Source organism: Ranitomeya variabilis, chromosome 2 (assembly GCF_051348905.1).
Source record: "Ranitomeya variabilis isolate aRanVar5 chromosome 2, aRanVar5.hap1, whole genome shotgun sequence".
NCBI classification, from domain to species: domain Eukaryota; kingdom Metazoa; phylum Chordata; class Amphibia; order Anura; family Dendrobatidae; genus Ranitomeya; species Ranitomeya variabilis.
Window position 1 is genome coordinate 1,103,373,308 of NC_135233.1, and position 72,089 is coordinate 1,103,445,396.

The 72,089-nt window shown below is 45.2% G+C and overlaps 1 long non-coding RNA gene across 1 annotated transcript; it reads left to right on the plus strand.

The window, feature by feature from the left end:
* Positions 1-11,194: 11,194 nt before the first annotated feature.
* Positions 11,195-13,354, plus strand: LOC143808810 (uncharacterized). Its single transcript, XR_013222007.1, has 4 exons — positions 11,195-11,455; positions 11,548-11,665; positions 11,829-11,900; positions 12,169-13,354. It is a non-coding gene; the product is annotated as an uncharacterized LOC143808810 (long non-coding RNA).
* Positions 13,355-72,089: the final 58,735 nt, after the last annotated feature.

Sequence of the window (72,089 nt, forward strand, 5' to 3'; positions counted from 1 at the left end):
TGGCAGGGTAACAATGATGCTTGTTTCCTCTGTCTCCTCCCACCAACCACAAACATCAGAGATGTGAGGATTATCATATATCATTCATTCATCTGGCAGTTGCTCGCCCATCACCTCTTCCTCCTCCATTTGTTCCTCAGATCTTGCACCTTTGATAACAATTTGTCTGTTTTCACCAGCCCCACTCGATGGCAGTAATCCACCCTCCCTTGGCATCCGCCAGTGTGATGACAGTCTGGAACTTAGAGACAATGTTATCCCTTCCACATCCTTCTCTGCTTCCTACTTTTCTTCTGGGCCCACCATCTCCTTTCGCAGACTATTCAAAGTCTGCTCCAGCATATAGATGACCTGAATAGTGATGCTGATGATGGTGGCATCAGCACTAACCATTTTAGTAGCCATTTTGAAACTGTGCAGAAGTGTGCAGAGGTCCTTTATCTTTGCCCACTCTGTAAAAGTGATATGTGCCACGTCGGTACTGAGCTGTCCCAGGCTATACAACTTGACATACTGTGTCAGGGCTTGTTGCTGCTGCTACAGTCACTGCAACATGGGCAGAGTGGAATTCCACCATGTCAGCACATCGCATATCAACCTGTAAACTGGCATGGGCAAAGACCTCTGTATTGATGCAAGTCAATGACCTGAGGGGTGCAAACAGCGGAAATGAGCACACAACTTCCATGCTTTCTGGAGCAGCTCACCCAGGCCATGATAGTAGCAGAGAGCATGCTGTACCACCAGGTTGAGGACGTGAGCCATGCAAGGCACATGTGTGAGCTAGCCTCGTCATAGGGCCGCCACTAGGTGTGCATCATTATCGGACATGGCCTTCCCTGGATGAACGTTCAGCAGAGACAACTCTGATCAAACTCAGCCTGGAGAGCTGTTCACAACTCTTCAGCTGTATGACTGCGATCTCCAAGGCATCTCAATTTCAACTCTGCCTGATTGCAGTGAGCCCTGGCTATGCAGGCAATAGGGATGCGCTCTGCACTCAGGAGCACGTGTCTCCTTAAGGCAGAGGTTGAGGGACCAGGTGGAGGCCCTAGAGGAGATTGAGGAAGAGGCAGAAGCAGTGTTGGTAGTGTGAAATGTAGAGGTTTGTCCTGCAAGCCATGGGGATTCCAAGACTTGTGGAACAGCGCTTGCCCCCACAGCCACCAGAGTCACCAAGTGCCCAGTTAGCAAGATGTAGCGCCTTTGGCCATGATTACTCATCCAAGTTTCCATGGTGAAATGCACCCTGGCAGACAGAGAATTAGTCAAGGAATGGGTGATGTTGTCTGCGACATGCTGAGGTAATGCAGGCACAGGTTTCTTAGAAAAGTAATGGCGACTGGGCAGTTGGTACTGGGGGACTGCTATGGCCATCAGCTTTCGGAAGCCGTCTGTATCTACCAGGCGGAAAGGCAGCATTAAGTGGCCAACAGATTGGAGATGGTGGAGTTCAGCCTCTTAGCTTTATCATGCATTGGAGGAAACAATCTTTTATGTGACCAGAGCTGCGGTACCGGGAGCTGACTGCAGTGCTGAGAGAGGGTGGAGTACAGTGAAACGAACAAACTGCTGGACAGTGAGAGAGGTGCAGGCGGAGATGTTACGGTGGATTGCGAAAGTTGTGGTTTGCTTGTTCTCTGAGATGGATCTAAAACAGCAGGCATGTTTGCATCTATTACAGCTGACGGCGGGCTCTCAGTCAGCGTGACTGGAGAGGGTAAAGAAGCCGACGTTCCGCGGTCGAAGACCTGCATCTCAAGAGTTGGTACGGTAACAGAGGAGGAGGAAGAAGCAGCAGATGTGATTGATGAGGCAGCTGAAGGTTATTGAGGTCTGCTGGTCTGCATTTTTGTGCAGTGGGATTCCCAGAATAACGCATGTTTGCTGCGCATGTGAAAGTTCATACATGTAGCAGTCAAATTATTGCACTTTTTACCTCTACTCAGATTTTTTTTGCAAAGTTGACAGATTACATGAGTTAAGTCATTTTTGCAGTTTTAAAAAAAGGCCGAGGCTAGGCATCCTTTGCCACCACTATGAGCTCCAGACCCTTCAGATGCTGCTGGTCACAGCCACAGTTGTGGCTGAGGGTGCATTGCCTATTGTGGCTGCATCACTACATCTCTGCGATGGACGGTGCAACGTAACCACCTCGTCTTCAGCTGTGTGCCTCTATGTTCACGCCAACTGGGATACAACAACTCATCATCATCATCCTCTGTGTTATCACATTTCTCACCCTTGGAGTCGCCCTCCTCCTCTTCATGTTCTGAGAGCACAGTACAGTCTGCATGAGCCTCAGATATCTGAGTCTCATCAGCATCACCTCCCCCCAGGGGTTAGCGTCTAATGATAAGGGTCAGGATGCTGCTCGGACCCTACTTCGTCCTGTTCCAGATCCAAAAAATGTTGTGCATCTGTGCAGATTTCCTCCCCTTGACTCTGTGAAGCTTTTCAGTACACTTCTGATGACCATGGCATAGAATGTGTGAACAGCTCTTCAGACTCATCTATCTGTGGCTCCATAGTCAGTTGTACAGTTGGAGAGTTGGGACGCAGGGGGAAGCAAGAGGAATTTGGGTGTCACCTCTGTGGACTATACTGAGTGTGATGTTGAGGTGGAGGAAGAGGAGGAGAGGCCACTTGAAGCTGTGGCTGCCATCCACTCGAGCACATACTCTAAATCTAATGGTCACTACTCCACGCTAATTCTCTTGGATCTCTCTGCAACAGTCGGCACTGTGAATCATCAGCTCCTCTTCACTATGCTCCGCTCCATCGGCCTCAGGAACACTTCTCTCCTGGTTTTCCTCCCATCTCTCTGACCGCTCCTTCACTATATCTTTTGCTGGCTCCGTCTCCTCTCATCTTCCCTTTACTGTTGGGGTTCCTCAAGGATCGGTTCTACTGCCCCTAATGGTCAAACAATCAGTAGATTTGGTTTCCAGAACCATCTCTATGCAGATGACACCCAATTATACAACTCTTCAACTGATATCACGTCTGCCGTTTTAGAAAACACCAGTAATTGTCTTAATGCTGTCTCTAATATCATGTCCTCCCTCTATCTGAAACTGAACCTGTCAAAAACCGATCTCCTTGTGTTTCCTCCTTCTAATAATGTACCTATGCCCGACATTGCCATTTCCGTGTGTGGTTCCACCATTACTCCCCAGCAACATGCCCATTGTCTTGGGGTCATACTTGATTCTGAGCTTTCATTCTCTCCCCACATCTGATCACTGGCTCGGTCTTGTTATCTGCACCTCAAAAACATTTCTAGAATTCGACCCTTTCTTACTTTCGACTCTGCAAAAACTGTTTCTCTTATTCATTTTCATCTGGACTATTGTAATTCTCTACTCTTTAGTTAATTCTCTATTGTAACTCTCTCATCTCCATTCTGTCTTGAATGCTGCAGCCAGGATCATATTGCTCACCAACCGTTACACCAATGCCTCTACCTTGTGCCAGCCATTACAATGGTTACCCATCCACTCCAGAATCACTCAAAGCACTCCATGGCTCAGCACCACCCTACATCTCCTCCCTCGTCTCAGTCTACCACCCTACCCGTGCCCTCCGTTCTGCTAATGACCTGAGGTTAACATCTTCAATAGTCAGAACCTCCCACTCCCGTCTCCAAGACTTTTCACATGCTTCGCCAATTCTTTGGAATGCACTACCTAGGTTAATATGATTAATCCCCAATCCCCACAGTTTTAAACATGCCCTAAAAATGTATTTGTCCAGACTGGACTACCATCTCCACGCATTAACCTAACTATCCAAGTATTGCTCATTCAAACTTTTTTACCATTTCCATGGTTCCTCTCATCATGTTCTCACATGCTTCATGCATTTAATAGCCCCCTTTGTCTGTATTGTTACATACTTAGGCTGATAACCGGTTCATACAGCATTACATGAACACCCGATTCTTACACTTTGGCTGTTCTGAACAACGAAAACAATTGTTACTATCCACCTTTCCTGTCTAATCTTTTTCCTTATAGATAGTAAGCTTGCAAGCAGGGCCCTCATTCCTCTTGGTATCTGTTTTCATCTTTGTGTTTATTGTTATGCTGTAATGTCTATCGTCTGTGTAAGTCCCCCCTAAAATGTAAAGTGCTGCGGAATCTGTCGGCGCTATAAAAATAAAATGATTATTATTATACTCTTTCTAGGCTTCATCAACAATGCGTACCGCTGTGCATCTACCAAAGAAATGTAGTGGAGTAGTTCATCCAGTAACAGAAGTTGTCAGATGTCTTTGCATAGGATGTCTTTGCTTTGATGACTGCTTTGCACACTCTTGGCATTCTCTTGATGAGCTTCAAGAGTCAACGGAAATGGTCTTCCAACAATCTTGAAGGAGTTCCCAGAGATGCTTAGCACTTGTTGGCCCTTTTGCCTTCACTCTGTGGTCCAGCCCACCCCAAACCATCTCGATTGGGTTCAGGTCTGGCGACTGTGCAGGCCAGGTCATCTCTCCTTCTTGGTCAAATAGCCCTTACACAGCCTGGAGGTGTGTTTGGGGTCATTGTCCTGTTGAAAATAAATGATGGTCCAACTAAATGCAAACCGGATGGAATAGCATGCCGCTGCAAGATGCTGTGGTAGCCATGCTGGTTCAGTATGCCTTCAATTTTGAATAAATCCCCAACAGTGTCACCAGAAAAGCACCCCCACACCATCACACCTCCTCCTCCATGCTTCACGGTGGGAACCAGGCATGTAGAGTCGATCCGTTCACCTTTTCTGCATCGCACAAAGACACGGTGGTTGGAACCAAAGATCTCAAATTTGGACTCATCAAACCAAAGCACAGATTTCCACTAATGTACATTCCTTGTGTTCTTTAGTCAAAACAAGTCTCCTCTGCTTGTTGCCTATCCTTAGCAGTGGTTTCCTAGCAGCTATTTTACCATGAATTCCAGCTGCACAAAGTCTCCTCTTAACAGTTGTTGTAGAGATGAGTCTGCTGCTAGAACTCAGTGCGGCATTGACCTGGTCTGTAATCTGAGCTGCTGCTAGCCTACGATTTCTGAGGCTGGTGACTCAGATAAACTTATCCTCAGAAGCAAAGGTGACTCTTGGTCTTCCTTTTCTGGGGCGGCCCTCATGTGAACCAGTTTCTTTGTAGCGCTTGATGGTTTTTGCAACTGCACTTGGGGACACTTTCAAAGTTTTCCCAATTTTTCGGACTGACTGACCTTTATTTCTTAAAGGGAACCTTTCACCCCCAAAATCGAAGGTGAGCTAAGCCCACAGGCTTCAGGGGCTTATCTACAACATTCTGTAATGCTGTAGATAAGCCCTCGATGTATCCTGAAAGGTGAGAGAAAGATGTTAGCTTTTACTCACCCAGGGGCGGTCCCAGTTCTGTTCTGGTCCGAGGGGCGTCGAGGTCCGGTCCGGGGCCTCCCATCTTCTTACAATGACGTCCTTTTCTTGTCTTCATGCTGCGGCTCTGGCGCAGGTGTACTTTGTCTGCTCTGTTGAGGGCAGAGCAAAGTACTGCAGTGCGTAGGTGCCAGGAAAGGTCAAAGAGGCCCAATCAAAGAAGGTAGGAGTCCAAACATAGTAGTGAATATTTCTGACTACTCTCTTTCTCCCACTGAACTAAAAATTCTAAATATGGGCTTGCCTTTCTGCCCCACACCCAGATGGGATTCTTTCCAGCTAGAAAAAGACCTCCATTGCTTCTACTGGAGTCTTAAACTCAAGGTACACTTCAATGACACACCTCAGCCCAACATTAGCACATTAGGTACAGTACCTAATCGGGATGTGGGCCCCAAAATCACGATCGACACTCTAGGTTTACGTAATCCCAGCAATTTCATGCTGTCCAAAACCCACCATGCAGCCAAGACATTCATTGATCTGTTGGACAGGGACATTAAAAGAATAATCCATGACCACCACCTTGGCTTCCTCCCTGTCTGCCATCATTTAAATCCCTCAGAGAAACAGACCCTTGAATCTCTCATGGACAATAGAAACATTGCCTTAAAACCAGCAGACAAGGGGGGAGCCATTGTGATCATGAATAGAAGTTACTATGTGGCCGAATTCAAGAGACAACTCTCTGTCTCTGATGACACCACATATAGAAAGGTCCATTGTGACCCCACCACCTCGATACATAACAAAATCAACTCAGTTCTGGACAAACACCTTGAACTCAAGATCATTGACAGTAAAACAAAGACATATCTACTTAACCACCACCCTGTAACGCCTGTGTTATATATTCTCCTCAAAGATACATAAAAATCTCCATAACCCACCAGGCCATCCAATAGTAGCATCAACCGATTCCATCCTCAACCCCCATTCAGTTTTTCTTAAAAAACTCCTGACACCATATACCAATGCAACAAAATCATTTAACCTTGATACAGGTGATTTTTTTTTAACAAATTACGTGACATTAACCAAGTTCCACCCGAGAGCATCCTTGGACCTTTGACGTCAATAGCCTATACACCTCTATCGTCCGTTACAAAGGAATAGAAGCAGTATGTCTCACTTTACAGGAAGCTAACATTGACAGGGGATCTCAAGAATTATGCTTAGACTTATTTAATCTTGTCCTGAGAGAAAACTGCTTTCTTTTTTAAGACAATTTTTACATACAGACATGTGGGACCGCAATGGGGTCCAACGTAGCCCAGCATACGCAAATCTATACATGGATCATTTTGAACAACAATACATATATCCCAATCCCATCTTTCAACACCAGGCCCTGACGTGGTATAGATATATTGATGACATTTTTTGCATTTGGCAGGGTGATCAAACTAGTCTCCTGGAGTCCGACCACTATATCAATACCATCAGACCTGAATTAACATTCACATCATCATACCAGACTGATGTAGTCACTTTCCTTAACACAAAAATCCTCAAGGAGACTAGGGGATCACTAAGCATTGATATCTATGCCAAACCCACAGATTGCAATAGCCTTCTCCTATACAACAGCTGCCACCCCCTAGCAACAAAAAATAGCCTCCCGAGAACTCAGTTCAAAAGGGTGACTAGGATCGCATCCAACCCCATAATTAAAGAAACCAGATTACATGAAATGGCTGAAAAATTTAGGATCCGGAATTACCCACCACAACTCCTTGAAGCAGAATCCATCAGGGCATCCAACGAAACCACTACCAGTACAATCACAACCTATAAGACCCCGAGATTGCCTTTTGTCCACAACCATCACCCATCCATGCTTAGGGTCCATAACCTAATCTGGAGACACTGGCCCCTCTTAAACAAAGCTTATCCTAATATCCAGCTATTCAAAAACCCTCCACTTATGTGCATAAGACGCACAAAGAACATAAGAGATAGGGTGGTTAGGGCCGACCTGGTATCTTGTAAGTCTACATCCAGTAGGACTCTTAGCGGACACAGAAGGACGGGCACATTTCCTTGTTTACACTGTATGAGTTGTTCTAATATAATCAAAGGGAACGAGGTGGTCCATCCACGACCGGGTAAATCCTATCCCATCAAGGACTACTACACTTGTGAGTCCAATTTTGTCATCTACATCATTAAATGTCCCTGTGGCTTGCTATATGTGGGCGAAACAACCCAAGCCATCAGGGACCGTATTTCTAGTCATAAATCGACAATCAGATGTGAGAAAACATGGTTACCCCTACCGGCACATTTCAGAGAGGCCAAACATAATGTGGCCCAACTCAGGTTTCAGGTACTTGAAAAGGTCCCAAGACCATGGAGGGGAGGTAGTCATATCCAGTTACTAAGACAGCAGGAAACATACTGGATTTACACCCTCGACACACTTCACCTCAAGGGTCTGAATCGTGAAATTGACTGATTAATATAATAAACCTCTGGTCTTTTTCTCCTAGATCAATTGACTTTATACACATGTAGTCTCGACTCATGTCGTACTGAGATAGTAAGATTGAGCATCCTCCCCCTCCCCCCTCATAAGCCTCTGCATAAGTTTTTCTTTTACTTTTTTTCCCCTTTTTTTCCTTTTTTCTTTTTTTCTTTTCCTTTTTTTTTTCTCTACAGTTTGGACTCCTACAATTTTTAGTTGATTTGATTTATTTTAGTATTCATCTATTCATTTATTTGCATCCATTGTATATGATTTATTTTTTATTTACTCATCTTTACATCGATTGATTCATTTATAATTATTCATTGAACTTATTTATTCTATATGCATTGCCTATTAGTGTTGAGCATTCCGATACCGCAAGTATCGGGTATCGGCCGATACTTGCGGGTATCGGAATTCCGATACCGAGATCCGATACTTTTGTGGTATCGGGTATCGGTATCGAAACAACATTAATGTGTAAAATAAAGAATTAAAATAAAAAATATTGCTATACTCACCTCTCCGACGCAGCCTGGACCTCACCGAGGGAACCGGCAGCGTTGTTTGCTTAAAATGCGCGCTTTTACTTCCTTCCGTGACGTCACGGCTTGTGATTGGTGCCGCCCATGTGGCCGTGACGCGACCAATCACAGCAAGCCGTGACGTAATTTTCAGGTCCTCAATGCCTAATTCTAGGCATTCATGATTTTAAAATTACGTTCCGGCTTGTGATTGGTCGCGTCGCGGTCACATGGGCTACGCGACTAATCACAAGCCGTGACGTCACGGGAGGCAGGAGACACGCGCATTTTTAAAATTACGTCACAGCTTGTGATTGGTTGCGTGCCGCCCATGTGACCGCAACGCGACCAATCACAGCAAGCCGTGACGTAATTTCAGGTCCTGATGCCTATTTCTGCATTCAGGACCTGAAATTATGTCACGGCTTGCTGTGATGGTCGCGTCGCCGCCACATGGGCGGCACGCAACCAATCACAAGCCGTGACGTCACGGAAGGAAGTAAAAGCGCGCATTTTAAGCAAACAACGCTGCCGGTTCCCTCGGTGAGGTCCAGGCTGCGTCGGAGAGGTGAGTATAGCAATACTTTTTATTTTAATTCTTTATTTTACACATTAATATGGATCCCAGGGCCTGAAGGAGAGTTTCCTCTCCTTCAGACCCTGGGAACCATCAGGAATACCGTCCGATACTTGAGTCCCATTGACTTGTATTGGTATCGGGTATCGGTATCGGATTAGATCTGATACTTTGCCGGTATCGGCCGATACTTTCCGATACCGATACTTTCAAGTATCGGACGGTATCGCTCAACACTATTGCCTATACAACTTTCATATTGTCTACTCATGTACCAATTGTTGGATTTATTTCTATCATACATCCAGGTTACAATGTACAAACAGTCATTTTACATCCATGCCTTTTTACCTATGTATACAACGACATACACCTAAATAAATCCCCTAAGGGGCCATGAAGCAATATGCATAAAAAACCGAAAAGAACAACTTCACACAAGGCAACATAGAAACAATATATATATCTTTATTATACACTAAAAGTAGCAAAGCAAATCCCACAATACAGGAAAAAAGGTGGAGTACCTCTGAGCGTCAACCCCAAGCTCCTACTTCTTATAACACTCATAAGTATGCACAATATACATAAGGAATTGATGCATGAAATTCAATAAACTCATAAAGAAGCTCCAAAATTGTGTCACACAGGATAAAGTAGTGCAAATTAAGCACAACACTAAATAAATAACATATATGTAGAACTAAGTACGGGATATCTATACATCAAAGTAGCAAAACAATCCTGTATGTGCACAATGTGGGCAGGCATGTAACACCGCAATCAAAGAATATCATATAAAATGTGTAAGGACCAAGGTATAGTTACCAATTGGGGGAGCGCACCGAGGACCCACCACACGCGACGCGCGTTTTGCAAGAAATGCTTCGTCCAGGGGTGGTTAGGTACTGGGCAGTTGTAGTATATATACACAGAAGAACCAATGATAGAGACCGCAAATAATGAAAAATCGCCTGTCACCTATGGATGAAAGCGCGGCACCCACAACACACTAAAGGAGGCGCGGCAACTCGCATGATGTTAGAATGACATGTGTGGCGCTGCCCATAGGAAAAGCCGCCCCGGTATAGATGCGCAGCTAAACAATATATACAGGACTGCCGTAACACAAAGTAGTTATGCAAAACCGTTTTAAAGAACGGAAAAAGACCAAATGGAAACTAAAACACGGACTGAAAAAGAAAGTAAAAACCGGCCTACAAATAGAAATGCAGGTTAAACAGTAATTAGGCATATAAGAAAATGTGAACCAAATAATGTGCACGCCAAGAACGCATATAAATGTCCATATGGACATTTGGGTGCGCGTGCGCTAGATAGTCACCCAGCAATGATTCCTTTACTTCCGGGGTCATCAACGCTGGTGTGCCGCGGTTGATTTTGTTTTCTCCTTCATAAGTCTGCTGTCCAATCGTTGGTTATCTCTACAGGTGACAGGCGATTTTTCATTATTTGCGGTCTCTATCATTGGTTCTTCTGTGTATATATACTACAACAGGCCAGTACCCAACCACCTCTGGGCGAAGCATTTCTTGCAAAACGCGCATCGGGTGTGGTGGGTCCTCCGTGCGCTCCCCTAATTGGTAACTATACCTTGGTCCTGATTGCGGTGTTACATGCCTGCTCACATTGTGCACATACAGGATTGTTTTGCTACTTTGATGTATAGATATCCCGTACTTGGGTCTACATATATGTTATTTATTATTATTAATGTTGTGCTTAATTTGCACTACTTTATCCTGTTTGACACAATTTTGGAGCTTCTTTATGAGTTTATTGAATTTCATGTATCAATTCCTTATGTATATTGTGCATACTTATGAGTGTTATAAGAAGTAGGAGCTTGGGGTTGACGCTCAGAGGTACTCCACCTTTTTTCCTGTATTGTGGGATTTGCTGTGCTACTTTTAGTGTATAATAAAGATATATATATTGTTTCTATGGTGCCTTGTGTGAAGTTGTTGTTTTCGTTTTTTTATGTATACAACAATTCAATGATACACTTGCTGAACATGCGGGACATTTCCCTCCTTTACATCTCCCATACCACTATTCTGTTCATTCGCACATCATACCACAGGAACGCACCCATGGCAACATGTAAACAGCATGAGGACACGCAGCATTGGGGAGCACTTTGCCTCCTACTGCGCATGAGCCGGCGGTGTCCGTCACTTCCGGTCACCTGACCGGCCGGCGCTTTATACAGCACGGTGTCATGGCCATACCAGCTTCTCCCCGCTGGGGCACAGTTTTGCCAGCTCTCCCACTTAACCACCAACGTCGGCTTGTACTGCCACCTACCTCTGGATACCGCCGGATGTAAGCTCACCGCCCAGATAAGTACCGCCATATATACTGCAGTCGTACTTATCAGTACGAACTTCTACCCTACAGCAATGACATATCATTGAGTGCATTGCGGCCTCAGCACTACTCCCACGTAATGTGGTAAATATGTATTTCCTTATTGATCTACAATATAGATATCTATACAGATTTCATCCACATCATCATATAGGCAATTTGTTTCCTTCTTGCAGCCATACAACCACTGATCAATCCTGCAAGTCCAGTACATGGTTGGTCCAGTGTGGTAAACTCCATTCCATTCTTCGTGATCTCCCTTCCCTCCGCTCCACTCTCCCTCCATACTTCACGGTGACTATCCCACTTTTATGTTGCCCTATTTTATAGTGCATCACTAGTAATCTCTCACACCTTTTCTCCTTTGCATAGTTCGCCTAGCCCACCATATCACTCTATTTATTATTAATGATAACATCTACCAAGTGGGTTCACGATACTTTATTATCCCTAACAGGACATACCTATCAAACATATCTTTTACCAAAGGGGAAGTACAAGTACGACTTGCTGACGTACCAATATAACGGTATGTCTATTTATTCATTTCTATGCTATACAACTACATCATGGATGAATTTTGTCAACCCTTTTTGCCTAGCCTCCTACTGATGCTCCTCACACCAACGATATGTGTTTCTTCATTCACCTGTAATCCATTACCAAACACACTCATTCATTATTTCATTCTTCCTGACATGTTTTCACCCTCTTTGTAAATATGTGATATATGCCTTGTATTTAACTGTTTCACTGTATATATTGTACGTTATATATATTTTTTTCATTTTTTTCAGCGACATTGTGATCAAGGCCACAGTGTGGCCGAAACGTCAAATTGCCTGTCGCTTATCACCTATAAATAAAAATATTCACTTGAAGCAAATCTCCTGTTATGAGTGCAGTGATTATAGACTTTACAGACAAGAAGAGGACGTCATCGTAAGAAGATGGGAGGCCCCGGACCGGACCGCGACGCCCATCGGACCAGAAGAGAACCGGGACCGCCCCTGGTTGAGTATAATCTAACATCTATTTCTCATCTGTCAGGATACATCGGGAACTTATCTACAACATTACAGAATGCATTACAGAATGCTGGAGATAAGCCCCTGATGCCGGTAGGCTTAGCTCACCTTCGATTTTGGGGGTGACAGGTTCCCTTTAAAGTAATGATGGCCACTCGTTTTTCTTTACTTAGCTGCTTTTTTCTTGCCATAATACAAATTCTAACAGTCTATTCAGTAGGACTATCAGCTGTGTATCCACCAGACTTCTGCACAACACAACTGATGGTCCCAACCCCATTTATAAGGCAAGAAATCCCACTTATTATACCTGACAGGGCACACCTGTGACGTGAAAACCATTCCCGGTGACTACTTCTTGAAGCTCATCAAGAGAATGCCAAGAGTGTGCAAAGCAGGCATCAAAGCAAAAGGTGGCTACTTTGAAGAACCTAGAATATAAGACATAATTTCAGTTGTTTCACACTTTTTTGTTAAGTATATAATTCCACATGTGATAATTCATAGTTTTGATGCCTTCAGTGTGAATGTACAATTTTCATAGTCATGAAAATACAGAAAAATCCTTAAATGAGAAGGTGTGTCCAAACTTTTGGTCAGTACTGTATCTCTCTGATTTATGGGCATAAAAATTAAATTTTGAAAATTGTGAAATTTTAAAACCTTACGTCATATTTCCATTTTTTTCATAAATAAGCACAAGTCATCAAGCAATCAAAGAAATTTAACCACTAACATAAAGTACAATATGTCATGGAAAAACAGTCTAAGAATCAGCAGGATTTGTTAAAGCGTTCCAGAGTTATAACCGCATAAATTGACAGTGATCAGAACTGTAAAAATTGGCCTGGTCATTAAGCTGCAAATTGACTCTGTCACTAAGGAATTAATTAAATAGTTCTGCTTTACCACTGGTCTCTGGGTGGTAAGCCAAAGAAAATGACCAATTTTGTTACATAACAGCCTCAAAAACGTTTAAACTTATGATTATTACAGTATGAGAAAGGCAGAGTGGCACACACAGATGATTTTGCTTTCAATTAAGAGATTATCTAACTTAGAAGCTGCATTCACAGCTACACTGCTCAACACCGCTGTGCAATGCCATCCACTCTGATGCTCTCTCTCTAATACTGTATTCACAGATACACAGCTCAGTAATTTTGTATCATGTTATCTATGCATCTGCTGCTTTTGGACATGTGGTATATACAGACAGAAGAGTAGAAATCCTTCATGTCTGTGTGCATTGAGTATGGGAGAGATCGTAACATCTAGTCATCATCCACTAGTTCAGAGGCAAGTTAAAAAAACATATAGAGACTGCAAAGGGGAAAAAAGCTGCATTCATGTCATTAAATGTCTTGAAATAGTGTCATTCCTCATATACACAGACATGATACTCTGACAAGACACCTAACATTACAGGTACACTTTAGGCAATAATTTCCTGTAGGCTTCTTTCACTTCATTATTCCTCAAGCTGTAGATCAAAGGATTTAGGACGGGTGAGAAAACGTCATAATTCAGAGCAGCATATTTAACAGTGGGTGAATTTCTCGTTTGTCCAATGTATATGACCGTGCTTGTCCCTATATACATAATTACCACAATGAGGTGGGAAGCGCAGGTGGAGAAAGCCCTCAGTCTCACATTGGCTGAACGGATTTTTAATATTGAAACAATGATGCAAATATAAGAGAACACAATGAAGAAAAATGTAATAAACAGTCCGAATAAGCTGGATATAAATGTAGCTATATTGTAAAAAAATGCGTTGCAGAAAAGATCTTGAAGGACCAGAATCTCACAAGCGAAATGGTTGAGAATTTTTTCTTTGCAGAATTTGACAGGCTTAAAAATAGTGTAAATGGAGCATACACTGAAACATACTACCAACATAATGGCGGTGAGACATTTACATAAAGTCCAGTTCATAATGGTGGTGTAACGTAGAGGGAAGCATATAGCGATGTACCGGTCATAGGCCATCACCGCCAGTAACAAGGCCTCCATCCAACCAAGGAAAATGGCGGTGTTCATTTGTATCAAGCAGCCGAGGACTGAAATTCTCCTCTCCTCTGACAATAAATCAAACAGCACCTTTGGAAGAATGCATGATGAGAAGCACAAATCTAAAATAGACAAGTTACAGAGGAAATAATACATAGGAGTGTGTAACTGAGGACTGACGATGATAATAAAGATTGTGATACTGTTCCCCAACATGGTCAATATATAGATAAGAGAGAACACAACAAAGAGGAAAACGCAGATCTGGAAATTCCTAGAAAATCCAATCAGGATAAAATCTTTTGTAACAGTTTGATTTGTAAGCTCCATAGTACACAAATTGTTTTCTTGATTATAGACCTAAAACATAAAATAAAGGTGAAGATTCATTGCGTATTAATATGGAACTGATTTTCTTTTAAAGAAAATTGTGCAACAAATATTCTGTTTCTAACTGTGACCTTACCGAAGAAGATGAACATCAGGGCAGCACTGTAGTCTAAGATCTCCCCAGCAAACCACAGGACTTATGAAGCGCTGAACGAGATGAATCCTGATTGTCCTAACTAGGGATCAGCGCAAAATTACCAAAAATCTATCCAGTTTTGATTATTCAAATTGGTTAAAAAAAATTTACCAAAACAATTTGGCACCAATTGAAAATTATCCAAAGCCTCCAGTTACACTGAAATTTTTTTTATATAATTCTGTGAGATTTCATATAACTTTATCCAACCAATTTCATGATCTTTAACCCAAACACAATTGTAGTGTTAGGGCTGGCGGAACGCACCAAGTAATTATAAAGATGGAATAAGGTGCGTTTGCAGCCCGAGGTCCACCGTGCAGAGATGATACCTGCTGCTCGGTAATGGCGGACAGTAAATGGCGGTATAATGAGAACAGACACGGGTTAGCTTCACCCGCTATAAAGGAAGTGAACCCTGTTGTGTCACAGGACCGCAATACCGCAGAGAGAACGCAAGTATAGAGTCACAGGACTCTGCCCCAAGACACGGGGTTAGAGTCCCTCTAGACCACTTGCGCTCAGCACCGCAACTGCGGTGCCAGGGAAACTCAGAATAATAATTTACCGCACTGAGTGCGTACAGTGCCGCCCTGGCGGATGCCACTAACCACCCAGACTAGGACCTGGAAAGCGCATTAATTGCGCACGGCGCCGCACTGGCTAATTTGATGCAGTAAGATCGTGTTTTTGTGCAGGATAGCACTATCTGGCGCTAGTCAGCTCCAAACACCCAAACCACATACAGCAACGCTAGGGAGGGGATTGATTAGGAGCTTTCACCAGAACATACACGCATCCACATGTACACAATATAAAGTTTATACTAGCGCATGGCCGAGCGGCCATGCAAACCTCTTATACTTGCAGCTCTCCGAGATCTTCCTAGTGCTCCAATCGGAGCTGCAACAGGACCTGAGCATGTGACCCCCGATATCCAATAAGAGGTCGTCCCGTGGGCATGCTCAGTAGAAGAAAAGCAGGACTTAGTCCCTGGAATATCTGCTCACCGCTTAATAGTGCTGGTCACAAAGGCTGAGCCTGGAAAGGCAGCAGTAACCAAGCCCACATTATCAGCGTGAGCTGGGATCGACATCTCTGCTGAGCAGGTTCCACTGTGGCTGGAGGAGAATGGGAGACCACAGCGGACATGGTTCGAGATTCCCCCTATGCAGTGGCGGGATCTCGACACCTAACATTACCCCCCTTCCTTGGGCTTCGCTACATTCAAAAGCTGCAAATAGCTGAGGAGCCCGAATGTGCTCAACAGGTTCGCAGGTCCTTTCCTCTGGGCCATGACCCTTCCAGTCCACCAGATAGAACTTTTTGCCACGATCCACCTTGCACCCAACGATACCTTTCACCTCATAATCGTCCGTAGACGAGCCCAATTTCCCGGCTGATGACTCAGAAAACCGGGACATATGAACGGATTTTAGGAGGGACACATGAAAGGTGTCGGTGATTCCTAGGCGTTGGAGGAAGTTCCAGACGGTAGACGACAGGGTTAACCTGTTCCAGGACCTTGAAGGGACCTATGTAGTGAGGCGCAAACTTAGTGGACTCAACTCGCAGCCTGATATTATGGGTGGAGAGCCACACCAAGTCACCAGGAGCAAAGGTCGGAGCGGGGCACCGATGTGCATAGGCGGATACCCTCATTCTCTCCTTGGAGGCCCGAATGGCATCCTGTGTGCCTCCACTGCCAAGTCTGCCACCCTAGAGTTGGTGGAAGACACGGGCATGAGCACAGGAACCCTCGAATGCTGGCTGTAGTTAAGGAGGAATGGGGACTGCCCAGTGGAGTCAGCTACGACATTGTTCAGCGCAAACTCCGCCCACGGTAGCAAGGATGCCCAGTCATCCTGCCTGGCTGAAACAAAATGTTGCAGGTATGTGACCGGGGTCTGATTGGCCCTCTCTACCAACCCATTCATCTCGGGATGGTATGCTGAAGAGAGATTCAGCTTGATGCTGAGTAGATGACAAAGCTCTCTCCAGAACCAAGACGCAACTGGGGACCCCGGTCACTGACAATTTTGTCTGGCATACCATGTAGGAGGAAAACGTGCCTAATAAACAATGCCACCAAGGCCTGTGCAGAAGGTAGCCGTGGAAGAGGCACCAAGTGCACCATTTTGTAAAAATGGTTCGTGAGTACCCAAATAACGGTGCAGCTACGGGACTTGGGTAAACCCACCACAACGTCCATCCCAACCATTTCCCATGGCCTGTCCACCACTGGCAAGGGGTAACGTAGCCGAGCAGGCCGTTGTTGGCGCAGGAGACACACGCCCAAATATAGTCACCGACGTCACGGGCCACCAGTACGTCTTCGCCAGAAGCTCAGATGTCCTCTTGGTCCCGAAATGTCCACCCACCCTGGACAAATGAGCCCAAGAATGAACCTCCGGTTGCAAAGTAGATGGCACAAAAGTCTTGCTGGGGGCACAGATTCTAGCAAAACCAGGGCCACTGTCCTCAGGCTCTCCGAAGGGACAATTAGCTGAGGCTCCTCTTCCTCCTCTACTGATGACACTATGGAGCGGGAGAGAGCGTCGGCATGGATGTTCTTCTCCCCGGAAAGAAAATGGAGGAGAAGAACCGCGAGAATGGAACCAGGGGAATAACAGGGACCATCTAGTCTGGCAAGAATTTAGCAGCTGGGCAGTTTGCAAATGCACCAAATTCTTGTGGTCAGGGTAAACGAGCCCAATCCAGGAGGTGTCTCCACTCTGAGAAGGCCAACTTTATTGCTAGCATCTCCCTTCCTCTCCGCCGGTGTGAAGGTCTTAGAGAAAAAGAAGCAAGGATGCTTCCAACCTTGAGCATCCTTTTGAAAGAGGACTGCTCCAGCACTGACGGATGAGGCATCCACCTCGATTATAAATGGTTTATCTACATTGGGGCGATGTAGGATAGGAGCGCTAGCAAAATGGGACTTAATAGAGAGGAAGGCCTTGGAGATCTCCTCAGTCCACAATTTGGGATTTGCTCCCTTCTTGGTGAGGGCTACCAAGGGAGCTACCAAAGTTGAGAAGTGTGGGATGAACTGGCGATAATAGTTAATGAACCCCATAAAGTGCTGCACTGCTTTAAGGGAATGGGGTTCCTGCCAGTCCATCACAGCCTGTAGCTTGGCAGGATCCATAGCCAATCCCAGGGCGGAGATGATATAGCCCAGGAAAGGCAAGGACTCCTGCTCAAACACACACTTCTAAAACTTGGCATAGAGGGAGTTTGCCAGTAGGAGGTTGAAGACTTTGCAAACATATCTCCGGTGGGAGTCAATATCTGGAGAGTAGATGAGAATAACATCCAGATAGACTACGACCGAGCTGGAGAGCATGTTCCGGAAGATGTCATTTACAAAGTCCTGGAAAACGGCAGGAGCATTACAGAGCCCAAAGGGCATCACCAGGTACTCATAATGGCCATCCCTGGTGTTAAATGATGTCTTCTATTTGTCCCCCTCACAGATGCGAATCAGGTTGTAAGCACCCCGCAGATCAAGTTTACTAAATACCCTTGCTCCCCGCAGCCTATCAAGCAACTCAGATATCAGGGGCAGAGGGTGCTTGTTCTTAACGGTGATGGCGTTAAGACCCCTGTAATCTATGCATGGATGTAGTTCTCCGTTCTTCTTCTGCACGAAGAAGAATTCCATCCCTGCAGGTGACACTGACTCCTAATGAATCCTCTTGCCAGATTCTCCTAGATGTACTGAGTCATTGCCTCCATCTCTGGGAGAGATAGTGGATAGACCCAACCCCGGGGAGGCTCACCACCAGGCAAGAGGTCAATAGGACAGTCATAGAGGCGGTGAGGCGGAACGGTCTCTGCAGCCTTCTTGGAGAACATGTCCACATAGGGCCAATAGTGTTTGGGGAGAGAGGAAAGATCTGCGGGTAACTCTGTAGTAGCAACCTGAATACACTTCTTCAGACATCTGCCCTCACAGGATTCACTCCATCCCAAAATTTTCCCTGTGGACCACTCTATATGAGGGGAGTGGTAACACAACCAGGGTGTCCCTAACAGGACCTCATCAATTACCTGGGGAATGACAAGCAGGGACATTATTTCCTGATGGGATGGTGACATAGAAAGGGTAAATGGGATGGTTTGATGTGTTATCTGTGAGGGCAGTGTCGACCAGTTTACCACTCATACGGTCACAGGTTTAGTGAGGATTACCAGGGGAATTGCGTGCTGTTGGGCGAAGGAAGAAGACATGAAGTTCCCCTCCGCCCCGGAATCAACACAAACCTCTACCATGTGAGCGGATGGGCCTATGGTTATTGTTCCCTTGAAGGACAGTTTGGAGGAAAACGCCGCTGTGTCTAGTGAACCATCTACAACGGTCATTAAACAGGGACGTTTTCCTGACCGCTGAGAACATCTAGAGGCAAGATGTCCTGACTGCTGGCAGACATGACAGACCTTGGGTGCACGAGCAGTCCAGGACTTAGATCCCGCTCGTGACACCTCAATGGCCTCATGTGGCTCAGACACCTGGACCGGACATTCCAGAGGTTTGGCGAAGGTGTGAGCCAGCCGAAACCTCTGCCTACACTGGGCTCGCTCCAATCTTCGCTCGTTAAAATGAAGGTCAATGCGAGTTGATACCGCTATTAGCTCCTCCAGTGTGGCAGGAATCTCCCTAGTGGCCAAAGTGTCCTTCACATGGTCAGCCAGCCCCCTCCAAAAAACTGGGATAAGGACTTTATCCGGCCACTCCAGCTCAGATACTAAAGTCTGGAAGTGGACGGCGAAATGGCTGACCATGGACGAGCCCTGTGTCAATGCCAGGAGTTGGAGCGCCATATCATGTGTGATTCGAGGTCCCAAAAAGACCTGTTTCAGAGTGCTCAGGAACCGCGGAGCACTCTGCACCACATGATCGTCACACTCCCACAGCGGCATAGCCCACTCCAGCGCCCTGTCGGACAGGAGGGATATGATAAATCCCACCTTTGCCCACTCTGTGGGAAAATGTGCTGCCAGGAGTTCAAGGTGTATTGCACACTGGCTCATGAATCCCCTACACAGCTTACTGTCTCAGAAAACTTATCTGGCAGTGGAAAGCGTGATAAGGCCGGAACAGGTGTGGCAGTGGACAAACTGGCTGCAGCCACGCTAGCAGCCTGAATAGCTACAGTCGAGGTTTTGCGCTCGAGAGCCGCCAACCTGCCCTCCAGCTGCTGGATGTACTGCTGCAGATGCTGTTCGTCCGCCATTACTAGCCCGACCTTGGCGCTAGTATAATGTTAGGGCTGGCGGAACGCACCAAATAATTATAAAGATGGAATAAGGTGTGTTCGCAGCCCGAGGTCCACTGTGCAGAGATGATACCTGCTGCTCTGTAATGGCGGACAGTAAATGGCAGTATAATGAGAACACACACAGGTTACCTTCACCCGGTATGAAGGAAGTGAACCCTGTTGCATCACAGGGCCGCAATACCTCAGAGAGAACGCAAGTATAGAGTCACAGGACTCTGCCCCAAGACACGGGGTTAGAGTGCCTCTAGACCACTTGTGCTTGGCACCGCAACTGCGGTGCTAGGGAAACTCTGAATAATAATTTACCGCACTTAGTGCGTACAGCGCTGCTCTGGCGGACGCCACTAACCACCCTGACTAGGGCCTGGAAAGCGCACTAATTACGCATGGCGCCACACTGGTGGACGCTGCTAATTTGACACAGTAAGATCGTGTTCTTGTGCAGGATAGCACTATCTGGTGCTAGTCAGCTCCAAACACCCAAACCAGATACAACAATGCTAGGGAGGGGATTGATTAGGAGCTTTCACCAGAACATACACGCATCCACACACACGATATAAAGTTTATACGGCCATGCGAACCTTTTATAGTTGTAGCTCTCCTGGATCTTCCTAGTAGTCCAATCGGAGCTGCTACAGGACCTGAGCATGTGACCTCCGACCTCCAATTAGTGGTCGTTTCGTGGGCATGCTCAGTAGAAGAAAAGCAGAACTTAGTCCCTGGAACGTCTTCTCACCGCTGAATAGTGCTGGTCACAAAGGCTGAGCCTGGAAAGGCAGCAGTAACCAGTCACACAGTATCAGCTTGAGCCAGACGCTGGGATCGACGTCTCCGCTGAGCAGGTTCCACTGTGGCTGGAGGACATGAGAGACCACAGCAGACATGGTTCGAGATTCCCCCTGTGCAGCGGCAGGAACCCGACACCTAAAATGTAATCATGTTAAATTGACGTTGACAATGGCTATGGGTAATTGGTGGTAGCAAACAGTCTTATTGTAGTATTTAGCTGATAATTTGGCATAGAATATAAAAAAAGCAATATTATGTTCACAGACATTACAAAGGAGCAAAACGCCAGTTACACTAATCTGACATAGAACAAACTGATCTAAAACTGAACTGTAATTCACAATGGTGTTCACATTTACCAATTTGAAGCAGAAAGAAAATGCCAATATTGGGTGCGGTAGTTGCAGATCTGTACGGGTCAAAAAAGCATGGAACTAATTTTCTGATTTGCTCAAGTATGCTCAAACCTCAGTTTCTTTCTTGTGATTTATATGCTAAAGCCTCAGTTTCTCGGTTGTGATGCATATGCTCAAGCCTCAGAGTCTCCCATTTGATTTATATGCTCAAGAACCTCAGTGTCTCCCATGTGATTTATATGCTCAAGCCTCAGTGTCTCACATGTGATGTATATGCTGAAGCCTCAGTGTCTCACATGTGATGTATATGCTGAAGCCTCTGTGTCTCCCATGTGATGTATATGCTCAAGAGCCTCTGTGTCTCCCATGTGATGTATATGCTCAAGCCTCAGTTTCTCCCATGTGATGTTTATGCTCAAGCGACAGTTTCTCCCATGTGATGTATATGCTCAAGCCTCAGTATCTTCCATGTGATTTATATGCTCAAGCCTCAGTGTCTCCCATGTGATTTATATGTTCAAGCCTCAATGTCTCACATAAGATGTATGCTCCATTCCCAGTGTTTCCTATGTAATGTATGTGAGCAGTGATGAATTTGCCACTTTTATGAGCCCTGCATTGTAATATGCATCTGTTGAAAAACAACTTACTGGTGCGAATAGTTATTACAAAAGTTATCGCAAAGAGTCGCCTGTGCTCCGGAATATCACAATCCTGCAAAATCAGTTGCAAGCAGCATCAGCATCATCATTACCACCTAACATCACGCACCATAGAGAAGCAACTCCAATCAGCATATTAGTGAGTTGCATTTTTGCATAATACACATTCAAATGTAGCAACATTTTTGCAAAACTTACAAGTTGTGTAACAATTTAGATACCTTTGTAATTTTTTCACCAGTCCGGGGCAGCTTTGTAAACTGGGTGGTACAAGGTGAGGCTAAACCCACCCATTTAATTCATTAAAAGTTACACCACTTTGGTGAACATAGAGAGAAAGAAAATACCAGCGGGTACCTACCTTATAACGCTGGATGTAGAATCCTTATATACTAGCATTGAACATGATTTGGGCATTAAAACAATTGAATACTTTTTGGACAAAAACTCCAGTAGTGATAGGAACCATGATTCCTTCTTGTTGAGTCTCCTCAAGATAGTCTTAGAAAAAAACTATTTCGTCTTTGACCGCGCCTATTATAGGCAAGCCTCTGGCACCGCGATGGGCGCGAGGTGTGCGCCTTCGTACGCTAATTTGTTTATAGGGTGGTGGGAGGAGGTCCATGTTTATAACTCCCACTCATTCCAGAGGCATGTACTGAAGTAGTACAGATTTATAGATGATATTGTGTTTTTTTGGACGGGAACCTTGGCAGAGTGTGATGACTTCATTAACAGTCTCAATGATAATTCGTGGAATATCAGAATGATGTCTAAAATATCCTCCACCTCTGTGGATTTCTTGGACTTAAAAATATCTATCGTGGAGGGCTCTGTAATTACTAATCTACACTGAAAGGAAACAGCAACTAATAGTCTACTGCACTATACTAGTGCTCATCCACCTCATTTAAGGAATAGCATACCAAAGGGACAGTTTTTGAGAGTAAGGAGAAATTGCTCCATATTTAAGGATTTTCAAGAAGAATCTCGAAAATTGACTAATAGGTTTCGGGCAAGGGGTTACCCACGAAAGGTTGTAGCACGGGCATTCCAGCATTCCCAACAGGCTACACGGGAGGAAATTTTGAAACCAAGATGTAAAAAAGACTCTAGAACCATCAACCTTATTACCACTTATCACAATCAGTGGAGTGACATATATACCATCCTACACAAGAACTGGGACATTTTACTAACAGAACCCAAACTTCGACCTTGGATCTCGACCACCCCAAGGATGGTGGCACGTAGATCTCGGAATTTAAAGGATGAACTGGTGTCCAGCCACTTTAAACATACAACATATGTAGCTGTCCCAAACTCTACATAGGATACACCACGCAGGAATTGAGACGTCGAGTGCAGCAACACCTTTCCAATATCAACAAGGCCCAAAAAGATTCATAAAAAGGTATGCAACTCACGTCAGTAGCTGCACATTTTTTACAAAATCATGGTGGCTCCTCATGTGGGCTTAGAGTGATGGGATTCGAGGGGGTTAGATCAGACATAAGGGGCGGCAATGTCATATTAGATCCATTGAGAAGAGAGAGTCTAAATGGATTTATAACCTTCAAAGCTTAGCTCCTGTTGGCATTAATGAGGAACTCTTATTTACGGGCTTTTATAAACAAATCTAAGGGGAGCTATGTGTTTGATTGATTACATTGTGTTGTAACGCATGTTCTTTATGTTTGCAGATAATATGGATAGATTTTTGTCCTTATTATATCCCCCAAAAATACAGAATGAGATGTCTACAAAGCCCCCGCCCGGATGCTACAAGCAACTGTTGATGATATACTTTCTTTCTTTCACATGCCACAGCATATGTATATGTACATGTCTTGTTTGCTACCAACTGTACCTACCTCTTGTGGTTGTATAGGTTTTCTTTGTATGTGCTAAGATTTATACATGTTGAAATGTGGGTTTATTAGTGCTCAACGGGATTTAGGGTGCCGTATTACATTTGTTAAGGGTATATATTTATTTTTTTTTTTTATTTATTATTTTTTTAATTAATTTATTTTTATTGATTAATACACCAAAACTTTGTATGTGCCGTCTATTTTGCACAGGCTATTATCGATTGGGCATATTGCATTATCTTGCCTGCGAGATTATGCGTTTTGATATTTTTACTCTCATTTGTGACTAGTGACTATTTAGGAATTTCTTTACTCTTTTGCGCTGCCATAATGGGTTAATTTTGTTGGCTCTGTTCATGAATGAGGGCTCTGTGCAGACAGCATATGTCTAAACTAATCCGCTCTGTAACCGAATGCACAGGCACACTGAATAGTGGTGGGCGTCCTCTATCACCATGGTGATTCTTTGTGCTGTCGGGGCTCTTGGACGCTGCAGTCAAACTCACAGGTGATTATTCTTAATGATACTTAGTCCTACACAAATAGGGAGGGTCGGGCTACTCATTACACTCTCCCCCTGATGCAGACGCTTGAGTAGCATCGATACGCGTGGGGTTCAGGGCTCTTGTTTTTCCCGAGGGACAGGACTGGGTAACTTACCTCTGTAACTGCTGTAGAATTACACCGATTTATTTCTTGCATAGACTGATGCCTTAGGACATTGGATCTTGATTTCTTGTATTTCCATATGGCGTGTGTATGCATATGTTTATTTAAGTCACTAGGACATTGTAGTATTGCAGTATATTTATTTCCCTGATTATTTTTCTACAGGGGTCTGCTCTTACTTGTTTACCATCTGTTTGCACACATGCCCTTTTGGACAAGATAGGATCCATGATATATCTTCTCCTGATATTAGGCTGGAGTACATGTTATCTGTCACAGTGATCAGGGGGTCAGTTGGCAGCAAACAATAGGATTTGTATTTGACTTAAGGTACCTTCACATTAAGCGACGCTGCAGCAATAGCGACAACGATGCCGATCGCTGCAGCGTCGCTGTTTGATCGCTGGAGAGCTGTCACACAGACCGCTCTCCAGCGACCAACGATGCCGAGGTCCCCGGGTAACCAGGGTAAACATCGGGTTGCTAAGCGCAGGGCCGCGCTTAGTAACCCGATGTTTACCCTGGTTACCAGCGTAAAACGTAAAAAAACAAACAGTACATACTCACATTCACGTCCCTCGCCGTCCGCTTCCTGCAATGACTGAGCGCCGGTCCTAACAGCACAGCGGTGACGTCAACCGCTGTGCTGTACTTTCACTTTCACTTTACGGCGCTCAGTCAGTGTGGGAAGCAGACGCCGGGGGATGCGAAGGTGAGTATGTAGTGTTTGTTTTTTTTACATTTTACACTGGTAACCAGGGTAAACATCGGGTTACTAAGCGCGGCCCTGCGCTTAGTAACGCGATGTTTACCCTGGTTACCAGTGTAAAACATCGCTGGTATCGTTGCTTTTGGTGTCAAACCTGACGATAAACGCCGGTCTGACGACCAAATAAAGTTCTGAACTTTCTTCAACGACCAGCGATATCACAGCAGGATCCTGATCGCTGCTGCGTGTCAAACTAAACGATATCGCTAGCGAGGACGCTGCAACGTCACGGATCGCTAGCGATATCGTTTAGTGTGAAGGTACCTTAAGATTGGTGTTTTCACATACTTAGCACTTTTTGGTAATCTTTCCTGTTCTACATATGTTGTGAAGTATTAGCTTCTTTTTTCCCCTCGGGTTAAATTCTTTATGGTCTATTTTGCCATACCATTGTTTTAAATGTTTTTAAATGTATGTCTTGCCTGGATCTATTTATGGATTATGACTTTGGAACAATAAAATTGATTATTTAAGGTTGATCCCATTGGTTTGCATATCTTCTCTCTCTGTTCACCACTTTGGTGATCAAGCCAAATCAAACCCATTTTACTCCAGTGATCCGGGTCATTAACACTTGTGTGGTGTGTATGATGCAGTCTATTTTTGTGGATATTTCTATGCAGCGATCTGCGGCCTCATTCATTTGCACCAAACTTTGTTCCTGTAGCTCGTGTTTCTCTTGTCTTTTGTCTTTGTGTTTATTATTGTTTTTAAGTCATTTTTGTACCAATAAAATCACATATTTTGTTTCATTTTAGTATTGTTTCCCTTTATGGAAGATGCACAGAAATAAATCTTAGTTTCTATGTAGTATTTGATTTGTAACCTCAGCATTATGATCTTGACAAATGAGACAAAGATATGGTTAGCGAGCGGTAGACTCTGCTGGAGGTTGGTTCAGATAAAGGAGTTTATACTCTGTGCTGGAACTAATGATGTACTTAGCCAGAAGGAAATGAAATATGTCATTTTTTTTAACTGGATTATTATTTAATCTATTTTTCTTATTTTAAATTTCATTTCATTACCTTTGTCTTTATCTGTAGAGTTACTGAAGATGAAATATTGCTAAATCTGCATGTTGCAAATTTGAAAAAAAAAATTTTAATTTCAGTTTTTAACGTTTTGCCATGATGACTATATATACCACGTAAAAATAATAGAAAAAATAATGAAACAATAAAATGAAAAACAGCTATCCAAATACGATAATTAATGATAATGATAATAACAATTAGACAATTTCATCATATAATTTACTTACAGTTGTTTATATAACGTCGTGCGAGACCTTGTCTGGGGAAAGATTAATTGAATTTACATTTAGCAGTGATGTTCATTTAGAATAATTACTTTGACTTTTAACCTGCAGATCCTCCAGGAAAGAAATCATCTCATGAGCCGAAAAAAAACCCCAAATACATGTCAATTCTAATTAGAGTTTTGTTTTGCTTGACAGCAGAGAATGTAATAAAAATGTAAAGAAAATACAAATAAAGATAAGAGTTAATTATAATTTCCAAATAAATGTAATGAAATGTGTTTTGAGCCTTGTGCCCGGCGTCTGATTCTCTAATTCTATGCAGCATTTATAATCTTTTACCTTGAGTTATAGAGAATAGATAAACCCTCCGGAGATCAACGTAACACTTCTGTTCATTATCAAGATTTCTTATTTGCTCCAATTATATGAATGATTTCCCTGGAGTCATCTCAAGGTGATTTTGTTTCATCCACCAGAATCGCTGTATCGTCTTTGCGGCTGCTTTGAAAGTTAGAAGGTGACATTTAAGGAGATTTCTAGCTTCATTTAACCAAGATATTTTTTTGCGTTATTAACTAAATTACATCTGGACAGTAAATCTGAATAGTCACATGATAATAAATTTCATTGTCACGCTGGTGGGTTTGGACCCACTGCGCCACGGGCCGGACGTGCCCTGGAGAGGCGTGACTAGATGTCTACCAGGAGAACTTACTGCACCGATCGCAGAGACGATTCAGTTTAGCTGAAGGAAAGCACTTTGATTGACTGTTCAGCGAACAGGGTCCCTACATACACAATATGTATCTCTCCAGATCATATTTTGGCTCTATCTTTTATCAGCCCCAAGGGACAAGGTTAAGGCACTGGTCACTCCTTGACCAGGGGATGAGGTTCAGTCACTGGCCTCCCTGGGACAAGGGGTTGACAGACACAGGACTGGCCAAATTGGGACCAGGGGAAGACGGATACAGGACTGGCCACACATGGAACAGGGGACTACCGATACAAGACTGGCTACACTTGGACCAGGGATACAGGTTCAGGACCCTGATTCTACTGGGACTAGGGGACCTCACAACTCACAACTCACTAGTAGTATACGTTACTCGCAGTCCATGGGTTCAGCAGTCAGGGGGCAGTTGTCAACCAACTGTCCTGACTAGAGTTGAGCGACTTTCATTTTTTTAAGATCGAGTCGGGTTTTGTGAAACCCGATTTTGTCCAGAGTCGAGTCGAGTGCAGTCGGCCGATTATCGCTAAAAGTCGGGGATCGACCGAAACACGAAACCCAATGCAAGTCAATGGGGAAGCATAGTCGGCAGTGAGTGGAGGCCAGGAAAACACCTACAGTGCCCATTTTAATGCCAAAAACATCCATTCTTGTTTCTGAAGCTTGTCAATCTTAATTAACTTTATAATAATAGTTGGGCATAGGGAATTGGGGGTCATTTGGCAAAAGTTGTGGGGGGAGTAGGGCTGGCTCAAGTTTTTCGTGGGCCCAGGAAATGCGGACTACGTCACGGCGGTGTTGAAGGGAAAGGTAAGTATTTCAACGTTGCAAGTGCTGTGATCCTGAGCAAGCAGGGGGGGCCCACTTGTTCGCATTGGCACTGGCACAGGGCCCCTCAAAGTACGGCGGTGTGTTTGCATGGCGGGGGCGCCTCCCACCAGCAGCGACACTTTTGCGTACTCTGAGGGGCCCTGTGCCAGTGACGTCGCCAACGAGTATGCCCCCCCACCTGATGAAGGAACCTGCACTTTCATCTGCACCTTCCTCTCTGTCCCTGTGTAAGGTGGTATAACATGCGGGAAGGGGAACCTTACTTTCAGCAGGGTCAGATTCTGGCTGTGTAGAGTATAAGGGGAATGTAGTGGTCTAGGTCAATGTACCAGCAGACTCATCTAGCAGTGGCTGGGCAATGGGCAGGATGAGGAGGAAACAGATATAGGGCCAAAGAATAAAGTAGGCTAAATGCAGTTCAAAATTGGTAACAGGACTAAACAGGCGGCATTGCTTTGTTCAGTGGAGTAGCAAACCCAAGAGCAGCAGACACTGTTTCAAGGGCCTAACCACACTAGTAGGCCAAATGCAGTTTAATATCTGATAGTATAGGGCGAAAGCCAGAATGTGGAAGCTCAGCTTTGTTCAGTTGAGGACAACACCAGGCAGGGGCAGACAGACACCTTTAGTAGGCCGGAACAGCCAATTTTTTTAAAAAACAGCAGTTAATAAGAGGCAGAAGGTAGAAGCTCAGCTTTATTCAGTTGAGGACAACACCAGGCAGGGGCAGACACCTTTAGTAGGCCGGAACAGCCAATTGCATTTTTAAAAATGGTAATTTGGAACTGAAGGTTGAAGCTCAGCTTTATTCAGTTGAGGACAACACCAGGCAGGGGCAGACCCCTTTAGTAGGCCGGAACAGCCAATTGCATTTTTAAAAATGGTAATTTGGAACTGAAGGTTGAAGCTCAGCTTTATTCAGTTGAGGACAACACCAGGCAGGGGCAGACAGACACCTTTAGTAGGCCGGAACAGCCAATTGCATTTTTAAAAATGGTAATTTGGAACAGAAGGTTGAAGCTCAGCTTTATTCAGTTGAGGACAACACCAGGCAGGGGCAGACAGACCCCTTTAGTAGGCCGGAACAGCCAATTGCATTTTTAAAAATGGTAATTTGGAACAGAAGGTTGAAGCTCAGCTTTATTCAGTTGAGGACAACACCAGGCAGGGGCAGACAGACCCCTTTAGTAGGCCGGAACAGCCAATTGCATTTTTAAAAATGGTAATTTGGAACAGAAGGTTGAAGCTCAGCTTTATTCAGTTGAGGACAACACCAGGCAGGGGCAGACAGACACCTTTAGTAGGCCGGAACAGCCAATTGCATTTTTAAAAATGGTAATTTGGAACTGAAGGTTGAAGCTCAGCTTTATTCAGTTGAGGACAACACCAGGCAGGGGCAGACAGACACCTTTAGTGGGCCGGAACAGCCAATTGCATTTTTAAAAATGGTAATTTGGAACTGAAGGTTGAATCTCAGCTTTATTCAGTTGAGGACAACACCAGGCAGGGGCAGACAGACACCTTTAGTAGGCCGGAACAGCCAATTGCATTTTTAAAAATGGTAATTTGGACCAGAAGGTTGAAGCACAGCTTTATTCAGTTGAGGACAACACCAGGCAGGGGCAGACAGACCCCTTTAGTAGGCCGGAACAGCCATTGCATTTTTAAAAATGGTAATTTGGAACAGAAGGTTGAAGCTCAGCTTTATTCAGTTGAGGACAACACCAGGCAGGGGCAGACAGACACCTTTAGTAGGCCGGAACAGCCAATTGCATTTTTAAAAATGGTAATTTGGAACTGAAGGTTGAAGCTCAGCTTTATTCAGTTGAGGACAACACCAGGCAGGGGCAGACAGACACCTTTAGTAGGCCGGAACAGCCAATTGCATTTTTAAAAATGGTAATTTGGAACTGAAGGTTGAATCTCAGCTTTATTCAGTTGAGGACAACACCAGGCAGGGGCAGACAGACACCTTTAGTAGGCCGGAACAGCCAATGGCATTTTTAAAAATGGTAATTTGGAACAGAAGGTTGAAGCACAGCTTTATTCAGTTGAGGACAACACCAGGCAGGGGCAGACAGACACCTTTAGTAGGCCGGAACAGCCAATTGCATTTTTAAAAATGGTAATTTGGACCAGAAGGTTGAAGCACAGCTTTATTCAGTTGCAGCTTCTTGGCAATAATATAAAGAAGACGAGACAGGACAACACTCGTTGGATGCCATATCTGTGTTTTCACTGGAAAAAAAACTGTCATTTAACTACTTGTAGGAGAAAGTTTTTGTAGCTGGAGGCCACTTTTTGTATTGTACCAGTTTTTTGTTGTATGTTTGGAACTGAAGGTTGAAGCTCAGCTTTATTCAGTTGAGCGTTGTGGATTCTGTTTGTGGGCTCCCTCTGGTGGTTACTGCTGGTACTGGGTGACTTTGGTGGGTTGCGGCCTTTGGTTTCCATCTGTCCATCAGAGGCTGGGTGTTTCCTATTTTACCTGGCCTTTCTGTCATTTCCCTTGCCGGCTATCAATGTATTCAGATGTGCTCTGTTTGGTTCCTGCCTACCTGCTCCCAGATCTTTCAGAATAAGCTAAGTGCTGATTTTCAGTTGTTTGGTTTTTTGTCCAGCTTGCTTAGAATGTCTCTTTGTTTGCTGGTTGCTCTAGTGGACTGAGGTTCTCCCCATGTGCCATGAGTTGGCACATGGGTTCTTGTAATCTCAGGATGGTTTTTTTGATTAGGGTTTTTTGCTGACCGCTCAGTCCCCTTTTGTGTCATTCTGCTTTCTAGTTTTCAGCGGGCCTCTATTTGCTAAAGCTATATACATCATCTCTATGTATGTGCCTTCCTCTCATTTCACCGTCAATACATGTGGGGGGCAACTATATCTTTGGGGTTAATTCCTCTGGAGGCAAGTGAGGTCTTTGTTTTCTCTGCAGTACTAGTTAGCTCTTAGGCTGGTGCGTGGCGTCTAGAACCAACGTAGGCACGCTCCCTGGCTATCTCTAGTTGCGTTTGTCAGGCGTAGGGCAGCGGTCAGCCCAGGTTCCATCACCCTAGAGCTCGTCCGATATTTATTATACTTTGCTTATCCTGTGCTATCCCTAGCCATTGGGGATTCATGACAGTATAGCCGGCCCACAAAGTGTTAATTGTTTGGGCTGAAGCAGGAGGAAAAGAAGTGTTCAAGGAAAATTTTTTTTTTTTTTTTTCCTTCAGAGTTTTGCTGCCTAGCCCTTAATTGCTGTCTAGCTGCTTCTTACCTCCTCTTAACCCTTGAATGGCTCTGATCTTAGCTGTTTATCATGGATGTCCAGAGTTTGGCTTCCAGCCTGAGTAATCTCGCGGCAAAGGTTCAAAACATACAGGATTTCGTTGTTCACACTCCCATGTCTGAACCTAGAATTCCTATTCCAGAGTTTTTTTCTGGAGATAGATCTACCTTCCTGAATTTCAGGAACAATTGTAAATTGTTTCTCTCTTTGAAATCTCGCTCCTCTGGAGACCCTGCTCAACAGGTCAAGATTGTTATATCGTTCCTACGGGGCGACCCTCAGAATTGGGCATTTGCATTGGCACCAGGGGATCCTGCATTGCTCAGTGTGGATGCATTTTTTCTGGCATTGGGATTGCTCTATGAGGAACCTAACCTAGAGATTCAGGCTGAAAAGGCTTTATTGGCCCTCTCTCAGGGGCATGATGAAGCGGAAATATATTGTCAGAAATTTCGGAAATGGTCGGTGCTTACTCAGTGGAATGAGTGCGCCCTGGCTGCAAACTTCAGAAATGGTCTTTCTGAGGCCATTAAGGATATTATGGTGGGGTTCCCTGCGCCTACAGGTCTGAATGAGTCTATGGCTATGGCCATTCAGATTGATCGGCGTTTACGGGAGCGCAAACCCGTGCACCAGTTGGCGGTGTCTTCTGAACAGGCACCTGAGACTATGCAATGTGATAGAATTCAGTCCAGAAGTGAACGGCAAAATTATAGGCGGAAAAATGGTTTGTGTTTTTATTGTGGTGATTCAGCTCATGTTATATCAGCATGCTCTAAACGCACAAAAAGGGTTGATAAATCTTTTGCCATTGATACTCTGCAGTCTAAGTTCATTTTGTCTGTGACTCTGATTTTTTCACTGTCTTCCATTTCCGTCGATGCCTATGTGGATTCAGGCGCTGCCCTGAGTCTTATGGATTGGTCATTTGCTAAACGCTGCGGTTTTAGTCTAGAGCCTCTGGAAGTTCCTATTCCTCTGAAAGGAATTGATTCTACACCATTGGCTATGAATAAACCGCAGTATTGGACACAAGTGACCATGCGCATGACTCCCGTTCATCAGGAGGTGATTCGCTTCCTTGTACTGTATAATTTACATGATGTACTAGTGCTTGGTCTGCCATGGTTACAAACTCATAATCCTGTCCTGGACTGGAAAACAATGTCTGTGCTAAGCTGGGGATGTCACGGGGTTCATGATGATGCACCTCCGATTTCTATAGCTTCATCTACTCCTTCGGAGATCCCTGCGTTTTTGTCAGATTATAGGGATGTTTTTGAGGAGCCTAAGCTCAATTCGCTCCCTCCCCATAGAGAGTGTGACTGTGCTATAGAATTGATTCCTGGCAGTAAGTTCCCTAAGGGTCGTTTATTTAATCTGTCACTGCCAGAGCATACTGCTATGCGGAATTATATTAAGGAGTCCTTGGAAAAGGGACATATTCGTCCATCTTCGTCCCCTCTGGGAGCAGGTTTTTTTTTCGTGGCAAAAAAAGATGGTTCCCTGAGGCCTTGTATAGATTATCGCCTTCTGAATAAGATTACAGTCAAATACCAGTATCCATTGCCATTATTTACTGATTTGTTTGCTCGCATGAAGGGGGCTAGGTGGTTCACTAAAATAGATCTTCGTGGTGCGTATAATCTGGTGCGGATAAAACAGGGTGATGAGTGGAAAACCGCATTTAATACGCCTGAGGGCCATTTTGAGTATTTGGTAATGCCTTTTGGACTCTCCAATGCTCCGTCAGTCTTTCAGTCCTTTATGCACAATATTTTCCGTGAATATCTGGATAAGTTTATGATTGTGTATTTGGATGATATTTTGGTGTTTTCTGATGACTGGGAGTCTCATGTTCTACAGGTCAGGAAGGTGTTTCAGGTTTTGCGGGCCAATTCTCTGTTTGTGAAGGGCTCAAAGTGTCTCTTCGGAGTCCAGAAGATTTCTTTTTTGGGGTACATTTTTTCTCCTTCTACTATTGAGATGGATCCCGTTAAGGTTCAGGCTATTTGTGACTGGACACAACCTACATCTGTTAAGAGCCTTCAGAAGTTCTTGGGGTTTGCTAATTTTTATCGTCGGTTCATTGCTAATTTTTCCAGTATTGTTAAACCTTTGACTGATTTGACTAAAAAGGGTGCTGATGTTGCTGATTGGTCTCCTGCGGCCGTGGAGGCCTTTCGGGAACTTAAGCGCCAGTTTTCTTCTGCTCCTGTGTTGTGTCAACCAGATGTTTCACTTCCTTTCCAGGTGGAGGTTGATGCTTCCGAGATTGGAGCGGGGGCGGTTTTGTCACAGAGAAGTTCTAATGGCTCGGTGATGAAGCCATGTGCTTTCTTCTCTAGAAAATTCTCGCCCGCCGAGCGCAATTATGATGTGGGTAATCGGGAGCTTTTGGCCATGAAGTGGGCATTTGAGGAGTGGCGTCATTGGCTTGAGGGTGCTAAACATCGCGTGGTGGTCTTGACTGATCACAAGAATCTCATTTACCTTGAGTCTGCCAGGCGTTTGAATCCTAGACAGGCTCGTTGGTCGTTATTTTTTTCTCGTTTCGATTTCGTGGTTTCATACCTGCCAGGTTCAAAGAATGTGAAGGCAGATGCTCTTTCCAGGAGTTTTGTGCCTGACTCTCCTGGAGACACTGGGCCTGCTGGTATCCTTAGGGATGGAGTAATATTGTCCGCCGTATCCCCAGACTTGCGACGCGCATTGCAGGAGTTTCAGGTGGATAAACCGGATCGATGTCCACCAGAAAGACTGTTTGTTCCGGATGATTGGACCAGTAGAGTCATCTCCGAGGTCCATTCTTCTGTGTTGGCTGGTCATCCTGGAATATTTGGTACAAGAGACTTGGTGGCCAGGTCTTTTTGGTGGCCTTCCTTGTCTAGGGATGTGCGTACCTTTGTGCAGTCTTGTGAAGTGTGTGCTCGAGCTAAGCCTTGTTGTTCACGGGCTAGTGGGTTGTTGTTATCCTTGCCCATCCCGAAGAGGCCTTGGACGCACATTTCCATGGATTTTATTTCTGATCTCCCGGTTTCACAGAAAATGTCCATTATCTGGGTTGTGTGTGACCGCTTTTCTAAGATGGTTCATTTGGTGCCCTTGCCTAAATTGCCTTCCTCCTCTGAGTTGGTCCCTTTGTTTTTTCAGAACGTGGTTCGTTTGCATGGGATTCCGGAGAATATCGTTTCTGACAGGGGATCCCAGTTTGTGTCTAGATTTTGGCGGACGTTTTGTGCCAAGATGGGCATTGATTTGTCTTTCTCGTCTGCATTCCATCCTCAGACGAATGGCCAGACGGAGCGAACTAATCAGACCTTGGAAACTTATTTGAGGTGTTTTGTTTCTGCTGATCAGGATGACTGGGTTGCTTTTTTGCCACTGGCCGAATTTGCTCTTAATAATCGGGCTAGTTCGACCACGTTGGTCTCTCCTTTTTTTTGTAATTCGGGGTTTCATCCTCGTTTTTCCTCTGGTCAGATGGAGTCTTCGGATTGTCCTGGAGTGGACGTGGTGGTGGACAGGCTACATCACATTTGGAATCAGGTGGTGGACAATTTGAAGTTATCTCAGGAGAAGACTCAGCAGTTTGCTAATCGCCGTCGCCGCGTGGGTCCCCGACTTCTTGTTGGGGACTTGGTGTGGTTGTCTTCTCGTTTTGTCCCTATGAAGGTCTCTTCTCCTAAGTTCAAGCCTCGGTTCATCGGTCCTTATAGGATCTCGGAGATTCTTAACCCTGTATCTTTCCGTTTGGATCTCCCAGCATCGTTCGCTATTCATAATGTGTTCCATCGGTCGTTGTTGCGGAGGTATGAGGTGCCTGTTGTTCCTTCGGTCGAGCCTCCTGTTCCGGTGCTGGTGGAGGGAGAATTGGAGTATGTTGTTGAAAAGATCTTGGATTCTCGTGTTTCCAGACGCAAACTCCAGTATTTGGTTAAGTGGAAGGGTTATGGTGAGGAGGACAATTCCTGGGTGGTCGCCTCCGATGTTCATGCGACTGATTTGGTCCGCGCCTTCCATAGAGCTCACCCTGATCGCCCTGGGGGTTCTCGTGAGGGTTCGGTGACCCCTCCTCAAGGGGGGGGTACTGTTGTGGATTCTGTTTGCGGGCTCCCTCTGGTGGTTACTGCTGGTACTGGGTGACTTTGGTGGGTTGCGGCCTTTGGTTTCCATCTGTCCATCAGAGGCTGGGTGTTTCCTATTTTACCTGGCCTCTCTGTCATTTCCCTTGCCGGCTATCAATGTGTTCAGATGTGCTCTGTTTGGTTCCTGCCTACCTGCTCCCAGATCTTTCAGAATAAGCTAAGTGCTGATTTTCAGTTGTTTGGTTTTTTGTCCAGCTTGCTTAGAATGTCTCTTTGTTTGCTGGTTGCTCTAGTGGACTGAGGTTCTCCCCATGTGCCATGAGTTGGCACATGGGTTCTTGTAATCTCAGGATGGTTTTTTTGATTAGGGTTTTTTGCTGATCGCTCAGTCCCCTTTTGTGTCATTCTGCTTTCTAGTTTTCAGCGGGCCTCTATTTGCTAAAGCTATATACATCATCTCTATGTATGTGCCTTCCTCTCATTTCACCGTCAATACATGTGGGGGGCAACTATATCTTTGGGGTTAATTCCTCTGGAGGCAAGTGAGGTCTTTGTTTTCTCTGCAGTACTAGTTAGCTCTTAGGCTGGTGCGTGGCGTCTAGAACCAACGTAGGCACGCTCCCTGGCTATCTCTAGTTGCGTTTGTCAGGCGTAGGGCAGCGGTCAGCCCAGGTTCCATCACCCTAGAGCTCGTCCGATATTTATTATACTTTGCTTATCCTGTGCTATCCCTAGCCATTGGGGATTCATGACAGTTGAGGACAACACCAGGCAGGGGCAGACCCCTTTAGTAGGCCGGAACAGCCAATTGCATTTTTAAAAATGGTAATTTGGAACAGAAGGTTGAAGCTCAGCTTTATTCAGTTGAGGACAACACCAGGCAGGGGCAGACAGACACCTTTAGTAGGCCAGAACAGCCAATTGCATTTTTAAAAATGGTAATTTGGAACTGAAGGTTGAAGCTCAGCTTTATTCAGTTGAGGACAACACCAGACAGGGGCAGACAGACACCTTTAGTAGGCCGGAACAGCCAATTGCATTTTTAAAAATGGTAATTTGGAACTGAAGGTTGAAGCTCAGCTTTATTCAGTTGAGGACAACACCAGGCAGTGGCAGACAGACACCTTTAGTAGGCCGGAACAGCCAATTGCATTTTTAAAAATGGTAATTTGGAACAGAAGGTTGAAGCTCAGCTTTATTCAGTTGAGGACAACACCAGGCAGGGGCAGACAGACACCTTTAGTAGGCCGGAACTGCCAATTGCATTTTTAAAAATGGTAATTTGGAACTGAAGGTTGAAGCTCAGCTTTATTCAGTTGAGGACAACACCAGGCAGGGGCAGACAGACACCTTTAGTAGGCCGGAACAGCCAATTGCATTTTTAAAAATGGTAATTTGGAACAGAAGGTTGAAGCACAGCTTTATTCAGTTGCAGCTTCTTGGCAATAATATAAAGAAGACGAGACAGGACAACACTCGTTGGATGCCATATCTGTGTTTTCACTGGAAAAAAAACTGTCATTTAACTACTTGTAGGAGAAAGTTTTTGTAGCTGGAGGCCACTTTTTGTATTGTACCAGTTTTTTGTTGTATGTTTGGAACTGAAGGTTGAAGCTCAGCTTTATTCAGTTGAGGACAACACCAGGCAGGGGCAGACCCCTTTAGTAGGCCGGAACAGCCAATTGCATTTTTAAAAATGGTAATTTGGAACAGAAGGTTGAAGCTCAGCTTTATTCAGTTGAGGACAACACCAGGCAGGGGCAGACAGACACCTTTAGTAGGCCGGAACAGCCAATTGCATTTTTAAAAATGGTAATTTGGAACTGAAGGTTGAAGCTCAGCTTTATTCAGTTGAGGACAACACCAGGCAGGGGCAGACAGACACCTTTAGTAGGCCGGAACAGCCAATTGCATTTTTAAAAATGGTAATTTGGAACAGAAGGTTGAAGCACAGCTTTATTCAGTTGCAGCTTCTTGGCAATAATATAAAGAAGACGAGACAGGACAACACTCGTTGGAGCGGCACACACCGTTAGTAGGCCCCAACCACCCTTTTTTAAAAAAAACAGCTAGTTAATGAGAGCCTGAAAATTGAAGCTCAACTTTATACAGTGGAGGACAACACCAAGGAGCGGCACACACCGTTAGTAGGCCCCAACCACCCTTTTTAAAAAAACAGCTAGTTAACGAGAGCCTGAAAATTGAAGCTCAACTTTATACAGTGGAGGACAACACCACGGAGCGGCACACACCGTTAGTAGGCCCCAACCACCCTTTTTTAAAAAAACAGCTACTTAACGAGAGCCTGAAAATTGAAGCTCAACTTTATACAGTGGAGGACAACACCAGGGAGCGGCATACACCGTTAGTAGGCTCCAACCACCCTTTTTTAAAAAAACAGCTAGTTAACGAGAGCCTGAAAATTGATGCTCAACTTTATACAGTGGAGGACAACACCAGGGAGCGGCACACACCGTTAGTAGGCCCCAACCACCCTTTTTTTAAAAACAGCTAGTTAACGAGAGCCTGAAAATTGAAGCTCAACTTTATACAGTGGAGGACAACACCAGGGAGCGGCACACACCGTTAGTAGGCCCCAACCACCCTTTTAAAAAAAAACAGCTAGTTAACGAGAGCCTGAAAATTGAAGCTCAACTTTACACAGTGGAGGACAACACCAGGGAGCGGCACACACCGTTAGTAGGCCCAAACCACCCTTTTTAAAAAAAACAGCTAGTTAACGAGAGCCTGAAAATTGAAGCTCAACTTTATACAGTGGAGGACAACACCAGGGAGCGGCACACACCGTTAGTAGGCCCCAACCACCCTTTTAAAAAAACAACTAGTTAACGAGAGCCTGAAAATTGAAGCTCAACTCTATACTGTGGAGGACAACACCAGGGAGCGGCACACACCGTTAGTAGGCCCCAACCACCCTTTTTAAAAAAAACAGCTACTTAACGAGAGCCTGAAAATTGAAGCTCAACTTTATACAGTGGAGGACAACACCAGGGAGCGGCACACACCGTTAGTAGGCCCCAACCACCCTTTTTAAAAAAGACAGCTACTTAACGAGAGCCTGAAAATTGAAGCTCAACTTTATACAGTGGAGGACAACACCAGGGAGCGGCACACACCGTTAGTAGGCCCCAACCACCCTTTTTAAAAAAGACAGCTACTTAACGAGAGCCTGAAAATTGAAGCTCAACTTTATACAGTGGAGGACAACACCAGGGAGCGGCACACACCGTTAGTAGGCCCCAACCACCCTTTTTAGAAAAAACAGCTAGTTATCGAGAGCCTGAAAATTGAAGCTCAACTTTATACAGTGGAGGACAACATCAGGGAGCGGCACAGACCGTTAGTAGGCCCCAACCACCCTTTTTAAAAAAAACAGCTACTTAACGAGAGCCTGAAAATTGAAGCTCAACTTTATACAGTGGAGGACAACACCAGGGAGCGGCACACACCGTTAGTAGGCCCCAACCACCCTTTTTAGAAAAAACAGCTAGTTAACGAGAGCCTGAAGATTGAAGCTCAGACAAGGAAACCTGGACAACACCAAGGAGGAGGAGGAGAACACCAAGGAGGAGGAGAACACCAAGGAGCATCAGACACCGTAAATAGGCCCCAAACAAAGTAGTAGGGCAACTGCAGTGTTACATTTAAAAATACTTAATGAGAGCCTGAATGTTGAAGCTCAGCTTTTCCAGTGTAGAACAGCGTGATAGAGTGGTGATGCAGACAGACCAAGGTAGTATGTGGTAACTAAAAAAGTTCGCTCTATGCATGTTTACATTTGGCAACAGGGGTACACAGGCAGCATTGTTGTGGTCAGCGGAGGACAATCGTAAGGAGGGACCGCAGATAGACTTCCTAGGCCTAAAATAATAACATAGGCTCCATGCAGCTTCAATTTGGCAACAGGGGTACACAGGCAGCATTGGTGTGGTCAGCGGAGGACAATTGGAAGGACGGACCGCAGACAGACTTCCTAGGCCTAAAATAATAAAGTAGGCTCTATGCAGCTTCCATTAGGTGGCAGGGGTACACAGGCAGCGTTGGTGTGGTGAGCGGAGGACAATCTGAAGGAGGGACGTAGTAGTCCGAAAATTAAAAACATTTGGCTCAATGCAGGTTGATTTATCTTGCAGGGGTATACAGGCAGCATTGGTGTGGTCTGCGGAGGATGATTGGAAGAAGTGTCTGACACAGTTAGTACTCCCAAAAAATAAATAAATGTTAATGTCTCGCAAAACTACAACACAAAAAAACCAAAGGGTGGCATACTTAGGTACAGTGGTGGTCTCCTCTGCTGAGTTTCAGACATAGTTATTTGGTGCTAAGTATTTACTGTTGTCAATGTAGGACACTGACCCAGACTCTTTTAACTAGCATCATACATGTCAACAAATTGGTATTGTCAGTGCCAGGCATTGAAGGATGTCAGCGCATAGAATAAACATTGGTGGAGCTGTGAGAGATAATTTTGCATGTGGTAGAGCACGGTTTGAGCTGGGGGGGGGGAAAACTCTCTTGTGGCCAGCGGTACAGGCCCAGGGCCCCTCATGTTACAACAGTGTGTCTGACGTTGGGTGCACGCCACCACCACCAGAGACACTTTATTGTACTATGAGTGACCCAGTGGCAGTGCCGTCGACCAAAAGCGGGCACACCCACCTCTACAGACAAACGGCACTCTAACGGGTGGTTGCGCCAAGTGGCGAGACCACGGCCCCGTGGGGGTAGTTTTCCCATTTAGGCAGGTGTAAACATGTCGTATGCAGGACAAACAGCTGCTGCAAACTAAGAGATTGGAACACTCAGTAAGACCAGTCCACAAGCAAGACCTTTTTATAGGAAAGCTAGGTGTCAGCCGTGAAAGTTGGGGCAAAATAATTTGAAATCCAGGAATGGTTCATTTTAATGAAGGTTAGATCATCAACATTTTGGGTAGACATACGAGTCCTTTTTTCGGTTAATATTGAACCAGCAGCACTGAATACTCTTTCAGATAGCACACTAGCTGCTGGGCAAGCAAGCTCCTGCAATGCATATTCTGCCAATTCAGGCCAGGTGTCTAATTTGGATGCCCAGTAATCAAATGGGAATGACGGTTGAGGGAGAACATCGATACGGGATGAAAAATAGTTAGTAACCATACTGGACAAATGTTGTCTCCTGTCACTTTGAATAGATGCTGCAGTACCTGTCCTGTCTGCGGTCATTGCGAAATCACTCCACAACCTGGTCAGAAAATCCCTGTGTCCAACGCCACTTCTGATTTGTACATCTCTAACACCTCTGCCCTGTAGCCCCCTGCATCTCGTGTGAGAACCATCACCGGCGCTGTGTGCTGGGAATGCCTGAATCAAACGTTCTACAATAGTTGCTTGTTTGTTTGCTAATATTTGTTCGAGGTTCTCCTGGGGCATAATATTTTGCAATTTTCCTTTATAGCGAGGATCAAGGAGGCAGGCCAACCAGTAATCGTCATCGGTCATCATTTTAGAAATGCGTGGGTCCTTTTGGAGGATACGTAAGGCATAATCCGCCATGTGGGCCAAAGTTCCAGTTGTCAAATCTGCGGTTGTGCTGGGTTGAGGAGCAGTAACAGGCAAATCTACGTCACTTGTCTCCCTCAAAAAAACAGAACCCGGCCTTGCAACGCCACCAATTTCTATTGGCCCAGGAGAAGCATCCTCATTAAAAAAATACTCATCCCCATCATCCTCCTCATCCTCCTCCTCCTCTTCGCTCGCTAATGCGTCCTCTACACTGCCCTGACCAGACAATGGCTGACTGTCATCAAGGCTTTCCTCTTCCTCGGCTGCAGACGCCTGCTCCTTTATGTGCGTCAAACTTTGCATCAGCAGACGCATTAGGGGGATGCTCATGCTTATTATGGCGTTGTCTGCACTAACTAGCCGTGTGCATTCCTCAAAACACTGAAGGACTTGACACAGGTCTTGTAGCTTCGACCACTGCACAGATGACAACTCCATGTCAGCCATCCAACTGCCTGCCCATGTATGTGTATCCTCCCACAAATACATAACAGCACGCCTCTGTTCGCACAGTCTTTGAAGCATGTGCAGTGTGGAGTTCCACCTTGTTGCAACGTCGATGATTAGGCGATGTCGTGGAAGGTTCAAAGCCTGCTGATGGTTCTGCATACGGCTGGAGTGTACGGGCGAACGGCGGATGTGAGAGCAAAGTCTGCGCACTTTGAGGAGCAGGTCGGGTAACCCCGGATAACTTTTCAGGAAGCACTGCACCACCAGGTTTAAGGTGTGAGCCAGGCAAGGAATGTGTTTCAGTTGGGAAAGGGCTATGGCAGCCATGAAATTCCTTCCGTTATCACTCACTACCTTGCCTGCCTCAAGATGTACAGTGCCCAGCCATGACCTCTCTCTTCTGCAGGAGGACGAGGAGGAGGGGGGGCCAACACCAACAGCCAACTGTTTCCGAGACCGTGGGCTAGGCAGAACTGTCCCAATATTGCTGTCCCCTGTGGACCCTGCATCCACCACATTAACCCAGTGTGCCGTGATGGACACGTAACGTCCCTGCCCATGCCTACTGGTCCATGCATCTGTTGTCAGGTGCACCTTTGTACTCACAGATTGGCTGAGTGCATGGACGATGCGGTCTTTAACATGCTGTTGGAGAGCTGGGATGGCTTTTCTCGAAAAGAAGTGTCGACTGGGTAGCTCGTAGCGTGGTACAGCGTAGTCCATCAGCGCTTTGAAAGCTTCGCTTTCAACTAACCGGTAGGGCATCATCTCTAATGAGATTAATCTAGCAATGTGGGCATTCAAATCCTGTGTACGCGGATGCGAGGATGAGTACTTCCTTTTCCTAACGAGAGTCTCATGAAGGGTGAGCTGGACTGGAGAGCTGCATACGGTGGAACTAGCTGTGGTGCCGGTGGACATGGGTGACTGAGAGAGGGTTGAAGATGGTATTCTTGCTGGTGCCCTACATGCAGTGTTTCCTACTACGAACCTGGTGATTCCCTGACTGCTTTGGCCTGGAGACGAAAGCTGCACAGATACTGCAGGTGGTGCGGGAAATGGTGGGCTTACAGTGAGGGAAGGGATGTAGCGTTGCTGACTAGCTTCATTGGCCGAGGTTGATGCAACCTTTAGGGACGTTTGGTAGTTAGTCCAGGCTTGCAAATGCATGGTGGTTAAATGCCTATGCATGCAACTTGTATTTAGACTTTTAAGATTCTGACCTCTGCTTAAGGTAGTTGAACATTTTGACAGATGACTTTGCGCTGATCATTTGGATGTTGTTTAAAAAAATGCCAGACTGCACTCTTTCTACTATTGAATACCTTTTCAGGCATTGCAGACTGAGCTTCTTTAACCGGATGGCCACGCTGTCCTCCAACTGGCTTTGGTTTTGACAAGCGTTTTTGGCCAGATACGGGCCCGGACGATGGAACCTGTTGTGATGTTGATGCCTGCTGTGGCTCCTCCTCCGCTTCAGAACTACTGCCACCTGCACCCTGTTCCCCCAATGGCTGCCAATCGGGGTCAACAACTGGGTCATCTATGACCTCCTCTTCTATGTCGTGTGCAACTTCGTCTGTGTCACCGTGTTAGCCGGTGGTATAGCGTTCGTGACGGGGCACCATAGTCTCCGCTGGGTTTGATTCTGGATCAGTACACTGCAAGGGCAATGTTCTGGTCTGAGTCAAAGGAACAGCATAGTAATCTGGCTGTGGCTGTGCATCTGTGCAATCCATGTCCGATTCAACTTCTAATGGGCATGGCCTGTTAACTGTTTCACTGTCTAACCCAGGAACGGTATGTGTAAAGAGCTCCATGGAGTAACCCGTTGGGTCACCTGACGCATCCTTCTCTCTTGTTCTGGGTGAAGAAGACAAGGAAGCGACTTGTCCCTCACCATGAACATCCACTAACAACGCGCTGCTTTTACATTTAGCACTTTTAGAAGAGGAGGCAAAAGAGCTAGAGGCTGAGTCAGCAAGGAAAGCCAAAACTTGTTCTTGCTGCTCCGGCTTTAAAAGCGGTTTTCCTACTCCCAGAAAAGGGAGCGTTCGAGGCCTTGTGTGGCCAGACGACGAACCTGGCTCAACAACTCGAGACTTAGGTGCTGTACTGCTTTTACCACGACCACCTGATGCTCCACCACCACTGCCATTATTACCAGCTGACAATGACTGCCCACGGCCACGACCTCTTCCACCAGACTTCCTCATTGTTTGCAAAACGTAACCAAAGTAACGGTATTTGTTACTGTAAAACAACTTATAAGGTGAACTCAAACTTATGTAGGATTTATATATACCTTTATAGGTGCCTGACACTGAAAGGAAAATCAGGCCCAATGTTACACACTAGGTTTTCTGTGCCCCAATATTTTGAGACAGATGGCACACACAGGACCGGCACTCAAGCAGAAATGCCAATCTTAATCTCCCACAATTTTTTTTGTTTTCAGGGAGAATTAAAAAAAAATAAAAAAAATTCACAGTATGACACACTAGGTTTTCTGTGCCCCAATAATTTGAGACAGATGGCACACACAGGACCGGCACTCAAGCAGAAATGCCAATCTTAATCTCCCACAATTTTTTTTGTTTTCAGGGAGAATTTAAAAAAAATAAAAAAAATTCACAGTATGACACACTAGGTTTTCTGTGCCCCAATAATTTGAGACAGATGGCACACACAGGACCGGCACTCAAGCAGAAATGCCAATCTTAATCTCCCACTATTTTTTTTTTTCAGGGAGAATTAAAAAAAAAAATAAATGGGACTGTCCTACAATTACTATCTCCCTGCAGTAATCTCAGCAAGGTATGGCAGGCAGCAATAACAAGGAGTGGACAGCTGCACAAAAAAAAACAAAAGTGTGGACAAACAAACAAGATAGCTGTGCAGAAAGGAAGGAACAACAGGATTTGTGCTTTGAAAAAAGCAGTTGGTTTGCACAGTGGCGTACACACAGCAACGCAGCTATCAGGGAGCCTTCTAGGGCAGCCCAAAGAGCTACAGCGCTGAGGAAAAAAAATGTAGCTTCTACTGTCCCTGCAAACAAAAGGTGGTGTTGGACAGTGGAAATCGCTACAGCACAAGCGGTTTGGGGGTGAATGTACCCTGCCTAACACTATCCCTGCTTCTGACGAAGCGGCACCTCTCCCTACGCTCAGATCAGCAGCAGTAAGATGGCGGTCGGCGGGAACGCCCCTTTATAGCCCCTGTGACGCCGCAGAAAGCAAGCCAATCACTGCAATGCCCTTCTCTAAGATGGTGGGGACTGAGATCTATGTCATCACGCTGCCCACACTCTGCGTCCACCTTCAGTGGCTGAGAAATGGCGCTTTTAGCGTCATTGAAACGCGACTTTAGCGCGAAAGTCGCGTACCGCGTGGCCGACCCCACACAGGGATCGGGTTGGGTTTCATGAAACCCGACTTTGCCAAAAGTCGGCAACTTATGAAAATGAACGATCCGTTTCGCTCAACCCTACTGGAGAGACATCTGTCTGAGATGGTTTAGTGAATCCTGCATTGAGCAGGGGGTTGGACACGAGGACCCTGAAGGTCCCTTCTAACTCTAACATTGTATGATTCTATGAACAGATATAAAATCTGTAATGAGGTCAGTAACCATAGCTTATCGAGACGTAATGGAACATCAAAAGGATCAAAGAAGTTTTAAAGTAACAATAAATTATCAGATACCAGAAGAAATCTCCAATCATTATCAGAGACTTATTAATAGGGAATCCCATTGGATATTTAAATGATTACATTTAACACCTGATAGCTTGAATGAATGTATTGAAATCACAAACTAATAGGCTTACCAACAGGACTTCTCCCAGTGGCCAGCTCTAGCTAACCCTCCTGATGAATATTAAATACGTCTGATTTCTCATTCTCTAATAATACGCAATAAGTCATTTCAGTACATGTTATTTTGATCCATTCAAAGGTTTTTATATGATGTTGTAATTTTTATTATGCTTATATATGTATTTTTATACTTTGCATAATCAATAATTATAATTTGTGACTCTTATAAAGGTTGTGAGTAATATCCTGTAATCCGTACATTTGACGAAAGAGCCTGAACGTCTCTGAAACGCATAGTGCATTGAAGTTTGCTTTTACCTTGGACCTTCCTCATCGTCTCTTTGGCAGCGCTCACCCAGTCTGCATTTTTTTGCCTTATACTATGTGTGATAAATAGCGATGTCAGTATTAAGTAACGTTTATACTGCTGGTTGAAGGGAGGAAAGTTTCCATCTGACATAAAACTCACTGATTCAATGTGTTCAGTTTTTGTGAAAATTTGCAAGAAAAAAAAAGGTAATTGATTCTCCTCTTGTAATCAATGGACAAGTGACGACAAAACAACCAAATGTATGAGTCCACCAATCCTTCAGATCTAATCACAACAAGGCTTCATTCCCCATTCTGATGCTGTATAGAACCATCCTCCTTTTACAATTACTAAATCCCAACCTCACCGATTTTGAGTCTGCCGTGGAATAGTGGAGATAAAACCTGCATCCTACGATACTGGGAAAACTCCTTATTTCAGGGACGCAGGTTTTACATTAGATGGCATGGATTTCAGGAAAGTCTTCGAATTTCATTTGCTTTTTATTGGAACTGATATGTCCTCTTTACATGATATCTACATACTATTGAGGGTCATTGGAGTCACCCACAAACTGCAGAACATCAGCGAGCTAAACAAAGTGCTTTTATTAAATGTTCAGGAAAACGTAGAGCTTTTTTGGAAGCGCGATGCTGACTATGCAGTGGACTTGTGACTTCTATAAAGTAAAGATGCTTAATAAGTCTAATTAGTAGCCAGATTTTAAGGGGTTCTCCAATAATGTAATAAAATGTCACCTGTCATGTAATTCAACTCAGCCCATCCAAATCACGAGTCAGTAGGGGCTGTATTCTGAAGAATCAGAGCCCTGCGTCTCAACGGACAGGAGATATGTCATAAGCATAAGTTCCTTCGAGAGCTGTGACATCAGAAGAAACACAACTGTACTGTCGCTCCAACCTTTATGAAACACACAGATCCCTATGTGCCAGTATATCTCTGTATTCCTACAATTTGTTATGGAGCTTTTCTTTGCATTATGCCTTATTCCATCATACACTGAATCGTATAGCATTGAAGTGACTTTGGAGGTCCTATAAACACATAGTCAAAATTGTTGGTGTAATGTATAAGAATTAGATCTGTCTCTTTAAGAAAGTGAAGGCGGGAGTTGAGTTTAGTTTCAGTTTCAATTCTAGCCTGAGGAGAAAATGTTATGCTGCTGTTATGTTGTGTGCTGGAGGAAATGAAGAGAAGAATAAAATACAGTTAAAGCTTACTCTCTCTTAAATTCCTTACACCGTGTGGATGCTACAACTGGCGACAAGGATGGGATGCAATCACCTGCTACTGTGAGTACTGACCCCTGCTTTACTGCTTCACACGCCAGCACCACTGAGAGACTCCATCATGGCTGAATACTTGCACACGTTCCCACAGTTTGATATGACTGATGTTACTAATCTCTCTTATAACTGGAGAAAATGGTTAAATCGATTTGAGAATTTCCTGGAAGCAATAGATATAAAGGATGATAAAAGAAAGCGAGCCGTGTTCCTGTATTGTGCGGGCACAGGAGTCTATGACATATACAGCACATTACCGGCAGCAGAGACAGACACGTACAGCAACTGCTCCAAAGCTCTCACTAACTACTTCAACCCTAAACAAAACATCAGATATGAAAGATACAAGTTCAGGATTGCTAAGCAGCTTCCAGAAGAATCCATAGACACCTATGTCACCCGGCTAAAAGAACTAGCACATGGGTGTGCATTTACTGACGTAGATGATGAAATCCTAACTCAAGTAATTGTCACCTGCTCGTCTAATAACATAAGGCGTAAAGCTCTGCAGCAGGATCTCTCTCTGCATGATTTACTCAAGATGGCCCGTGCTATAGAGATAGCAGATCATCAGGCAACTGCAATGGAGAATGGGGATAATTTACAGGTGCATAATCTCAAACATAACAGTGCACAAGGCAAGCAAGCCCCGCAACAGAAGAAATGTTATAGATGTGGACAAGATTTCCCACACCACATGAACAAATGTCCAGCTATAGGACAAACTTGCAGTAAATGTGGAAAAGGGAACCATTTTGCAGTTGTCTGCAAATCAGCACCCAAAAAGTCACCTCTGCCAATGACAAAGCCTGCAAATATAAAAATGGTACATCAGGATGTGGAAGAAATGTCTGTGGCTAAGAACTATGTGTTCACGACTTCTGTCACTAGCTCAGTGCAGTCTCCATGTATTACACTCACCATCTGCAACACGGATGTCACCTTTACAATAGATACAGGAGCTTCGGTGGATATCATAGACAGCAATGCTTATGAACAGTTGAAAACAAAGCCAGTCTTACAGCAAGTGCAGACGAAAATCTTTCCATATGGATCTAAAACACCTCTAGTTACAATGGGACAATTTGATGCTGAACTTAGCTATAAAGAGAATAGGCAGAAAACCACTTTTCACACATTACAAGGATCGGGAGGCTGTCTTCTCAGCTATCACACTGCCTTGAAGCTAGGACTCATCCAGATTGTTCATACCATAACCGACCCTGCGGACATGGATGTACAAGCCATGGTGAACAGTTTTCCCTCCCTATTTAGTGGATTAGGAAAATTAAAGGACTCTCAAGTGCATCTTCATGTGGATGACACTGTTCGTCCAGTAGCCCAGGCTCACAGGCGTATTCCATTTCACCTGAGAAAGAAGGTAGAAAAGGAACTCCAATTACTCATGGATGATGATGTCATAGAAACTGTTTCTGGTCCCACTCTGTGGGTCTCTCCACTTGTGGTAGTTCCAAAACCAAAGACTCCAGAGCAGGTGAGACTGTGTGTTGACATGCGCCTGCCCAACACTGCTATTCAAAGGGAAAGACACATCTCACCCACAATTGATGACATTATTCATTTATTAAATGGAGCAACCGTTTTTTCAAAGCTCGACCTCAATAAAGGCTATCATCAACTAGAATTGAGTCCAGAATCCAGATACTTAACAACATTTTCCACCCATGTGGGTCTCAGAAGATACAAAAGATTGACGTTTGGGGTCTGCTCAGTAGCGGGAATTTTTCAAGATATGATAAGGAGCGTCATTCAACATATTCCCAATGCCTTTAATTACAGTGATGACATACTGGTTTTTTGGGAAAACTCAAGCTGAGCATAATCGTGCTCTATATGCTATCTTTGAATGTCTGCTCTTTGTTGGACTCACATTAAACAAAGAAAAATGCGACTTTGATAAAAATTCATTGGAGTTCTATGGTCACTAGGGTTGAGAAACTTTCATTTTTTTAAGATCGAGTCGGGTTTTGGGAAACCCGATTTTGTCCAGAGTCGAGTCGAGTGAAGTCGGCCGATTATCGCTAAAAGTCGGGGATCGACCGAAACACGAAACCCAATGCAAGTCAATGGGGAAGTATAGCCGGCAGTGAGTGGAGGCCAGGAAAACACCTACAGTGCCCATTTTAATGCCAAAAACATCCATTCTTCTTTTCTGAAGCTTGTCAATCTAAATTAACTTTATAATAATAGTTGGGCACTGGAAATTGGGGGTGATTTGGCAAAAGTTGTGGGGGGTAGGGCTGGTTCAAGGTTTTAGTGGGCACAGGAAACATGGACTACGTCACGGCGGTGGAGCAGTGAGAGGTAAGTATGTCAAGTTTGCAAGTGCTGTGATCCTAAGCAAGCAGGGGGGCCCACTCGTTGGCATTGGCACTGGCACAGGGCCCCTCAAAGTACAGCGGTGTGTTTGCACGGCGGGGGCGCCTCCCACCAGCAGCGACACTTTTGCGTACTCTGAGGGGCCCTGTGCCAGTGACATCGCCAACGAGTATGCCCCCCCCACCTGATGAAGGAACCTGTACTTTCATCTGCACCTTCCTCTTTGTCCCTGTGTAAGGTGGTATAACATGCGGGAAGGGGAACCTGACTTTCAGCAGGGTCAGATTATGGCTGTGTAGAGTATAAGGGGAATGTAGTGGTCTAGGTCAATGTACCAGCAGACTCATGTAGCAGTGGCTGGGCAGTGGGCAGGATGAGGAGGAAACAGATATAGGGCCAAAGAATAAAGTAGGCTAAATGCAGTTCAAAATTGGTAACAGGACTAAACAGGCGGCATTGCTTTGTTGAGTGGAGTAGCAAACCCAGGAGCAGCAGACACTGTTTTAAGGGCCCAAACACACTAATAGGCCAAATGCAGTTTAATATCTGATACTATAGGCCGAAAGCCATAAGGTTGAAGCTCAGCTTTATTAAGTTGAGGGCAACACCAGGGAGGGGCAGACACCGTTAGTAGGCCGTAACCAAAGTTGAAGGCCAAATGCAGTTTAATATCTGATACTATAGGCCGAAAGCCAGAAGGTTGAAGCACAGCTTTATTCAGTTGAGGGCAACACCAGGGAGGGGCAGACACCGTTAGTAGGCCCTAACCACCATTTTGTTTTTTAAAAAACACTTAATGAGAGCCAGAAGGTTGAAGCACAGCTTTATTCAGTTGAGGGCAACACCAGGGAGGGGCAGACACTGTTAGTAGGCCCTAACCACCATTTTGTTTTTTAAAAAACACTTAATGAGAGCCAGAAGGTTGAAGCACAGCTTTATTCAGTTGAGGGCAACACCAGGGAGGGGCAGACACCGTTAGTAGGCCCTAACCACCATTTTGTTTTTTAAAAAACACTTAATGAGAGCCAGAAGGTTGAAGCACAGCTTTATTCAGTTGAGGGCAACACCAGGGAGGAGCAGACACCGTTAGTAGGCCCTAACCACCATTTTGTTTTTTAAAAAACACTTAATGAGAGCCAGAAGGTTGAAGCACAGCTTTATTCAGTTGAGGGCAACACCAGGGAGGGGCAGACACCGTTAGTAGGCCCTAACCACCATTTTGTTTTTTAAAAAACACTTAATGAGAGCCAGAAGGTTGAAGCACAGCTTTATTCAGTTGAGGGCAACACCAGGGAGGGCCAGACATCGTTAGTAGGCCGTACCCAAAGTTGAAGGCCAAATGCAGTTTAAAATCTGATACTATAGGCCGAAAGCCACAAGGTTGAAGCACAGCTTTATTCAGTTGAGGGCAACACCAGGGAGGGGCAGACACCGTTAGTAGGCCGTAACCAAAGTTGAAGGCCAAATGCAGTTTAATATCTGATACTATAGGCCGAAAGCCACAAGGTTGAAGCACAGCTTTATTCAGTTGAGGGCAACACCAGGGAGGAGCAGACACCGTTAGTAGGCCGTAACCAAAGTTGAAGGCCAAATGCAGTTTAATATCTGATACTATAGGCCGAAAGCCACAAGGTTGAAGCACAGCTTTATTCAGTTGAGGGCAACACCAGGGAGGGGCAGACACCGTTAGTAGGCCCTAACCACCATTTTGTTTTTTAAAAAACACTTAATGAGAGCCAGAAGGTTGAAGCACAGCTTTATTCAGTTGAGGGCAACACCAGGGAGGGGCAGACACCGTTAGTAGGCCCTAACCACCATTTTGTTTTTTAAAAAACACTTAATGAGAGCCAGAAGGTTGAAGCACAGCTTTATTCAGTTGAGGGCAACACCAGGGAGGGGCAGACACCGTTAGTAGGCCCTAACCACCATTTTGTTTTTTAAAAAACACTTAATGAGAGCCAGAAGGTTGAAGCACAGCTTTATTCAGTTGAGGGCAACACCAGGGAGGGGCAGACACCGTTAGTAGGCCCTAACCACCATTTTGTTTTTTAAAAAACACTTAATGAGAGCCAGAAGGTTGAAGCACAGCTTTATTCAGTTGAGGGCAACACCAGGGAGGGGCAGACACCGTTAGTAGGCCCTAACCACCATTTTGTTTTTTAAAAAACACTTAATGAGAGCCAGAAGGTTGAAGCACAGCTTTATTCAGTTGAGGGCAACACCAGGGAGGGGCAGACACCGTTAGTAGGCCCTAACCACCATTTTGTTTTTTAAAAAACACTTAATGAGAGCCAGAAGGTTGAAGCACAGCTTTATTCAGTTGAGGGCAACACCAGGGAGGGGCAGACACCGTTAGTAGGCCCTAACCACCATTTTGTTTTTTAAAAAACACTTAATGAGAGCCAGAAGGTTGAAGCACAGCTTTATTCAGTTGAGGGCAACACCAGGGAGGGCCAGACACCGTTAGTAGGCCGTAACCAAAGTTGAAGGCCAAATGCAGTTTAAAATCTGATACTATAGGCCAAAAGCCAGAAGGTTGAAGCACAGCTTTATTCAGTTGAGGGCAACACCAGGGAGGGGCAGACACCGTTAGTAGGCCCTAACCACCATTTTGTTTTTTAAAAAACACTTAATGAGAGCCAGAAGGTTGAAGCACAGCTTTATTCAGTTGAGGGCAACACCAGGGAGGGCCAGACACCGTTAGTAGGCCGTAACCAAAGTTGAAGGCCAAATGCAGTTTAAAATCTGATACTATAGGCCGAAAGCCAGAAGGTTGAAGCACAGCTTTATTCAGTTGAGGGCAACACCAGGGAGGGGCAAACACCGTTAGTAGGCCCTAACCACCATTTTGTTTTTTAAAAAACACTTAATGAGAGCCAGAAGGTTGAAGCACAGCTTTATTCAGTTGAGGGCAACACCAGGGAGGGCCAGACACCGTTAGTAGGCCGTAACCAAAGTTGAAGGCCAAATGCAGTTTAAAATCTGATACTATAGGCCGAAAGCCAGAAGGTTGAAGCACAGCTTTATTCAGTTGAGGGCAACACCAGGGAGGGGCAGACACCGTTAGTAGGCCCTAACCACCATTTTGTTTTTTAAAAAACACTTAATGAGAGCCAGAAGGTTGAAGCACAGCTTTATTCAGTTGAGGGCAACACCAGGGAGGGGCAGACACCGTTAGTAGGCCCTAACCACCATTTTGTTTTTTAAAAAACACTTAATGAGAGCCAGAAGGTTGAAGCACAGCTTTATTCAGTTGAGGGCAACACCAGGGAGGGGCAGACACCGTTAGTAGGCCCTAACCACCATTTTGTTTTTTAAAAAACACTTAATGAGAGCCAGAAGGTTGAAGCACAGCTTTATTCAGTTGAGCGCAACACCAGGGAGGGGCAGACACCGTTAGTAGGCCCTAACCACCATTTTGTTTTTTAAAAAACACTTAATGAGAGCCAGAAGGTTGAAGCACAGCGTTATTCAGTTGAGGGCAACACCAGGGAGGGGCAGACACCGTTAGTAGGCCCTAACCACCATTTTGTTTTTTAAAAAACACTTAATGAGAGCCAGAAGGTTGAAGCTCAGCTGTATTCAGTTGAGGACAACGCCAGGGAGGGGCAGACACCGTTAGTAGTCCGTAACCAAAGTTGAAGGCCAAATGCAGTTTAATATCTGATACTATAGGCCGAAAGCCACAAGGTTGAAGCACAGCTTTATTCAGTTGCAGCTTCTTTGCAATAATATAAAGAAGACGCGACAGGACAACACTCGTTGGATGCCATATCTGTGTTTTCAATGGAAAAAAACCTTTCAGTTAACTACTTGCAGGAGAAAGTTTTTGTAGCTGGTGGCCAATTTTGGTACTGTACCAGTTTTTGGTTGTATGTGTTTTTGTTTTTAATGTTAAAATGTATGCATTTGATATCTCTCCAGTATTTTCTTTATTATAAGCAAAATACTTATTTTTATATTTTCTGATGTTTTATACCGGAGTGTTCCTCGGGACACGCTTATAAACTTGATAATTGGTTCCAGGGGTACACGGGCAGCAGTGATCTGGTCAGTGGAGGCCTAGTGGAAGGAGGGACCGCAGACAGGCTTCGAAGGCCTAACATGATAAAATGGGCTGGCTGTAGGCACTTTATAATTGGTTCCAGGGGTACACGGGCAGCAGTGATCTGGTCAGTGGAGGCCTAGTGGAAGGAGGGACCGCAGACAGGCTTCGAAGGCCTAACATAATAAAATGGGCTGGCTGTAGGCACTTTAAAATAGGTTCCAGGGGTACACGGGCAGCAGTGGTCTGGTCAGTGGAGGCCTAGTGGAAGGAAGGACCGCAGACAGGCTTCGAAGGCCTAACATGATAAAATGGGCTGGCTGTAGGCACTTTATAATTGGTTCCAGGGGTACACGGGCAGCAGTGATCTGGTCAGTGGAGGCCTAGTGGAAGGAAGGACCGCAGACAGGCTTCGAATGCCTAACATGATAAAATGGGCTGGCTGTAGGCACTTTATAATTGGTTCCAGGGGTACACGGGCAGCAGTGGTCTGGTCAGTGGAGGCCTAGTGGAAGGAAGGACCGCAGACAGGCTTCGAAGGCCTAACATGATAAAATGGGCTGGCTGTAGGCACTTTATAATTGGTTCCAGGGGTACACGGGAAGCAGTGGTCTGGTCAGTGGAGGCCTAGTGGAAGGAGGGACCGCAGACAGGCTTCGAAGGCCTAACATGATAAAATGGGCTGGCTGTAGGCACTTTATAATTGGTTCCAGGGGTACACGGGCAGCAGTGGTCTGGTCAGTGGAGGCCTAGTGGAAGGAGGGACCGCAGACAGGCTTCGAAGGCCTAACATAATAAAATGGGCTGGCTGTAGGCACTTTAAAATAGGTTCCAGGGGTACACGGGCAGCAGTGGTCTGGTCAGTGGAGGCCTAGTGGAAGGAAGGACCGCAGACAGGCTTCGAAGGCCTAACATGATAAAATGGGCTGGCTGTAGGCACTGTAAAATAGGTTCCAGGGGTACACGGGCAGCAGTGGTGTGGTCAACGGAGGCCGATTGTAATGAGTGTCTGCCAGTTAGTAGTCAAAAAACAACAAATAAATGTGAATGTCTCGCATTAAAACAAAGACACTAAAGGGTGCAATCATTAGGTTCAGGGGTGGGATCCTCTGCGTTGTTTCAGACCTACTAATTTAGCGCAAAGTATTTACTGTGGTAAATAGAGGACACTGCCCCTGACTATGTTATGTACCATCATATATGTCAACACAATGGTATTGTCAGTGGCAGGTATGGAAGGATGTCAGCGCATAGACTAAACATTGGTGGAAGTGTGAGAGATAACTGTGGAAGTGGTAGAGCAATGTTTGACCTGGGGGTGGGTGAACTCTCTTGTGGCCGGCGGTACAGGCCCAGGGCCCCTCATGTTACAACAGTGTGTCTGACGTTGGGTGCGCACCACCACCGCCAGAAACACTTTATTGTACTATGAGGGACCCAGTACCAATGCCGTCGACCAAAAGCGAGCACACCCACCTCTTCAGGCAAACAGCTGTCTCACGGGTGCTTGCGCCAAGTCGCGATACCACGGCCCCGTGTGGGGAGTTTGGCCATTTAGGGAGGTGTAAACATGTCATATGCCGGACAATCAGCTGCAGAAAATTAGACATTAGAAAAGTAACTCACAGTAGTCCACAGGCAAGAGCTTTTCATAGGAAAGCTAGGTGTCGGCCGGGCAAGGTGGGGCAAAAGATTTTGAAATCCAGTTGTGGTTCATTTTAATGAATGTTAGATCGTCAACATTTTGGGTAGCCAGACGAGTCCTTTTTTCGGTTAATATTGAACCTGCAGCACTGAATACTCTTTCTGATAGGACACTTGCTGCCGGGCAAGCAAGCTCCTGCAATGCATATTCTGCCAATTCTGGCCAGGTGTCTAATTTTGAGGCCCAGTAATCAAATGGGAATGACGGTTGAGGGAGAACATCGATAAGGGATGAAAAATAGTTAGTAACCATACTGGACAAATGTTGTCTCCTGTCACTTTCAATTGATGCAGCAGTACCTGTCCTGTCTGCGGTCATAGCAAAATCACTCCACAACCTGGTCAGAAAACCCCTTTGTCCAACGCCACTTCTGATGTGTGCACCCCTAACACTACTAATCTGCTGCCCCCTGGAGCTCGTGTGATAACGATCACGTGCGCTGTGTGCTGGGAATGCCTGAAGCAAACGGTCAACAAGAGTTGATTGTTTGGTTGCTAATATTAGTTCCAAGTTCTCATGTGGCATAATATTTTGCAATTTGCCTTTATAGCGTGGATCAAGGAGGCAGGCCAACCAGTAATCGTCATCGTTCATCATTTTCGTTATGAGTGTGTCCCTTTTTAGGATACGTAAGGCATAATCCGCCATGTGGGCCAAAGTTCCAGTTGTCAAATCTCCGGTTGTGATTGGTTGAGGGGCAGTTTCAGGCAAATCTACGTCACTTGTGTCCCTCAAAAAACCAGAACCCGGCCTTGCCACGCAACCAATTTCCAGTGCCCCCGGGAAAGCTTCCGCATTAAAAATATACTCATCCCCATCATCCTCCTCGTCCTCCACCTCCTCTTCGCCCGCTACCTCGTCCTGTACACTGCCCTGACCAGACAATGGCTGACTGTCATCAAGGCTTTCCTCTTCCTCTGGTGCAGACGCCTGCTCCTTTATGTGCGTCAAACTTTACATCAGCAGACGCATTAGGGGGATGCTCATGCTTATTACGGCGTTGTCTGCACTAACCAGCCGTGTGCATTCCTCAAAACACTGAAGGACTTGACACATGTCTTGTATCTTAGACCACTGCACACCTGACAACTCCATGTCTGCCATCCTACTGCCTGTCCGTGTATCCTCCCACAAATAAATAACAGCACGCCTCTGTTCGCACAGTCTCTGAAGCATGTGCAGTGTTGAGTTCCACCTTGTTGCAACGTCTATGATTAGGCGATGCTGGGGAAGGTTCAAAGACCGCTGATAGGTCTGCATACGGCTGGAGTGTACAGGCGAACGTCGGATATGTGAGCAAAGTCCACGCACTTTGAGGAGCAGGTCGGAGAACCCAGGATAATAATAATAATAATCTTTATTTATATAGCGCCAACATATTCCGCAGCGCTTTACAGTTTAACAGTTTCAAACACAACAGTCATAGGTAATGTTAACAATACAGGATAAGTTTTCAATAAGCACTGCACCACCAGGTTTAAGGTGTGAGCCAGGCAAGGAATGTGTTTCAGTTGGGAAAGGGAGATGGCAGCCATGAAATTCCTTCCGTTATCACTCACTACCTTGCCTGCCTCAAGATCTACTGTGCCCAGCCATGACTGCGTTTCTTGTTGCAAGAACTCGGACAGAACTTCCGCGGTGTGTCTGTTGTCGCCCAAACACTTCATAGCCAATACAGCCTGCTGACGCTTGCCATTAGCTGGCCCATAATGGGACAACTGGTGTGCAACAGTGTCATCTGCCGATGGAGTGGTTGGCCGACTGTGGTCTGTGGAAGAGCTGTAGCTTCTGCAGGAGGACGAGGAGGAGGAGGAGGAGGTGGTGCGAACGCCTACAGCCAACTGTTTCCTAGACCGTGGGCTAGGCACAACTGTCCCGAAATTGATGTCCCCTGAGGACCCTGCATCCACCACATTCACCCAGTGTGCCGTGATGGACACATAACGTCCCTGGCCATGCCTACTGGTCCATGCATCTGTAGTCAGGTGCACCTTTGTACTCACAGATTGCCTGAGTGCATGGACGATGCGCTGTTTAACATGCTGGTGCAGGGCCGGGATGGCTTTTCTGGAAAAAAAGTGTCGACTGGGTAGCTCGTATCGTGGTTCAGCGTACTCCATCAGGGCTTTGAAAGCTTCGCTTTCAACTAACCGGTAGGGCATCATCTCTAACGATATTAGTCTAGCTATGTGGGCGTTAAAACCCTGTGTACGCGGATGCGAGGATAAGTACTTCCTTTTTCTAACCAGAGTCTCATGTAGTGTGAGCTGAACTGGAGAGATGGAGATCGTGGAACTTGCGGGTGTGCCGGTGGACATGGCAGACTGCGAGACGGTTGGAGATGGTATTGTTTCCGCCGGTGACCTAGATGCAATATTTCCTCCTACAAAACTGGTGATTCCCTGACCCTGAGTGCTTTTGGCTGGCAAAGAAACCTGCACAGATACTGCCGGTGGTGCGGAAAATGGTGGCCTTACAGTGACGGAAGGGATGTTGCGTTGCTGACTAGCTTCATTGGCCGAGGGTGCTACAACCTTAAGGGACGTTTGGTAGTTAGTCCAGGCTTGAAAATGCATGGTGGTTAAGTGTCTATGCATGCAACTAGTATTGAGACATTTCAGATTCTGACCTCTGCTTAAGCTAGTTGAACATTTTTGACAGATGACTTTGCGCTGATCAATTGGATGTTGTTTAAAAAAATGCCAGACTGCACTCTTCCTAGCATCAGATCCCTTTTCAGGGATTGCAGACTGAGCTTTAACCGGATGGCCACGCTGCCCTCCAACAGGTTTTGGCTTTGACACGCGTTTTGGGCCAGATACGGGCCCGGCTGTCATGAATCCCAATGGCTAGGGATAGCACAGGACAAGCAAAGTACAAATATATTACGGACGAGCTCTAGGGTGATGGAACCTGGGCTGACCGCTGCCCTACGCCTGACAAACGCAACTAGAGATAGCCAGGGAGCGTGCCTACGTTGGTTCTAGACGCCACGCACCAGCCTAAGAGCTAACTAGCACTGCAGAGAAAATAAAGACCTCACTTGCCTCCAGCGGAATGAACCCCAAAAGATATAGTTGCCCCCCACATGTATTGACGGTGAAATGAGAGGAAGGCACACACATAGAGATGATATATATAGTTTTAGCAAATTGAGGCCCGCTGTAAACTAGAAAGCAGAACGATACAAAAGGGGACTGAGCGGTCAGCAAAAAACCCTAATCAAAAAAAAAACATCCTGAGATTACAAGAACCCATGTGCCAACTCATGGCACATGGGGAGAACCTCAGTCCACTAGAGCTACCAGCTAGCATAGAGACATAATAAGCAAGCTGGACAAAAAACCAAACAACTGAAAATCAGCACTTAGCTTATCCTGAAAGATCTGGGAGCAGGTAGGCAGGAACCAAACAGAGCACATCTGAATACATTGATAGCCGGCAAGGGAAATGACAGAAAGGCCAGGTAAAATAGGAAACACCCAGCCACTGATGGACAGGTGGAAACCAAAGGCCGCAACCCACCAAAGTCACCCAGTACCAGCAGTAACCACCAGAGGGAGCCCACAAACAGAATCCACAACAGTACCCCCCCCTTGAGGAGGGGTCACCGAACCCTCACGAGAACCCCCAGGGCGATCAGGGTGAGCTCTATGGAAAGCGCGGACCAAATCAGTCGCATGAACATCGGAGGCGACCACCCAGGAATTATCCTCCTGACCATAACCCTTCCACTTAACCAAATACTGGAGTTTGCGTCTGGAAACACGAGAATCCAAGATCTTCTCAACAACATACTCCAATTCTCCCTCCACCAGCACCGGAGCAGGAGGCTCAACCGAAGGAACAACGGGCACCTCATACCTCCGCAACAACGACCGATGGAACACATTATGAATAGCAAACGATGCTGGGAGATCCAAACGAAAAGATACAGGGTTAAGAATCTCCGAGATCCTATAAGGACCGATGAACCGAGGCTTGAACTTAGGAGAAGAGACCTTCATAGGGACAAAACGAGAAGACAACCACACCAAATCCCCAACAAGAAGTCGGGGACCCACGCGGCGACGGCGATTAGCAAACTGCTGAGTCTTCTCCTGAGATAACTTCAAATTGTCCACCACCTGATTCCAAATCTGATGTAGCCTGTCCACCACCACGTCCACTCCAGGACAATCCGAAGACTCCACCTGACCAGAGGAAAAACGAGGATGAAACCCCGAATTACAAAAAAAAGGAGAGACCAACGTGGCCGAACTAGCCCGATTATTAAGAGCAAATTCGGCCAGTGGCAAAAAAGCAACCCAGTCATCTTGATCAGCAGAAACAAAACACCTCAAATAAGGTTCCAAGGTCTGATTAGTTCGCTCCGTCTGGCCATTTGTCTGAGGATGGAATGCAGACGAGAAAGACAAATCAATGCCCATCTTGGCACAAAACGTCCGCCAAAATCTAGACACAAACTGGGATCCCCTGTCAGAAACGATATTCTCCGGAATCCCATGCAAACGAACCACGTTCTGAAAAAATAAAGGGACCAACTCAGAGGAGGAAGGCAACTTAGGCAAGGGCACCAAATGAACCATCTTAGAAAAGCGGTCACACACAACCCAGATAACGGACATTTTCTGTGAAACCGGTAGATCAGAAATAAAATCCATGGAAATGTGCGTCCAAGGCCTCTTCGGGATGGGCAAGGATAACAACAACCCACTGGCCCGAGAACAGCAAGGCTTAGCTCGAGCACACACTTCACAAGACTGCACAAAGGTACGCACATCCCTAGACAAGGAAGGCCACCAAAAAGACCTGGCCACCAAGTCTCTAGTACCAAATATTCCAGGATGACCAGCCAACACAGAAGAATGGACCTCGGAGATGACTCTACTGGTCCAATCATCCGGAACAAACAGTCTTTCTGGTGGACAACGATCCGGTTTATCCACCTGAAACTCCTGCAATGCACGTCACAAGTCTGGGGATACGGCGGACAATATTACCCCATCCCTAAGGATACCAGTAGGCCCAGAGTCTCCAGGAGAGTCAGGCACAAAACTCCTGGAAAGAGCATCTGCCTTCACATTCTTTGAACCTGGCAGGTATGAAACCACGAAATTGAAACGAGAAAAAAACAATGACCAACGAGCCTGTCTAGGATTCAAACGCCTGGCAGACTCAAGGTAAATGAGATTCTTGTGATCAGTCAAGACCACCACACGATGTTTAGCACCCTCAAGCCAATGACGCCACTCCTCAAATGCCCACTTCATGGCCAAAAGCTCCCGATTACCCACATCATAATTGCGCTCGGCGGGCGAGAATTTTCTAGAGAAGAATGCACATGGCTTCATCACCGAGCCATTAGAACTTCTCTGTGACAAAACCGCCCCCGCTCCAATCTCGGAAGCATCAACCTCAACCTGAAAAGGAAGTGAAACATCTGGTTGACACAACACAGGAGCAGAAGAAAACCGGCGCTTAAGTTCCTGAAAGGCCTCCACGGCCGCAGGAGACCAATCAGCAACATCAGCACCCTTTTTAGTCAAATCAGTCAAAGGTTTAACAATACTGGAAAAATTAGCAATGAACCGACGATAAAAATTAGCAAACCCCAAGAACTTCTGAAGGCTCTTAACAGATGTAGGTTGTGTCCAGTCACAAATCGCCTGAACCTTGACGGGATCCATCTCAATAGTAGAAGGAGAAAAAATGTACCCCAAAAAAGAAATCTTCTGGACTCCGAAGAGACACTTTGAGCCCTTCACAAACAGAGAATTGGCCCGCAGAACCTGAAACACCTTCCTGACCTGTAGAACATGAGACTCCCAGTCATCAGAAAACACCAAAATATCATCCAAATACACAATCATAAACTTATCCAGATATTCACGGAAAATATTGTGCATAAAGGACTGAAAGACTGACGGAGCATTGGAGAGTCCAAAAGGCATTACCAAATACTCAAAATGGCCCTCAGGCGTATTAAATGCGGTTTTCCACTCATCACCCTGTTTTATCCGCACCAAATTATACGCACCGCGAAGATCTATCTTAGTGAACCACCTAGCCCCCTTAATGCGAGCAAACATATCAGTCAATAATGGCAATGGATACTGATACTTGACTGTAATCTTATTCAGAAGGCGATAATCTATACAAGGCCTCAGGGAACCATCTTTTTTTGCCACAAAAAAAAAAACCTGCTCCCAGAGGGGACGAAGATGGACGAATATGTCCCTTTTCCAAGGACTCCTTAATATAATTCCGCATCGCAGTATGCTCTGGCAGTGACAGATTAAATAAACGACCCTTAGGGAACTTACTGCCAGGAATCAATTCTATAGCACAGTCACAATCTCTATGCGGAGGGAGCGAATTGAGCTTAGGCTCCTCAAAAACATCCCTATAGTCAGACAAAAACGCAGGGATCTCAGAAGGAGTAGATGAAGCGATTGAAATCGGAGGTGCATCATCATGAACCCCCTGACATCCCCAGCTTAACACAGACATTGTTTTCCAGTCCAGGACAGGATTATGAGTTTGTAACCATGGCAGACCAAGCACTAGTACATCATGTAAATTATAAAGTACAAGGAAGCGAATCACCTCCTGATGAACGGGAGTCATGCGCATGGTCACTTTTGTCCAATACTGCGGTTTATTCATAGCCAATGGTGTAGAGTCAATTCCCCTCAGAGGAACAGGAACCTCCAGAGGTTCCAGACTAAAACCGCAGCGTTTAGCAAATGACCAATCCATAAGACTCAGGGCAGCGCCCGAATCCACATAGGCATCGACGGAAATGGAAGACAGTAAAAAAATCAGAGTCACAGACAAAATGAACTTAGGCTGCAGAGTACCAATGGCAAAAGATTTATCAACCCTTTTTGTGCGTTTAGAGCATGCTGATATAACATGAGCTGAATCACCACAATAGAAACACAATCCATTTTTCCGCCTATAATTTTGCCGTTCACTTCTGGACTGAATTCTATCACATTGCATAGTCTCAGGTGCCTGTTCAGAAGACACCGCCAACTGGTGCACGGGTTTGCGCTCCCGTAAACGCCGATCAATCTGAATGGCCATAGCCATAGACTCATTCAGACCTGTAGGCGTAGGGAACCCCACCATAATATCCTTAATGGCCTCAGAAAGACCATTTCTGAAGTTTGCAGCCAGGGCGCACTCATTCCACTGAGTAAGCACCGACCATTTCCGAAACTTCTGACAATATATCTCCGCTTCATCATGCCCCTGAGAGAGGGCTAATAAAGCCTTTTCAGCCTGAATCTCCAGGTTAGGTTCTTCATAGAGCAATCCCAATGCCAGAAAAAACGCATCCACACTGAGCAATGCAGGATCCCCTGGTGCCAATGCAAATGCCCAATTCTGAGGGTCGCCCCGCAGGAAAGATATTACAATCTTGACCTGTTGAGCAGGGTCTCCAGAGGAGCGAGATTTTAAAGACAGAAACAATTTACAATTGTTCCTGAAATTCAGGAAGGTAGATCTATCTCCAGAAAAGAACTCTGGAATAGGAATTCTAGGTTCAGACATGGGAGTGTGAACAACAAAATCCTGTATGTTTTGAACTTTTGCCGCGAGATTACTCAGGCTGGAAGCCAAACTCTGGACATCCATGTTAAACAGCTAAGATCAGAGCCATTCAAGGGTTAAGAGGAGGTAAGAAGCAGCTAGACAGCAATTAAGGGCTAGGCAGCAAAACTCTGAAGGGAAAAAAAAAAAAAAATTTCCCTTAAACACTTCTCTTTCTCCTGCTTCAGCCCAAACAATTAACACTTTGTGGGCCGGCTATACTGTCATGAATCCCAATGGCTAGGGATAGCACAGGACAAGCAAAGTACAAATATATTACGGACGAGCTCTAGGGTGATGGAACCTGGGCTGACCGCTGCCCTATGCCTGACAAACGCAACTAGAGATAGCCAGGGAGCGTGCCTACGTTGGTTCTAGACGCCACGCACCAGCCTAAGAGCTAACTAGCACTGCAGAGAAAATAAAGACCTCACTTGCCTCCAGCGGAATGAACCCCAAAAGATATAGTTGCCCCCCACATGTATTGACGGTGAAATGAGAGGAAGGCACACACATAGAGATGATATATATAGTTTTAGCAAATTGAGGCCCGCTGTAAACTAGAAAGCAGAACGATACAAAAGGGGACTGAGCGGTCAGCAAAAAACCCTAATCAAAAAAAAAACATCCTGAGATTACAAGAACCCATGTGCCAACTCATGGCACATGGGGAGAACCTCAGTCCACTAGAGCTACCAGCTAGCATAGAGACATAATAAGCAAGCTGGACAAAAAACCAAACAACTGAAAATCAGCACTTAGCTTATCCTGAAAGATCTGGGAGCAGGTAGGCAGGAACCAAACAGAGCACATCTGAATACATTGATAGCCGGCAAGGGAAATGACAGAAAGGCCAGGTAAAATAGGAAACACCCAGCCACTGATGGACAGGTGGAAACCAAAGGCCGCAACCCACCAAAGTCACCCAGTACCAGCAGTAACCACCAGAAGGAGCCCACAAACAGAATCCACAACACCCGGCAGATGGAACCTGTTGCGATGTTGATGCCTGCTGCGGCCCCTCCTCCACCTCCGCTTCTGAACTACTGCCGCCTGCACCCTGTTCCCCCAATGGCTGCCAATCGGGGTCAATAACTGGGTCATCTATTAACTCCTCTTCGAGCTCGTGTGCAACTTCGTCTGTGTCACTGTGTTGGTCGGTGGTATAGCGTTCGTGGCGGGGCAACATAGTCTCATCAGGGTCTGATTGTGGATCAGTACCCTGAGAGGGCAATGTGGTGTACTGAGTCAAAGGAGCAGCATAGTACTCTGGCTGTGGCTGTGCATCAGTGCACTCCATGTCAGAATCAACTTGTAATGGGCATGGCCTGTTAAGTGTTTCACTTTGTAAGCCAGGGACGGTATGTGTAAAGAGCTCCATGGAGTAACCCGTTGTGTCGCCTGCTGCATCCTTCTCTCTTGTTGTAGTTTTTGCTGAAGAGGACAAGGAAGCGACTTGTCCCTGACCGTGGACATCCACAAGCGACGCGCTGCTTTTACATTTACCAGTTTCAGAAGAGGAGGCAAAAGAGCTAGAGGCTGAGTCTGCAATGTAAGCCAAAACTTGCTGTTGCTGCTCCGCCTTTAAAAGCGGTTTTCCTACTCCCAGAAAAGAGAGCGTTCGAGGCCTTGTGTAGCCAGACGACGAAACTGGCTCCACAGCTCCAGACTTACGTGGAATATTTTTATCCCCACGACCACCTGATGCTCCACTACCACTACCATCATTACCAGCTGACAATGAACGCCCACGGCCACGACCTCTTGCACCAGACTTCCTCATTGTTTTAAAAACTTAACCAAAGTAACTTTATTTGTTGCTGTCAAACAACTTACACGGTAAGCTATAACTTCAGTATGATTTCAATATCCCTTAACAGGTTGGTGAGACCACAAGGAAAATCAGGCACAATGTTACACACTCTGTTTTCTGTGGCACAAAATCACAGAGATGCCACACACGCAGGACTGTCACTCAAGCACAAATGTCAATATTAATCTCCCACCTTTTTTTTTTTTTTTTCCCTCAGGGAGACTTTAGAAACCAAATAAGATAAATTGTTTTTTTCAGGGACAATTTAGAAACCAAATAATAATAAAAAAAAAAAAAGCTTTCTATGGCCCAGTGCCCACTGAGTGAGAGATGGCACACACAGGAGTCAGGATCAGGAGTGGCACACAAGCCCTGAGGACAGTATTAATCTCCCACTGATGGATGTATTTTTTTTTTTTTTCAGGTAGATTTTAGAACCCAAATCAAGCAAAAAATTAAATAGGCTTTCTATGGCCCACTGAGTGAGAGATGGCGCTCACAGGAGTCAGGATCAGGAGTGGCACACAAGCCCTGAGGACAGTATTAATCTCCCACTGATGGATGTAGTGTTTTTTTTTTCAGGTAGATTTTAGAACCCAAATCAAGCAAAAAAATAAATAGGCTTTCTATGGCCCACTGAGTGAGAGATGGCGCGCACAGGAGTCAGGATCAGGAGTGGCACACAAGCCCTGAGGACAGTATTAATCTCCCACTGATGGATGTAGTGTTTTTTTTTTCAGGTAGATTTTAGAACCCAAATCAAGCAAAAAAATAAATAGGCTTTCTATGGCCCACTGAGTGAGAGATGTCGCACATAGGAGTCAGGATCAGGAGTGGCACACAAGCCCTGAGGACAGTATTAATCTCCCACTGATGGATGTAGTTTTTTTTTTCAGGTAGATTTTAGAACCCAAATCAAGCAAAAAAATAAATAGGCTTTCTATGGCCCACTGAGTGAGAGATGGCGCACACAGGAGTCAGGATCAGGAGTGGCACACAAGCCCTGAGGACAATATTAATCTCCCACTGATTGATGTAGTGTTTTTTTTTCAGGTAGATTTTAGAACCCAAATCAAGCAAAAAAATAAATAGGCTTTCTATGGCCCACTGAGTGAGAGATGGCGCGCACAGGAGTCAGGATCAGGAGTGGCACACAAGCCCTGAGGACAGTATTAATCTCCCACTGATGGATGTAGTGTTTTTTTTTTTCAGGTAGATTTTAGAACCCAAATCAAGCAAAAAAATAAATAGGCTTTCTATGGCCCACTGAGTGAGAGATGGCGCGCACAGGAGTCAGGATCAGGAGTGGCACACAAGCCCTGAGGACAGTATTAATCTCCCACTGATGGATGTAGTTTTTTTTTTTTTTTAGGTAGATTTTAGAACCCAAATCAAGCAAAAAAATAAATAGGCTTTCTATGACCCACTGAGTGAGAGATGGCGCGCACAGGAGTCAGGATCAGGAGTGGCACACAAGCCCTGAGGACAGTATTAATCTCCCACTGATGGATGTAGTGGTTTTTTTTTCAGTTAGATTTTAGAACCCAAATCAAGCAAAAAAATAAATAGGCTTTCTATGGCCCACTGAGTGAGAGATGGCACGCACAGGAGTCAGGATCAGGAGTGGCACACAAGCCCTGAGGACAATATTAATCTCCCACTGATTGATGTAGTGTTTTTTTTTCAGGTAGATTTTAGAACCCAAATCAAGCAAAAAAATAAATAGGCTTTCTATGGCCCACTGAGTGAGAGATGGCGCGCACAGGAGTCAGGATCAGGAGTGGCACACAAGCCCTGAGGACAGTATTAATCTCCCACTGATGGATGTAGTGTTTTTTTTTTCAGGTAGATTTTAGAACCCAAATCAAGCAAAAAAATAAATAGGCTTTCTATGGCCCACTGAGTGAGAGATGGCGCGCACAGGAGTCAGGATCAGGAGTGGCACACAAGCCCTGAGGACAGTATTAATCTCCCACTGATGGATGTAGTTTTTTTTTTCAGGTAGATTTTAGAACCCAAATCAAGCAAAAAAATAAATAGGCTTTCTATGGCCCACTGAGTGAGAGATGGCGCGCACAGGAGTCAGGATCAGGAGTGGCACACAAGCCCTGAGGACAATATTAATCTCCCACTGATTGATGTAGTGTTTTTTTTTCAGGTAGATTTTAGAACCCAAATCAAGCAAAAAAATAAATAGGCTTTCTATGGCCCACTGAGTGAGAGATGGCGCGCACAGGAGTCAGGATCAGGAGTGGCACACAAGCCCTGAGGACAGTATTAATCTCCCACTGATGGATGTAGTGTTTTTTTTTTTCAGGTAGATTTTAGAACCCAAATCAAGCAAAAAAATAAATAGGCTTTCTATGGCCCACTGAGTGAGAGATGGCGCGCACAGGAGTCAGGATCAGGAGTGGCACACAAGCCCTGAGGACAGTATTAATCTCCCACTGATGGATGTAGTTTTTTTTTTTTTTTAGGTAGATTTTAGAACCCAAATCAAGCAAAAAAATAAATAGGCTTTCTATGGCCCACTGAGTGAGAGATGGCGCGCATAGGAGTCAGGATCAGGAGTGGCACACAAGCCCTGAGGACAGTATTAATCTCCCACTGATGGATGTAGTTTTTTTTTTTTTTTAGGTAGATTTTAGAACCCAAATCAAGCAAAAAAATAAATAGGCTTTCTATGGCCCACTGAGTGAGAGATGGCGCGCACAGGAGTCAGGATCAGGAGTGGCACACAAGCCCTGAGGACAGTATTAATCTCCCACTGATGGATGTAGTGTTTTTTTTTTCAGGTAGATTTTAGAACCCAAATCAAGCAAAAAAATAAATAGGCTTTCTATGGCCCACTGAGTGAGAGATGGCGCGCACAGGAGTCAGGATCAGGAGTGGCACACAAGCCCTGAGGACAGTATTAATCTCCCACTGATGGATGTAGTTTTTTTTTTCAGGTAGATTTTAGAACCCAAATCAAGCAAAAAAATAAATAGGCTTTCTATGGCCCACTGAGTGAGAGATGGCGCGCACAGGAGTCAGGATCAGGAGTGGCACACAAGCCCTGAGGACAATATTAATCTCCCACTGATTGATGTAGTGTTTTTTTTTCAGGTAGATTTTAGAACCCAAATCAAGCAAAAAAATAAATAGGCTTTCTATGGCCCACTGAGTGAGAGATGGCGCGCACAGGAGTCAGGATCAGGAGTGGCACACAAGCCCTGAGGACAGTATTAATCTCCCACTGATGGATGTAGTGTTTTTTTTTTTCAGGTAGATTTTAGAACCCAAATCAAGCAAAAAAATAAATAGGCTTTCTATGGCCCACTGAGTGAGAGATGGCGCGCACAGGAGTCAGGATCAGGAGTGGCACACAAGCCCTGAGGACAGTATTAATCTCCCACTGATGGATGTAGTTTTTTTTTTTTTTTAGGTAGATTTTAGAACCCAAATCAAGCAAAAAAATAAATAGGCTTTCTATGACCCACTGAGTGAGAGATGGCGCGCACAGGAGTCAGGATCAGGAGTGGCACACAAGCCCTGAGGACAGTATTAATCTCCCACTGATGGATGTAGTGTTTTTTTTTTCAGTTAGATTTTAGAACCCAAATCAAGCAAAAAAATAAATAGGCTTTCTATGGCCCACTGAGTGAGAGATGGCACGCACAGGAGTCAGGATCAGGAGTGGCACACAAGCCCTGAGGACAATATTAATCTCCCACTGATTGATGTAGTGTTTTTTTTTCAGGTAGATTTTAGAACCCAAATCAAGCAAAAAAATAAATAGGCTTTCTATGGCCCACTGAGTGAGAGATGGCGCGCACAGGAGTCAGGATCAGGAGTGGCACACAAGCCCTGAGGACAGTATTAATCTCCCACTGATGGATGTAGTTTTTTTTTTCAGGTAGATTTTAGAACCCAAATCAAGCAAAAAAATAAATAGGCTTTCTATGGCCCACTGAGTGAGAGATGGCGCACACAGGAGTCAGGATCAGGAGTGGCACACAAGCCCTGAGGACAATATTAATCTCCCACTGATTGATGTAGTGTTTTTTTTTCAGGTAGATTTTAGAACCCAAATCAAGCAAAAAAATAAATAGGCTTTCTATGGCCCACTGAGTGAGAGATGGCGCGCACAGGAGTCAGGATCAGGAGTGGCACACAAGCCCTGAGGACAGTATTAATCTCCCACTGATGGATGTAGTGTTTTTTTTTTTCAGGTAGATTTTAGAACCCAAATCAAGCAAAAAAATAAATAGGCTTTCTATGGCCCACTGAGTGAGAGATGGCGCGCACAGGAGTCAGGATCAGGAGTGGCACACAAGCCCTGAGGACAGTATTAATCTCCCACTGATGGATGTAGTTTTTTTTTTTTTTTAGGTAGATTTTAGAACCCAAATCAAGCAAAAAAATAAATAGGCTTTCTATGACCCACTGAGTGAGAGATGGCGCGCACAGGAGTCAGGATCAGGAGTGGCACACAAGCCCTGAGGACAGTATTAATCTCCCACTGATGGATGTAGTGTTTTTTTTTTCAGTTAGATTTTAGAACCCAAATCAAGCAAAAAAATAAATAGGCTTTCTATGGCCCACTGAGTGAGAGATGGCACGCACAGGAGTCAGGATCAGGAGTGGCACACAAGCCCTGAGGACAATATTAATCTCCCACTGATTGATGTAGTGTTTTTTTTTCAGGTAGATTTTAGAACCCAAATCAAGCAAAAAAATAAATAGGCTTTCTATGGCCCACTGAGTGAGAGATGGCGCGCACAGGAGTCAGGATCAGGAGTGGCACACAAGCCCTGAGGACAGTATTAATCTCCCACTGATGGATGTAGTGTTTTTTTTTTTCAGGTAGATTTTAGAACCCAAATCAAGCAAAAAAATAAATAGGCTTTCTATGGCCCACTGAGTGAGAGATGGCGCGCACAGGAGTCAGGATCAGGAGTGGCACACAAGCCCTGAGGACAGTATTAATCTCCCACTGATGGATGTAGTTTTTTTTTTTTTCAGGTAGATTTTAGAACCCAAATCAAGCAAAAAAATAAATAGGCTTTCTATGGCCCACTGAGTGAGAGATGGCGCGCACAGGAGTCAGGATCAGGAGTGGCACACAAGCCCTGAGGACAATATTAATCTCCCACTGATTGATGTAGTGATTTTTTTTTCAGGTAGATTTTAGAACCCAAATCAAGCAAAAAAATAAATAGGCTTTCTATGGCCCACTGAGTGAGAGATGGCGCTCACAGGAGTCAGGATCAGGAGTGGCACACAAGCCCTGAGGACAGTATTAATCTCCCACTGATGGATGTAGTGTTTTTTTTTCAGGTAGATTTTAGAACCCAAATCAAGCAAAAAAATAAATAGGCTTTCTATGGCCCACTGAGTGAGAGATGGCGCTCACAGGAGTCAGGATCAGGAGTGGCACACAAGCCCTGAGGACAATATTAATCTCCCACTGATGGATGTAGTGTTTTTTTTTCAGGTAGATTTTAGAACCCAAATCAAGCAAAAAAATAAATAGGCTTTCTATGGCCCACTGAGTGAGAGATGGCGCGCACAGGAGTCAGGATCAGGAGTGGCACACAAGCCCTGAGGACAATATTAATCTCCCACTGATTGATGTAGTGTTTTTTTTTCAGGTAGATTTTAGAACCCAAATCAAGCAAAAAAATAAATAGGCTTTCTATGGCCCACTGAGTGAGAGATGGCGCACACAGGAGTCAGGATCAGGAGTGGCACACAAGCCCTGAGGACAGTATTAATCTCCCACTGATGGATGTAGTGTTTTTTTTTTCAGGTAGATTTTAGAACCCAAATCAAGCAAAAAAATAAATAGGCTTTCTATGGCCCACTGAGTGAGAGATGGCGCTCACAGGAGTCAGGATCAGGAGTGGCACACAAGCCCTGAGGACAGCATTAATCTCCCACTGATGGATGTAGTGTTTTTTTTTCAGGTAGATTTTAGAACCCAAATCAAGCAAAAAAATAAATAGGCTTTCTATGGCCCACTGAGTGAGAGATGGCGCACACAGGGATGGCACACACACGGATGGCACTCTAGCAGAAATGCAAATCTTAATCTCCCACAAAAAAAAACAAAAAAAAAACAGGGACTGTCCTACAATTACTATCTCCCTGCAGTAATCTCAGCCAGGTATGGCAGGCAGCAATAGGAGTGGACTGATGCAAAAATTAAATAAAAAGTGTGGACAAACAAAAAAGATAGCTGTGCAGAAAGGAAGGAACAAGAGGATATGTGCTTTGAAAAAAGCAGTTGGTTTCCACAGTGGCGTACACACAGCAATACAGCTATCACGGAGCCTTCTAGGGCAGCCCAATGAGCTACAGCGCTGAGAGAAAAAAAAAAATGTAGCTTCCAGTGTCCCTGCACACCGAAGGTGGTGTTGGACAGTGGAAATTGCTACAGCACAAGCGGTTTGGTGGTTAGTGGACCCTGCCTAACGCTCTCCCTGCTTCTGACGAAGCGGCAGCAACCTCTCCCTAAGCTCAGATCAGCAGCAGTGAGATGGCGGTCGGCGGGAACGCCCCTTTATAGCCCCTGTGACGCCGCAGACAGCAAGCCAATCACTGCAATGCCCTTCTCTAAGATGGTGGGGACCAGGACCTATGTCATCACGCTGCCCACACTCTGCGTTCACCTTCATTGGCTGAGAAATGGCGCTTTTCGCGTCATTGAAACGCGACTTTGGCGCGAAAGTCGCGTACCGCATGGCCGACAAGCACAGGGGTCAGATCGGGTTTCATGAGACGCCGACTTAGCCAAAAGTCGGCGACTTTTGAAAATGAACGACCCGTTTCGCTCAACCCTAATGGTCACATTTTCTCAGCGGATGGAGTACGACCTGATCCCAAGAAAGTGGAATCCATCAGAGCAGCTTCAATTCCACAGGATGCCAGTGAAGTGTGCTCTTTTCTTGGAATGGCAAGTTACTGTGCTAGATATATTCCACATTTTTCTACAATCAGCACTCCATTAAGGGAACTCACGAAACAAAATTGCGTTTTTCAATGGTCCCAAGACTGTCAGGCCTCTTTTGAAACTATTAAAAATGAACTCTGCTCAACAACCACCATGGCCTATTTTGATCCAGCTCTTCGAACCGAACTGATTGTGGACGCCAGTCCCGTGGGACTGGGTGCAATTTTAGCACAATACAAGGATGACAATCAAAGTCCCCACATCATTTCTTATGCAAGTAAAAGCTTAACGAGCACTGAAAGAAAGTATTCGCAACCTGAAAAAGAAAGCTTGGCAGTCGTCTGGGGATGTGAACACTTTCACTTATTTCTCTATGGCGCTCCCTTCACTATTGTCACAGATCATCAAGCTCTCCTTACAATTTTTGGAAATCCCAGAGCTAAAATGCCAACACGGATTGAACGATGGGGTCTACGTCTACAGGACTACAATTACAAAATTGTTCACAAACCTGGAAAATACAGCAATCCGGCTGATTATCTCTCAAGACATCCTACGAATTATGATTTACCCGTGCATTCCTCCATTGAAGAATACATCCACTTTGTTACAGCTCATGCCGTGCCAAAAGCACTTTCTGTTGATCAGTTTGTGAATACAACAACA